General features: G+C 41.4%; 5 protein-coding genes across 9 annotated transcripts; 1 reads left to right on the top strand and 4 right to left on the bottom strand.

Moving 5' to 3' along the window:
- Window positions 1-2,455: 2,455 nt before the first annotated feature.
- On the bottom strand, window positions 2,456-5,248 carry LOC112056104 (anti-sigma-I factor RsgI2-like). The gene is made up of 3 exons (XM_024096449.2): window positions 5,092-5,248; window positions 3,939-4,157; window positions 2,456-3,098 (listed from the first exon to the last, which is right to left on the bottom strand). Exons 1-3 carry the CDS (start codon window positions 5,101-5,103, stop codon window positions 2,709-2,711), a joined length of 621 nt encoding a protein of 206 aa, XP_023952217.2. The 5' UTR covers window positions 5,104-5,248; the 3' UTR covers window positions 2,456-2,708.
- A 6,621-nt stretch (window positions 5,249-11,869) lies between these two features.
- Window positions 11,870-13,135, bottom strand: LOC112056102 (neuropeptide-like protein 29). The gene is made up of 2 exons (XM_024096446.2): window positions 12,988-13,135; window positions 11,870-12,389 (listed from the first exon to the last, which is right to left on the bottom strand). Exons 1-2 carry the CDS (start codon window positions 12,997-12,999, stop codon window positions 12,030-12,032), a joined length of 372 nt encoding a protein of 123 aa, XP_023952214.2. The 5' UTR covers window positions 13,000-13,135; the 3' UTR covers window positions 11,870-12,029.
- Window positions 13,136-19,288: 6,153 nt separating this feature from the next.
- LOC112054471 (bromodomain-containing protein 4-like) lies at window positions 19,289-22,702 on the bottom strand. Its single transcript, XM_024094264.2, has 2 exons — window positions 22,404-22,702; window positions 19,289-21,749 (listed from the first exon to the last, which is right to left on the bottom strand). Exons 1-2 carry the CDS (start codon window positions 22,416-22,418, stop codon window positions 20,070-20,072), a joined length of 1,695 nt encoding a protein of 564 aa, XP_023950032.2. The 5' UTR covers window positions 22,419-22,702; the 3' UTR covers window positions 19,289-20,069.
- Window positions 22,703-24,738: 2,036 nt separating this feature from the next.
- LOC112054472 (zinc finger protein 846) lies at window positions 24,739-28,585 on the top strand. 5 transcript variants are annotated; one of them, XR_008251558.1, is made up of 6 exons: window positions 24,739-25,213; window positions 25,502-25,706; window positions 26,277-26,455; window positions 26,881-26,964; window positions 27,123-27,948; window positions 28,090-28,224. XR_008251558.1 is itself a non-coding variant. In XM_052886142.1 (6 exons), coding segments are annotated over exons 1-6 (1,008 nt in total). In that variant the 5' UTR covers window positions 24,753-24,945; the 3' UTR covers window positions 28,091-28,225. The 5 variants fall into 5 exon arrangements, 4 of the variants coding, with proteins under 4 accessions (XP_052742101.1, XP_052742102.1, XP_052742103.1 ...); XM_052886142.1 differs by having other exon boundaries at window positions 24,753-25,213; window positions 27,123-27,393; window positions 28,090-28,225; XM_052886143.1 differs by having other exon boundaries at window positions 24,756-25,213; window positions 27,123-27,376; window positions 28,090-28,244.
- A 2,879-nt stretch (window positions 28,586-31,464) lies between these two features.
- Window positions 31,465-33,870, bottom strand: LOC128198881 (splicing factor, arginine/serine-rich 19-like). The gene has a single exon (XM_052886350.1). The coding sequence runs from the start codon at window positions 33,868-33,870 to the stop codon at window positions 31,465-31,467; it is 2,406 nt and encodes an 801-aa protein (XP_052742310.1).
- Between the last annotated feature and the right edge of the window lie 17,276 nt (window positions 33,871-51,146).

The raw sequence follows: 51,146 nt of genomic DNA, 5'->3' as shown, positions 1-51,146 counted from the left end.
TATATGTGAGCTGTAATTAAAGGGTTTCCTATAAACGTTTGCTGTTAATGTGCGAGTGATAATATAAAAGGAAGTTCTAATATGCAGATAATCGATTTTATAATTTACGAGCGGTGGATTTCATTGGGTTTTTACAACTCGCTGAGAATTTTGTGTTACTGATTACATCGGTAGAGGACGGCGCGTTGTAACAGCCCGGCGCAAGGTTTCTTGAGCAATTATCACTGATTTGGATTAATACGAGTGTAAATGGTAACATAATCCGTCTCATGTTTACCATAACAACGGAATTTGATTCTAACAAAGAAACACTTTTCCCTTGCAGTGTGTAATGTAATTAAACGGCTGAAAAATCTTTTGAACACAATATTATTGATGTCCTCTCTTTCTCTATTCCTCATGGCTGAGGATCGTGACCACCTTGGTATATAATGCTCCTTCATCGAGTACGGTCTGTAAAAGGTGCGGGCTCCTGTTACCTTCAATCTTCTGAAGGGACCAGGAGCCGACTATTGGGTTGGAGATCTACCTCATGGCCGTTTGCCTTCCACATTTCTCACCATAATTATTCATGTAAAAGCACTAAAACCCTTCTATGAGTACAGTAGTGAACTCATTTTACATTAATACTAGCGAATGCACTATGGTTTCATCTGTACTCTTTCCGTTTCCGTAACCCTAAAATAAAACCTATGTTACTTCTCATAACATCAGCTATCTACCAGTGAAAGCCCCGCTAAAATCGTTCCGAAGATTATACGTAACAAGCAGAGAGACAAACAAAAATTTACATTCAGTAATAAGTAGTGTATCTAACTATCACAAATATAGATTTAATATCAAAACCTGGTAATGTGAAATAGCAAACAGACACTTCAATTTTATTTATCTGTACAGTTTTCGCCTAAAGAAAACCACGGTTAAAGGGTCCTCTCCTCTCCTCTTCTTCGCGATGGGTTCGATTCCCGCCTGTTGGACTATTTGTGTATCAAAACCTTCACATTATTTGCGACTAATTGTCGAAGAAAGCGAATATTGAACATACATATTTATAAAATAAGGTGAATAATTCTTTATAAAAAAATCGAGTAAAATAACTATTCTTGAATTGTGTACAATCAAAAAAATTAATAATGAAGCTATTTATTAGCTGTGTCCTTTAATATCCTCGCAGTGAAGTTTCTCGCTGGGTCAGGTGGTTGAGGCGGTTGAGGCGGTGGGGGCGGGGCGGGCTTATCCCAGCGCTGACGTGACATTTGCGGCACAAATTGTGTAATTTACATAAACGTAATATTATGATAATCGGATTTATGCCCATCCATCAGCTCACTCACGGCTAACGCTAAGGTTGCATCTTCATACAGATTACGTTGCACGGTATATGTTTTACGATAAACAATACTTGTTTAATTTTTTGTGCAATCTACCTAAATTTTATATACGTTGTGATTTGCAATTTTATCATCGTTCATTTGCTTATAAAACAAAACATTATGTTAATATTAAAGTTGTTTCTCTAGCAGTTTCTATTTGTAATTTGTTTAGTACCAAAAATAGAGTAAATTATTCAGTAGGTACTTTGAATTTATTTTGCCAATTTATACATCCGCTCTACGTTTATTATGTCGGTGGGTATATTTTGTGTTGTGTGTGTGTGTGTGTTGTGTGTTAGGTATAAGAGCTAATAAATATTAAAGCGATTAACTTTGGAATGCCGATGTCAGTAGTTGTCAACTCTTGTTAACAAAATTCATTGTTTTTGATTTTGTTATTTTTTGTTTATTTCGAGTCATCCTTGACCCACTGGGCGAAGCCTTTCCAAGCATTTAGAGGTCCTGATCAATATTTAATATAAATAATATTTAAATGTTAATCTCGTTGTAAACGTATAGATGTTTGCCTTACGCGTTGTTGCAAAAAACTGTTATAGTATTATACTGGTTGTTTAATATAAAAATTATCAATAATGTCAAAAAGACCACCAATAAAAAAGATTTTTAAAAGGCTTTAGAACCTATATAAAATTTATAAGACATAGTTCGAATGTGTGCAGAACACACATATTTTGTGTAAAAAGAGTAGATGATAAGTTTACGAATGATAAAAGCGAATGGAAGTAAGTAATTGAGATATTTGAACAACTCTACATAATACGAATAAGTGGGATAAGGAAAAGAAGACGATGATTTTAAATATACGAGTAGGTATATCCTAATTCCTACTTAATATTATAAACACCAAAGTTGGTATGGGATTTTGTTTGGATGTTTGTTACTCTTTTACGGCGCAACTACTGATCCAATTTGGCTGAAATTTAAAACAAAGATAGTAATACCATGGATTAACAGATAGGCTACTTTTTAAAAACTCAATTCCAGGCGGATGAAGTCGGGCGTCCGCTAGTGTTATAATAAAGACATTGGTGTGCCAAAGCTAGACGAATCAAAGTCCACCATAATTTATACTTTTAATTTATTTAATCATTTACAATACTTAATTAACTTTATGTAATTAACTTTATGTATATTTAATTTATATAAAATCTTGCTACATGTTGACTATATTTGTACATCGCTGGTCGAATAATTCTTTATTGAAGTTTTTTGTTTCAATTCCATCGTGAGATGAGTTTATACGTAAACCTGTAAAAATAAAAAGGTGGGATTTGGGATTTGGCTTACATCATATGGAGGTTTTGTGGGCAACACTTAGCACCACGGGTTGTTGCCGTAGGCCTGGCCTTGCCAGCTCACTGGCGCGGCGTTGTAGCTTTGCACGGGGGTGTAGGTTTGTTCGTACGCCCTTACGGGAGTGTAGGATTGCACGGGAGTGTAGGATTGCACGGGAGTGTATGATTGCACGGGAGTGTAGGATTGCACGGGGGTGTACGTTTGCACGGGGGTGTATGTCTCAACGGGGGTGTACGTTTGCACAGGGGTGTAGGACTCCACTGGGGTGTACGTCTGCGCGGACGCGTAGGCTTGCACCGGGGTATAAGTCTGGACCGGGGAGTAGGTCTGCACTTGGGGAGCGTACGCGGCCTGCTGTCTGCCGGGGTAGGCGTAGGCCGAGCTGTACGCTTGCTGCAGCTCCCCGTACTGGAAATTATTTTTAATCTGTTAAAGTAACTGTTTTTGCAGATACGATAATTTCAATATAGAAATTTAATAAAATATGTTACAGAATTCAAATAAATTTAATAAAGGTATATGTCGTACAAATATCACGTGGAAAACATCGTAAGGAAACCTCCATACCAGAGAATTTCCTTAATTCTCTGCGTATGTAAAGTCTGCCAATCCATTGGGCCAGCGTGGTGGACTATTGGCCTAAGTGGGTTGTTAATGATGTTGATGAAGTTAAAGGTTAGTTTAAGTTTTTATGTAACAATCGATATATTTTATTGATTTAATATTCTAATTTAGTATTTGATAGCTAGCTAACTTGCTCATTTAAAAATTCTATGATTGCGTCCAAAGAGACTATTTTATAAGCCGTATCGTATTGAAGGAAGACATCAACGCGCTCGAAGCTTGCGTTTCACTTGCTACGTTAGATTTTCGATAAACTTGGTTAAGCGTTCTTTATTGGCTTATAATCTTAAAAAATCTTTAGATATCTATGTTATTCTTAAGCTACTGTATTTATTTAAAGAAATAAGTTACATTTTTTTTTGGATTTTTCATTTTTTTTTTGTATTGTCAAATCTGCTCCAACCAATGTGTTAATACCTAATCTCTGAGTGAATGACTGATGAAATGTCTATAGATATGCTTCAAAATACGTAAATCTTCCTATCCTTATCGTTATCTGGCACTGACCAACAATGGATTTTCTTTTATATGGAATAGGCTCATGATCACGATCGCTATATTGGCTAGTGTAAATGTGAACAGAACAGTGACCCTCACGATTTCTACAATGAAAACGAAGATTACCGGTTGTTGGGTGTACACGGGCTGCGCTGCTGTTTGGTACTGCTGGTAGGGCTGCACCACGGACGTGGACTGCTGGCTGTTGGACTGGTATGAGGACTGCTGGCTGTTGGACTGCGACGAGTACTGGTACAGCGGCGCGTTGCCGTACTGCGCGTAGCTGCGCTTGGGGCGGCCCGGCGCGGGGGCGGCGGCGCTCAGCGCGGCCAGCGCGAGGAGGATCTGTGGACACGGTACGGTACGGTACACGGACACGCTCAGCATTGCTTCCTTGAGTGCGCTTCCTGTCTGCTAGGAATATAGCTAAGGAACTGTAATGATTCATTTTATGATCTGAACTTATAAAACTAGATAATACATATTTACAGAAAAGTCTTTCACGGTGACGCAGTGGTATGCTCGGTGGATTTACAAAACGGAGTTCCTGGGTTCGATCCCTGCTGGGCAGATTGTGATTTTCTTAATCGGTCCAGTTCTGGCTGGTGGGATGCGTCGGCCGTGGCTAATTACCACCCTACCGGCAAAGACGTACCGCCAAGCGATTTAGCGTTCCGGTACGATGTCGTGTAGAAACCGAAAGGAGTGCAGATTTTCATCCTCCTCCTAACAAGTTAGCCCGCTTCCATCTTAGACTTACCATCAGGTGAGATTGTAATCAAGGGCAAACTTGTAAAGAATAAAAAAAAGCGAATAACTGTCTTAAATCCCCTCAAAATCTCAAACCATTTTTGATCACTCTAATGTATAAATAATTTAAACACTTTTAAAAATTATCGTCACATTCAATTCATTCATAAAAAATATCGATACATTATATATATATATATATAGATACTCGTTCCTTATAAATTACTCTATGTATACATAAAAACAACCGCACTCCAAACAATCACGAGCAAATAGACAAATCTCCCGGCGGAATATTTCTTTCAATAGTTTTTATTGGTTGTCCGTATTTTGTTGTCGATTTGTTTTGCCAATTATTATTAATATTTAGGAGTTTTAGCAAACATATTTACTTATGAGTTATAGTTATTATATTCCTGCAGAATAACATAAACGTGTAAATATTCCGCGTCATTAATTCATTCTTTAAGTCAAAAGAAACTTTGTAACAAATGTATTGAACGCCTTGCAGAATAAACGAGCAACTCACCAAAACCTTCATGTTGCTACGGTAGTTTGCTCTTGTCACTGGGCCGAGACGCGCCGGGGGAGGCTTTCACAACTATCTCACAGCACGGAAGGCCCTATCTTATATACAGATAGGTCGGATCTAATAATAAGGTGCTCGTAAACTGTTCGCGGCCCAACAAACAGGATCCGTACGAATCTATCATATATATTTCAGAATAATGGCCCCTTTTGGAGATCCGCTGACGAATTATATACCTAAATATCGTGTAAATAAGTGAAAAATGATAATCAAAAACATCTTAATTAAAATTCAGCGATAGACATTGAGAAGTCGATGCTCAGGAGGCACCAACAGCGTGATCGCGATTATTTGTTCTCTGAGTGTCTGTCAGTCGTAGTCCAAATCGATTAAGACGCGATTATTATTATTAACAACGGACTGATTTTTGGAAAAAGGCTGGTGGGAGGCTTCGGCCGTGGCTAGTTACCGGCAAAGACGTACCGCCAAGCGATTTAGCGTTCCGGTACGACTCCGTGTAGAAACCGAAAGGGGTATGGATTTTTATCCACCTCTTAACAAGTTAGCCCATCACTTACCATCAGGTGAGATTGTAGTCAAGGGCTAACTTGTAAAGAATAAAAAAAAAGGTTTGTAATTATGTACTTACAACGGAAATTAAAAAAATCTATGCCGACATTGTCATTCTCAACTAAATATTGCCTGTTTAGAGGTATTCAAAAAATTTTAATAAAAAAAATTCAACCGACTTCCAACTCAAAAAATAACTTTAACTAAAAAGCAAAAAATAACATCCTACTATGTGCTACCTTCTGATCAGTTTGAAGGCGGTGCCAAGGCAGTGATGTTTTAATTAAATACGTTTAAACTACAAAATTACTGTGGTTATTCCAGAAACAGCTTTAATTAAAACACGACACTGGCTTGGCACCGCCTTCAAACTGATCAGAAGGTAGCACATAGTAGGATGTTATTTTTTGCTTTTTAGTTAAAGTTATTTTTTGAGTTGGAAGTCGGTTGAATTTTTTTTATTAAATTTTATTTTTTTATTTTTAGTGTTAGCATACCCACTGCGTGTGTACAGTCACAACCTATCTAAGTGGAAAGTTCTTCTCAATACAAAATTATCAAGTCCAAACACAAGGTAGCTACTGTGAGCCGTCGAGGAGTTCTCTTCACTGTGCTTCGTCTTCATCACCAGACCCTTAATACAGTCGCAATCCATCTAGGTGGAAAGTTCTCATCAATACAAATTTATCAAGTCCAAACACAAGGTAGCTACTGTGAACCGTCGAGGAGTTCTCTTCACTGTCCCTCGTCTTCATCATCAGACCCTTAATACAGTCACAATCCATCTAGGTGGAAAGTTCTCATCAATACAAATTTATCAAGTCCAAACACAAGGTAGCTACTGTGAACCGTCGAGGAGTTCTCTTCACTGTCCCTCGTCTTCATCACCAGACCCTTAATACAGTCACAACACATATAGGTGGAAAGTACTCATCAATACAAATTAATCAAGCCCAAACAAAAGGTGACTGCTGTTAATCCTTGACGAGTTCCATCGTCTGTGTTTCGGCTCCATCATCAGACCAACTCCAAACCTTCATAAAGTTGTAGTGGTTTAAAATACCTTATGGAAACACTAACAAACGTACTAGCCGTCTGTACAACTTTCGAAAGTTCCCCTCAATTTCTCCAGGATGCCATCATCAGATCCTGACATGAAAAAAATGGGACCACTCTGAAAGTAAACCCTACAAAACAAAAAAAGAATTTCTAAAATCGGTCCATAATTGACGGAATTATCGCTGGACATACATAAAAAAAAAAAAAAAAACATACATACAGCCGAACGTAGAACCTCCTCCTTTTTGGAAGTCGGTTAAAAATATTAATTTTTCAGTTGTCTAATTTATTGTTGGTGATAACTTTCTGTTTCAGAAGTAGGGGGCATTGAATTACGTTGACAATTGGACTTATATTTAGCAATAATTTCTATCATTAATGTAGGTGACAATAACTGGAAGCGGTAGCTTACTTCGTTTTCCAAATCACGGTGTATAAGCAGCCTTAAAATCACAATTTGAGGCTGCTCCTGACTTGGATTTTATTAACCATAGCTGAACTACTAATGGAACTACTACTTAAGAAAAAAGATTGGGCGGATGAAACATTATTATCGTAAATTATAAATCACTTAATATATACGGAACACTTTCTTATTTATATTTAAGTCTGGTATGTCGCTCGCGTCGTCTGCGACTCTGCAAATAGTTTGCAAATGAGTTCAAAACTTAATCTGCCCACTCGTTGGGAATACCACACATTAACGTAAGATTTTTATGTCGCAAGACATTCATCATAAAGAATAGTTTGCTAGTAGGTATACAAAAATTTTAATTAAATGATAATTATTGTAAAATTCAGTTAGTGTCTGTCGAATTCGTGACTTTTACGTTAATTGAATTAATTATCTTCAATTGTCAGGGTTCTCTGAACCCAGCGAACGATAAGTGTCATATTAAGGGCAATAAAATAATTTTTATTTACTTGACTTTCAATTCATTGTATACTGAACTCGGTAAAAGTAGATACGAGTGTATAAAGCCTAGTGAAGTAAAGTCTATTAAGTCGGTTGACATGCGCAGGTATAGCTGGCTTTATGGAAGCAAATATTATCGTTAACGAAGCATTATAGAACACGTAGAATTTGAACAAAATTCGTCATTTGACATGTTTGCTCATCAGCTTTAGACATGTGTAATCAATTAATATTCCAAACATTCCTCGTTGTTATAATATTGGATTATAATAATATTATTTAACTGATGGGGTATGAATTACCATAACGAGTTACGTGCTTCGCGAAAATAACTTCGTTGTAGGCTTCATGGTGAGGCTGGTTTTGTTAATTAATTAAAAACCAGATATGGCCTGGTAATTTTTAATTTCATTGAACTCGCTTACCACGCTGTGGCAACGTAACGGGTTGACACTTCTCGGCAAAGAAGCTCTTGAGGAGGAGGAAGGCTCACCACTGACTCCTTAATTCCATGCTGTAGATCTGTTGTCTACATTTCTTTTCAATAAAGTAGTGAGAGTGAGGTTTACATCTTCACAAATCTATTTCTTTCTTTCCCAATAAATCTAGAAAATGTTTGCAAACAAATTCTCGTGCAAACCGGCATTGTGTACTTTTTGTATATGTAATTTGATATTTACACGAGTATACTCGTAGTATATCAATCTTCGGAATAGATGTTTCTATGATGGGTTTTCCCTTTCGTACCTATGAGTATTTCGCTACATTTCATTAATTTATTTAAAATTCACATAATTAGTCGCTGCTAGTAATTTAAATTCCTACCTTACGCGTGTGTCGGAATTTTAACTATTTACGGCCACCTCAACTCCGCGACATCGTGGATGAATCCAAAAAAATCGAATTTAGGGCTATTCTGTAACCATGTTTTACGAAGTTAGTAAACTTGCCCTATTAATATGAATATACTTAGGTATGTATGTATGGGTCAAATTTTGGAAGCTGTTTGAGTTTTCTCGTGAAGGCTTTTTATAGTTATAATTACCATTCAGCCAAATAACCCATCTGAACTATTGTATAAACAGCGCAACACTTGGCAGGGCACAGGAAACACGTCCTACTAATGTGTACTTGTGTCGATCAAATTAAAGGCGTGCTAAGCCTCATGTGCCTGTAACTACATACGTAGACCTTCCTTCGTTCTGATCGGACACTTTCTTCAACGGTTAGCGGTAAATACTTTTAGACGTTTAATTTTGTCAGCAAAACAATCTTATCATCGACCGTGATTAAAAACTTTTAAATAGAATCCATCCATAAAGCCTCATGATAATGTAGTCAAGGTATTACTAAAAAATATGTTGAATGTGGATAATAATAAAATAGCATTTGCTCAGAAAAATGAAACACGGGTTTCAGTATATTATGTAGCAAATAAGTAAATAGACCTTTCCAATTAAAGTTGACTTTTCTGTGTGACTGTGACCTTTGCCGCGCAGCAGTAGGTGTCGGCGGTATACACTACAGCCACAGTCACCTGCAGCCAGCAAAGGTCAATGAACAGATACTCACTTATTATTGTTATTATTACTATACCACTTCTAGTAGGGGAGCCCGGGATGCTAAATTTGCAGTTACTCGAGCGTCATTGAGACCGATTACATTTGGTAGATTAAATTATAGGAAGAATAAATGGTTATTTATTTTTTCCGCTTTTAGCGGTGGAAAAAAAAACTACAGACTTTAAAAACAATTTTTATTACTTTGGCTTACTGAAATTGTAAGAAAATTTTAGCGATTAATTAGGAGATTATTTCCTTAAAAATAAGTAAAAAATTAATCGCACTCGTACCTCGAGCACTAAAATATAAGGGTTTAATTTTGTAACTTTGAAACCCTCCCATTCCATTACGTTACGCTCAAATCGTCAGATTTTCGAAATGTGCAGTTTTTAGCTATCAACTCACCTACCTTATCTTAATCTGACGTGCTGGTTGAGTATTTATGAAGTTAGTTTTTTTTTGGTTGCCCTAAACGTACCCACCAATATTAAGGGCTCATACTCGGTGGAGGTACTCGACAAAAGGTAAGGTATAGTCCCTTATGTTTATCTGCCGCGCTCGAGTAACTGCAAAAATCCCCTCTTCGGCTCCTCTACTATTCGGTTATTGTGGCGAATTGTCTCAAACAGTTTCCGAGGCCCTTGTTTTACAATTAATCTATACTACTCGTAGGTATTACTACACAGTAATCTGTATTTGGTAACGAACAAGCGCGAGATTTGTGATGGGATCACCATATTCTCTCGAGCTTTACTTATGTCGAGCTCTGTGGCGCTCGTTCATGGTTATTCACAGAGGGTTCGATTCGCAGCTCGAGTCAAAGTAGGATTTTATATTTCTATATTGGCTAAGGTCTGATTTGATGGTAGGCTTTGACCGGTTAATCTAACGGTTACAAGGCCTTTGGAACCCTCGTTACTTTAATTTTAAATTTTCGACTTACTATTATCATCCATAACCATGTACCATGTCAAATGTACCATTAGGATGCCTTAGATATAGGTAGAATAAACTTTTATGTCTTCCAGGTTAGCCAGTTGAAGACAGTTAAACTACATCACGTCACTGAGATCGCAGTCAAGGTTGTAGTGAAGTAATAACGCTCCGCATGCGCTACGAGTATACACTCGTATGGTCATGAGTTACATCTAGATCATGTGTAGAACTGGTCACACTGGTCCCTTGTTGTTGCACCATTTCTTTTCCCGTATGGTTGTCACTGGGTGGTGTAAACTTTTTTTTATGCTTAATAAACTTGCGCTTGACTACAATCATGCCTGGTGAAAAGCAACGATTAGGTCTAGGTTGGAGCGCGCTTGCCTAGAAAATGCCCATTATTTTATGTTTATATAGTAAATGTTAAATTCACGTTAAATCATACAATATAATTAGAAGTTCTTGCGATTACAAATTCTAGTTTTTTGTCATCGATCTAAAAAAATGCAGGGATACATTTATCTATTGATTCCACTGCCTTGCACGTTCAATAGTTAGACTCTGTAACATCAAATTACTGGTCGAGTCCTGGGCTTATGACATTTTGAGCTTCTCTTTCTTCAAAAGAAATACGCATTAAAATTGTCAGTTGGGAACACAGAATACAGAATCATACAGAATGAGTACTACTAGATACTTTACAAGCCGCGCATTGAAGCCGGTGAAACCCATAAAAAACTCATTTTATTATTTCACTAACAACAAAATTCTCAGATCACTCCTTGTAGATATAAACACCTTGGAATGACAGAATGATGGGCTTAAAAAATAATGAAAGTTTACACCAATTTTCACGCATACCAAATCGCGAGCGTTCGCTAGTTGTATGATAAGCCCAGTGATGTCACCAGGAATCATTAAAATGAGAGCCGGCCAGGCAGCAGCGGTGGCCAGGTGACGCTGGCCAGGCTCCGGCCAGGCAGCACTGGCCGTGTCGCAAGTGCGCGGTGGGAGCGAGCCACCTTCCGCTTGCGACACTGCATTTAAAGGATTTAGTAACTGATCGAGCTAGTTCTAGCCCCACTTGGGAAACTACTTTTCTCGACTATTTTTTTTGGTACGAGGTCGAAAGCCGACACTTTCGAATCAATTTGATTTGTACTCCTTGACATGTTTGTTAAGCTTATCCATATTTAGTCATACATTCGTAGCTTGTTTGAGTTTTTCGACATTAATTGTCTCTAGAAGCTTTGTGTTGTTCACTTGGAATATTAGACTATTAGGTGCTTAGATTTACAGGGATGGCTTTCTAGTTACGTCAGAGTCATCTGGCCATTGATGTTTCAGTGGTGACTGTTTGTTTACCCACTCAGATCCAACACTATGTAAATACATAATACAGTATAATTGTTAGCAGTAGGACGGAGCTCGCTCTAGTTATTAAGTTGTATTGAACTCAAACTGTGCACGCCGCTGTGTCGGGAGATATGATGTGTATGTAGGTGGGAGCTATTAATACTAAAGCCAATAATAGTAACTAGTTCACAAATAAAATTACAAAGAGCTTACACCAAAATTACTGGACCGATTTTTATTTTGTAAAATAATTCTGTCACCTTTAGAGAGCTATACTCGTATCACCTATTACCATAGGCTACTTTTTATCCCTGTATACCGGGAACGGGAACTACGCGTGTTATCTGTAACAATAAACTTACGGAAATTGAAACAAACATTAGTTTCACATTTTACAATTTAATGAACTTAAAATAGCAATACATTACACCGGAGAGAATACTATAATTTGGCACTGAAAGGCACACGACAGCGTGCGACGGGCTCCCCGGTGGTGTGTACAGATTCCTTATAGACTAGGAGGATTACGCAGTGACGCCTCAATGCCAGCCGTGGCCCAGGCCCAGCAGCGGCGCGCCCACGAGGCCATGACCACCGATGTAGCCGTGGTCGAGGATGGGCGCGGCCACGCTGTGGCTGATCACCGGCGCGGGGATGGCTACGCTGTGGCTCACGATGGGCGCCGATACGTGTCCACCGTACAGCCCCAGTCCGTGTCCGCCGTACAGGCCCAACCCGTGTCCGCCGTACAAGCCCAGTCCGTGTCCGCCGGACCAGCCGCCGTAGCCGAGTCCGCCGTAGCCCAGCCCGCCGTAGCCGAGTCCCAGCAGGCCTCGCTTCTCGTTCTTCTTCTGCTCGGCGCCGCAGACCGCCGCCGCGACCAGGAGGAGTACGCACAGCTGCAAGATAATCTTTGGTTAATTTCCAAAACAATATAACGATTTAGCAGACGCCCGCAATTTTGTCCGTTTCCTTAATCGGGTCCTTTCGCAAAATCCGTTCTTTTTATATACTTTCCATCTTCTAAGTATAAAATGCCCGACGAATTTCACCTTTGTTTTTGGTTTTTCGATATTTTGTGGTGAAAGACGTTTTGTTTTAAATATATATTCACATTAGAAGCATTCACTAAGCCGGTAAATTTTTAACCTTATTTTTTTAAAGACTAATTTTTTATGGTTTCAATTAATCGCAAATTTTACTGATTGTACCTCAAGAGGCGTGTAAAGGTGTAAAGTTATTAGTTTTGAACTAATGTTCTAAACATGACATGAACTTTATGGCATCGTTGTAGCGACGTGAATCGCTGATTCAATCAAGGATCATTTGCTCTATAGCTAAGAGCTTATGGTTATTATTGGGTCAGGATATAACAAATAATAATGTCTCCATAAAATATTAATGATATTAATTGCAGTAAATATTTTACTAAATTTTCAATTTTGCTTAAACGAAAGCTAAGTATATTTTCGAATTACTTATCAATGCAACACTTACAGTAGCCTTCATATCGTCAAGTGGTGCCTTTCGGGGGTTGCTGTAGACTTGGCCTGCGCTGGGCCCTGCGCGCTTATATACGCGCCCTACGCCGCCCCTCTAGCGAGACCTAAGTGCTGCCTAAACGCACTTCCACTTACCGTGTGAGTCAGCAGCTCGCAGGATGTTGAGGAAATATCATTTCCTGCGGGCTACTTATTAAGGTTAAACTATCTAAAGGTTTACGTTAATTATTTTTATTAGTTTTAGAGTATTTACTTGACGCCATCAAAACATTTCTAATAATAAAGTTAAAAACTTATAGTTATAGTAATAGTTGATAATTTTTAAGTTTTGAATAAAAGCTGTCATATTACAGCCAGACCGTGGTAGAGTTTGGTCATTTTATAAAACCTAAAATTATGTCAGGTCATGTTCCTTTCATAAGTTATTTATTATTAGGTTGGCAACTATGGAAATAATAAATAACTTACGATAACTATTCGAATATATAATTTTTCATCAAAAAATCATTTAAATATTTGGTCCTAAGAATTGTAACATCTAAGTATTATGAAATACAACATTTCCTCCTCGTCGAAGACAGGAGCTATTCACAAATGTTGCATACAACTAATTACCATAATATTGAGCATACAGTACACACATCAGCACGGTAGCCCGCTGGCGTTATGTCAACTTCATCAGAGGCTCTTAGTTAAGCTGGCTATGTTATTACTTTGTCGTAATACGAAAATATTCAGTTAGGGTGTTACACAGATATTATGCGACTCTCTCTGAACTATTTCATCCTACAATTACGTTACTTGATGAAGCAAACAACTGGTCCATTGCCCCTTATATCAACACAACAGCACAAATTATAATCTCGCAGAGCACATTTTTTTTAAATGGTTATTTGCCACATCTTTTAAATATGACCAATATTCCCATTTCCCTCCAACTAGTCGGAAAAGACTGGGTTGGGAGTGGGGACAACTACTCCAGCGGACGGGAATCGAACCAAGAACTATCGGTGATGAGTTCGGCTCCTTAACCGTTGAACTATGGAGACCTCAAGTGTTATTAATGTCATATACCAATTATTTCTTACGCAACTACGAGTAGCTAACTAACTATATTTTCCGCACCGAAAAACAGGAAATCATAGCACTTCCCCAAAACGATGTCTCTTTTAAAGGACCCTACTGCAACGATATCTCTTCATCACTTAGTTTCATATGCTAAAGTTACGCGCGAAACCTACTTAGGATCATATCACACATCATCTGTCAAGTAACTCCGTCAGTAAGCTTTTCCGCGGCGAGGAAATTACTATTCTCTTTCATAAAAGCCCAATTGCGACTAATTCTTTTTCTTTTTTTAGTGCCACAGTCATGCGTGAAGGCTACTTAGCATCATAGCACGTATCAATATCAATTCGGAAAGGGATCGGTATCGTATCGCTTCGGTTTATGAGCTTATCCCGAAGCGTGGCGGGAATACACTGACGGTTGACGCGTTAGATCAGTTTTTTGACGTGACAACGTCTTATTATTTGATGAAGCCGGTTGCACACTCGAAAAAAGATGACGTCATGCGTCGTTCCCTCGCTCTAGGGTTGTTGACTTTTTTTACAAAAACTAAAGTATATTCTGGTCTATGAAGATTATTAAACAGTTTTAGAAAAACGAACATTTTCTTTTGAAAAATGCAACCATTCCATCAGTATTCTCTTATGACGTTGTCACGTTCAACTATCGTCAGTAAACCGACTTTACAAACAAACGGTTTTTTTTCCTTTTTTCACCAGTGTATTCGAAGCTTTAGCAAGTGAGCTGATTACTGCGCTCGCTTAGATAACAGTCATTATTTCAGCGCGCTGTCCGCCAAGTTCAGCCGCTCGTGTGTACACCTGCGCTCTTGCGACACGCCGCAGGATAACGAGCCGGTCACTGCAATTATTATATAACATGTATAAACAGACGCTACATATGATAACGTGCCTATTTATTTGATACATATCGTGGTTACTTATTCGCCACGGGGAGGCAGGTTATGTCAGACCTGTACTGACACGTGGTGACCGCGGGGAAGCTGTCGCACTTAATCGAGAGTCCCATAGATAACAATTTATCTATAAATCAGACGGAATCAGGTCCGACAAAACTACATTGAAACTACTTTGGATTTAGTATATACTGTGGCTATATGAAGTATGCCTAACAAATTACAACAAAATAACAAATTACATTGTATACACGTTTATGTATAGATTTTGGTATATAATAAATTAATAACTACTATACGAGTAAATACAAAAGTGTTATATAGAAGAACTTATTTAACAATAACTATAACAATTAAATATTCATTCAAACATTTCAGTTCAGTCACACACATTTTTCACATCCTATTTTGATACACAAATTTCTAAGACGTTCGCGAATAGTTTTGATATTCAATATGTACAATTTCATACGAGATATTCAAAGCAAGCGCTGGTAGTAACTTGAAGCATCAATCGTGGGGTTATCAATTATTATCGCAGTGTTCCGTGAAGTTGTACAGCGGTCGGCCGCACTCGTCGCACAGCCAGTCGCGCTCCGGCGGCAGCTCCCACAGCTCGCCCAGCATCAGCCAGCGCCGGGCGCAGCGCGGGTGCGGCACCAGCCGGGTGAAGCACAGGTCCAGGAAGTCGCTCTGCAGCTCCACGTCTCGCAGCAGGCGCAGGGCACAGCGCAGCAGCCGCGGGCGCAGCGCGGCGGGGATGGCGGGCGCGGCCAGCACGGCACGCGACACCACCGACAGCGCCAGCAGGAGCCGGGCCTGCGGCGCGGCGGACAGCAGACATCTCGTGAACGTCTCCTCGCTTCTCGAGTACAGACTGTCCATGGTGAGATTAGATATTTAACACTTTTCACGTTGACTGTACTGCTAAGAAATTGGTATATTTACTATCGCGTAGCAATTTTGATGTTCACTGTATCGGGATATTATTAACTATATATTTCTATATCACAAACCAAGTTCACTTTAAGCCCCTATATCCCTAAATCGAATATTTTTTGCGTTCTCTCTTCTTTACTCCTTATTCGACTGATAACAGTTTTTATACGCGTGTCCAATATAAATGGAGTATTAGTAGGTAAAGGATACAAGAAAAATAGAACGTTAACTAATTACTTCATTAGTATTTAGTTACTTGTAAATAAAAGTTATTAAATTGCCTAGAATTTAGTTAATTGGAGTAATTATAAAATGACATTTAAGCCTCCTGGAAATGTGATTGATGACGTCGTCACTCACTCGGACCTACGAATAGACTAGGATGGACCTTAGTCTATGATATTATTATATAAATTTTAATTGCATTGACCCGAAAGAGCAGCTCGCGTAAAATGTTTACAGGACCTAAAGCTAGACGTCCACATTTTCGCATCGTACGTATCGGACGAATTGCATTAAACAGATCGTAGTGTTCTTTGTATACCTACTCGTAGATAGCCATACAAGCCATTTGTCCGATCCGCATGGTACGGAACGCTCCCGTTGGCATCGGCATCTACCCGTCGGCATCGACATCTACCCGTCGGCATCGACATCTACCTGTCGGCATCGGCATCTACCCTTCGGCATCGGCATCTACCCGTCGGCATCGACATCTACCCGTCGGCATCGACATCTACCTGTCGGCATCGGCATCTACCCGTCGGCATCGGCATCTACCCGTCGGCATCGACATCTAACCGTCGGCATCGACATCTACCTGTCGGCAATGCCGATGCTGATGCTCCGAGGGGCAAGTTTTGCGATGCGTGCAAATAACGTCATACGGAATGCCGAATAGTTGATCGTTTTCCTGCGTTTTCCTTATCGGTGAACATTCCACCGACTTCACTACGCTACCTGTCATGATGAAAATGTGGATGAGAGTGGGGTCGACAATGCGATTGCTAGTAGTTCAGCCGGTAAAACAGATCGTTGTTGATACTGTGGACGCGTTGTAAAAAAATCAGTTTGATGCGATGCGTCCCATACTTACGGTGCGAAAACGTGGACGCTAACCTTAATTATTCAGTTTCAATAATAAAATATTCGTCAGGGCGACTTTCACGTGACTTACATTTCTTGAATTATCTGCTGCTCTTTGTTACTCAATAAAATACAAGACTTATAACCACTTTTGAAAGACAGTTAAAAATTAATTGACTGATTTGATATTTGTGTTTGTGTAGCGTCGCTTCAAAAATAAAGAAACTCAAAGTAGGTAACGAAACATTTAAGTAATGACTTTATTTGTGCATTTATATGTGAATAAGTCAGAAGGTTGTCTAGTAGTCGCAGGTATTAACAACAGTAATCGCTACAACCGAATCAATAGAAGTGATACAAAGTTCACTGACTCAGCCTCTCACTTGCACTTGTACGAGTGTGGTACGAATATACGAAATGGTTCGACGTCATTTTTTAATTGAAACAATGATTGTCATCATCATCATTATTGGCCTATAATACGGCCCACTACCTACAGAACCAGGCCTTCCTCCTGATATGGAGTTTGGGCCCATCACGATGCGGCTGGGCGGAGAGGTGGCGGATTTTTTTGTTACATTGATCCACTGCAGGGCTCAAGAGCTGCACGTGCCACGCACGCGTTTGGTTCTACAGATATCACTATCACATGTTAATGATCAGTTTCTCACGACTTCTGACCGGCATTGAAACGGAACGATAAATCACAAAATCAATAGCAAATGGTGCTAAATTCGCAATTTTTTTAATCTTTGTAATCATCATCAACATTAAAAACCGATTGACGTCCTCTGCTGGACATAGGCCTTTTGCATGGACTTCCAAACAACGGTCTCGAGCCGCCAGCATCCAGCGGCCCCCTGCAACCCGCTTGATGTCCTCGGCCCACCCAGTTGGAGGTCGACTAACACTGCGCTTTCCTTGTTCTTTGGGACTCTAACGTCCATTCAATCTTAGTAATGAGTAAAAATAGTGTTTCGTAGGACTTTAAATTATCCAAATTAATTCGAGTATGTAAAGTTGTACCTACAAGTGAAGTGAAATTATATAAAAAGTTAATTAATTCATCGACAGAGCATGCTATATGGTGCAGTTTCACCATAGGCAGGTACTGAAGCCAGTTCAATTCGTTCAAATATATTAGTGAATTTCCCAACACATACTGCATACTAGGTTACCGGGGTAATAGCGGGCATAGAGGATATAGAGTCTCTATTTTATCTTGATTCTATCACAAATTTCGTATATTAGCGACGACGGACGAGTAACCATGGCAACACGTTCACTTCATTACAGTCGCGTATAAAATTTTCAATTATTTGACATCTTTACTGTACTGGGCAACCACAGAGTTGAACACTTTGGTGAATAACTGTATCCGCCAGTACAGATGACCGCCATTTTGGTTCAACTCACTTGCCGGAGTCTACATATTTTGTAGGTCGCAAATGTCTAATGTCCAGTGGTTAGACTGCGTCCTCGAATCGGCCTTGGGTTCGAAACCTGTGTCAGCTATGAAACAATGAGGTTGGGTTGGATATTGATCACTAAAACAATATATGGCAATTAAAAAAAGTTATCAGTCAATCTATACCAACTGGTAGAGCTAGATAGTTACCAGTAGGTGCAACATACTTCGGCCGGTCGTAGCTCGCAATGTGTGCAAAAATGCAGACCATTCGCAGCTGTAGGCTCAGTACAAGCACGTGTGGCCTATTCTTTGGGGCCAGTCGCTGCCTCACACTTGAGATTTATTTTAAACTAGTGGACACCTGCGACTTCGTCCGTTCTTAGCGTAACGTCTGCTAACCATATACTACCTTCCTGCTTTATTTCGTCATTGCTTTATTAGTTGCGCTGTCGCGACATTTTTTGAAGATAATGATGTGTTCTGCAAAGTCGTACCTAGTCATTATTTTATTCTATCATCAAGAGTTTTCGCAACGCACGCGATTTAAACAATAAAACACGACATGACGACACACTGCATGACGCACTGCATGACGTAACGCAGTGGTATGTGCGGTGGATTCACAAGACGGAGATCCTGGGTTCGATCCCCGGCTGGGCCGACTGAGGTTTTCTTGGTCTGGCTAGTGGGAGGCCAGCCTGCCGGCAAGAATGTACCACCAAGCGATTTAGTGTTCCGGTAAGATGTCGTGTAGAAACTGACAGGCGTGTGCATTTCATCCTCTTCCTAACAAGTTAGCGCGCTTCCATCTTAGATTGCATCATCACTTACTATCAGGTGAGAATGTAGTCAAGGGATAACTTGTAAAGAATAAAAAAAGTTTTAATATTTTTTATTAAAAACGTGTTTTTACAATAAATAAACTTAGTGCTATGTTAATAATACTAGTAAAATATAAAAAAAATTAGGCAATTTGTACAATTGAAGTAGACTACCATCATGCATACGTCTACCGCTAACAGAAAACATAATATTTACAATTTTCTTAAACTTTATTCTTCGTGTGCGGTGCACTTTGCAAATACTAATGTTCTATGGTGATTAAGTCATTAGCCAAATACATACGAGCGGTAACATCCCAGTGGATGCACGACATACTTATCTCGTGAAGAAAAAAAGACAAATGTCGACCAATAGCGCGTCATATTGGTCGATAATATGTATTTTTCACGATATATGTCATTGACACATGGTACATAATATACTAACATTTTATTTAAAAAAACTATCACATAAAATATTTATCGAGGTAGCGATATCGAGTAAATGCAACCAAAGTATCGCTATGTCTACGAGTGGGCCCGGCGCCCTCCTGCCCGGCAGAGGGCGCACCACAAACTTTTACTAAACCATCATGATATCTGTCCAAGCGTTAGTGATACCTCAATTATTGAATGAAATGGTGGAGGACGTCCAAAATCGCTACACGAAACAATCTTGCAATAAGCTTAATGGCCCTCAGGGTACAAGATGTCGAACATTATGGAATCGTTACGGATATACGAGATTGTGGTAAAGCCCCTGTGCACGGAACTTGAAAGTATAGTGACGTAGTCGGCCCGGTCAAGTTATTCGTACGAACTATACATATGTGTAACTAATGAAAGTGATCGAGCGGCCGGTCGATGGGGGGTTGCAAACCGAGCGGGATGTGGTTGTGGTACTGCTGGTCACCCTCGTCTGAACTTCGGCCTTCGACCCCCTGGTGCGGCGCGCCGTACTCCTGGCCCAAGGCTACGTTGTAGTTGTTCTGGTTGAAGTCCTGTCCGTTCTGCGCATAGTCTTGGCCGTGCTGAGCGAAGTCCTGGCCGTGCGTTGAGAAATCCGCGCCATGCTGAGCGAAATCCTGAGCGTGATGAACCAAGTCTTGAGCGTGCTGGGCGTAGTTCTGAGCGAGAGAAAAATCCTGCTGATGCTGGCCGAAATCTTGCCCCTGCTGCGAGTAGTCGTTTGTCTGAGCGTACTCCGACGCGGGCTGGTGCGGCACGCCGTACTCCGGCGCCGGCTGCTGCTGGTGTTGCTGCTGCACACTCTGTTCGTACTGCGCCTGTTCCAGTTGCTGCTGGATCAGATGCAGCTGCTGCTGGTAGTCGTGGTGCTGGCTCTGTGTGTGCTGCTCGTAGATCTGCGTGCCCTGCTCTTGGCTGAAATGCTGCTGCGGGTAGTGCGCCTCGCCCGCGTCATGCGGCGTGGGCGCCACCGGCGACCAGCCGTCGTGCTCCACGGGGACGGGCTGCGTCGGTTGCAAGGGGACGGCCTGCGGGACTTGAGTCGAGTGAAGGTGGAAACCGGCTTGAGGGACGGCCTCCGGGGTCGGGTGCAAATCTAAGTGGGGCTGCGGGGCTAATGCTGTCGAATGAAAGTGCGCCGCCTGCTCTACTGCGACGGGAGGAGCGTGGTGGTCGACGACTGCGTGGCCGCCGGCCTGTGGCAGCACGTGGTATGGATGGACGTGTGGGAGTTCTAGCGGTACTTGATGAAAAGATGGAACGGCGGGCGCGGGTGCTAAGGGTATCAGTGGAGCTTGGTAGCTGTTCAGAAATGGATATCGAGGGTACGTGGCGAAAACGGACGTCTGCACGGCCCCGCCGGGACGGATTATGTAAGGGAAAGGATGACTCAAAGGCAGCAGCGGAGCGGGGATGGGCGTTTGTGGAAGAGGTATTGTAGCGGCGGGAAGGAAAGGTTTCAGGTGCAAATGGTCCTGAATTAATGGCACAGGAGGCGCAGGCACGGGCACAGGCTGTGCGGGAAATACCGGGACTGGCGGGGGAGGAGCGGGTGCGTTTACTACGGCCACCGTCGGCGGAGGAGCCGGTAGCACGGGCGCGACGTGGGCCACTGGGGCTGGCGGCAAGGGAGCAGGCACCGCGTGCACCACCGGCCTCGCAGCGATGTGGTGGTGGTGGTGGTGGAAATAGTGATCCGGTTTCACTGCATATTTATGGTGAGGGAACTTGAGACCGTAGTGCGGGTGAGGCAGACCTGGGACTCTATGGCCCACGGGCACCGGGTAAGGAGGACCGTGGGGTCCTGTCACGGGTATCTTGACGGCTGCGACGGAGGCCGTGGGTGGGTACGAAACGACTAAAGGTTTCACGACGGAATGAGTGATGACAGGGATGTCGTGGCCGAGCTTGAACGGGGGTACGGCAGACAGGATGCCGCGCTTGTGGTGCTTGCCCGCCAGGCGGCCCAGAAGCCTCGTCTTCGCTCCTTTGATGTGAGCGACATCGGCGGCCGCAGCCCATAAGCTCGCGCTCACCAGCAACACGATCTGAAACACATTATTGGTTGTACCGACTGATTTGTACCGAGATTACGACCGAATTACGGTTATTTGATCTTTAAAATAGATAGATAGCGCGGAAAACTAATGGACGAAGCAGTCGGAACGTTATCTACCTATCTACTTTTAAAGTTTTGTAATTACAACTAATCCTAACTGTCCGATCCTAGACCTAGAACTTGTGATGGTCAGACTTTGGTGATTTCATAAAAGCAGCAAGTTGGTCAGCCCTCACTCAGCTATCACGGTGGCTTTGAGAACAGGTTTCAAAAGTCCAGGTTTTCAATTGGGCAAGGTAAAACGTAATTTTTTGGACTTCTATGAGATACGAGTATGTCCAGTCACTTACGTAGCTCGATGGGGACTGTTCGAAAATCGCCGGTTAATATAAAATTGAAGGTTTCTAGCTCCTCCCAATGTCACTATGGTCCAAATGCCATAGCTGCCCACCGTACTTACGTCGGGATGTATATAGAGCCATGATCAACCTTGAGCTTTTATAAAATAACAAGTGCTTTTAAGCCATAATACTATGCACAACTTTTAATAAATCTTATTTTCTGGTTAGCTTTGACAAGCCTCACTGAGCATCACTTCACAACACATCACTGCACCGCCCCACTGCACTCCGCCAGTACTTACAGCTGTCAACCTCATGTCTCGCGGTCGCCCGGTCGGCGCGACGATCTTCCAAAAACCAGTAGTATCTTCCGCCTCCACCCATACTTATAACTTAATACTGCGCCAATTAGTATGTAGCCGACGTCCAAGTTTCACTCCGTGGTTCCGGACGTAACGAGCCTCCCCCTTGCGGCTTTCGACCGTTCCTAAACGAACCGCCACCGCGAGGATCGTGCTACGGAGCTGACGATGGAATGGTTACTTTATCACGTCGGGGGAAAGTATATTTTGGTTTCTTTCGATTGTCAAAAACGCTCACGTAGGGCGCTGCCGTCATCCGTGTAACACGTGCGAGTGATCGCATACCAATCGATCAAGAACGTAATAGAGAGAAAATTGTACCACTCGGTACAGGGACGGATCGACTCGTTGCATTAATACAAGACTTGTCTGAGAGACTTCGATGGCTAGTTGATTGATATGTTAAGCGTCGGGTTACCTTCCCAATTTAAGGTTAGGTGTACCTACCATTGTAACAATGGTACACTTAATGGTACAGAATACTTGATCCGTTAGTTTACGCTAATCTCCCGATTTTCGCGCGGTTTTTACAGATTACTACTTGGAGTTTTCCAAGTAGTAATCTGTAAAAACCGCGCAAGTGTGACGACGGCCTCCAAAAACGACAATAGTTGGGCAATGAAAAAGTATTAGGCTGGGCTATCCGCAGCTACAAGTAATGGCTAAAAATAGGACAGCTTTAACATACTGACCGCCAAACTTCGGTTCGACCACCCTGTGTGTGGGTACACCATAATGATAAGTATATGTACCTATTTGTTTGGTAGATGTAAGCACAATGTTGAGCTCATGAGTTGGAGCCTCTTTCAGAGTTGTGCTGAACATAAAACAATTTATTGGAGTTCTGATGCTTAGTAAGTTAGTCCCAAATGGGCACATTATAATATGTGCTTTAATAGTGTTAAAGTGTTTAGTATGGCACAATTTTTAAATTAATATTTTCCTTATTTTCTTTGGGCGAGTAATAAAGAGAGCAGTGAAGCCTGGCAGCGGCCCCGTGTGCAGCCCATCGCTATGCTCGCCGCGCGCGGTTACCAAATACACGCATTACTTTCCTTCGTTTTCGCTATCACTGGCTCCTGCCGCCCGCCGCTACTTCTGTCAGTCGGACGCGATGTCACAATGCTTCTAATGTTCTGCTGTTACGTCACACGCGGGGAAAATAGGTTTATTGCTGGCTTACGGGGCTATGTAAGTACCTTCCTACTCGTACTTGAGCATTCAACTGTTTAGGTTAATAATGTTATGTAATGCACTTTTTCCTATTGTAATAATTGATAAACTAAGCAGATGATGACCCATCGAGGACAAGTAGAAAACCATCGCTTACAGAGCAACACGTCCTACAAATTACCGTCCTGTATTTACCAATCAATCCGAGGTCTGTACTTCGTAGTTGAGGGTAGGTATCTTAATGTGCAATGTGCATGACACAATATTGTGTAGGTACTTTAAAGTCAAAGTCAAAATTCATTTCATTAATTCCTTAATTCATTCATTTTTTAAACTAGGCTCAGTTTGCAAGCACTTTTCGAACGTCAGGTCAGGCTATAGGGTGATACGAAAAATTTAAACACTTTTAATTAAAGTTACGAGGCTTCCAAACGCGCCTTTAGGCAGGAATATAGCAATTTTGCTTGGCATAAACATGGCGATAGTATAAACCTACTTCCCCGGACGAGCTGGGTCACAAAAACACCTGTCTTTGTATCGGCAATCGGCATGTTGGTAACCGCGGCGGTGGTCCTGTGGTTAGCCTATGCGGCTTCAGATCATGAGCTCCTGGGTTGGACAATGAAATATTCAGTGGATTTAATTCGAGATTACAATTCAGCAGCCTGGAGTCTGGACGTAATACTCTCTCACTCTCACTCAGTCTGTCTAGGATACCGGTTAATATTCGAGCTAATTAATTACCTATACCTTTTTAACAACTTGACATCGGCGCGCATTGGAATATTGCGGCAGCTTCAAGCTACAAAATAAAACCCTTACCCTTTTTTATTACCCGACTGCGCCAGAAGGAGGGGAGGAATGTTTTTCAAGCCTGTGTATGTATGTTCATTTCTTTGACACGCCATAAAGCCCAAACGGCTGGACGGATTTTGTTTAGATTAAATTTTTTTGTTACAAGAATAATATTTACTTTATTACTTACAAAAAAATAATTAGTTTTGCTAGCATGACACTCATTAAAAGGCCCATATTCTTAGGATACATACACAAGATACAAATCTGGGACATGTTCCTTGTAACAATGCATGAAACGAAACGTGCATTAGTTTTATCAAATTGACATTTTTGAGTTTGACACTGACATTTGACAGTTATGTTATGTTAATGTTTTGCTAATGTTTGTTTTCGTCAAGTTACTGCAGTTTTCATAGTAAACAAAAATAAAAACTACCTCTAAAATATTACCCTCCTTCTGACGCAGTCGGATAAAAACATACCACTTTTGTAGGTGTTTATTCAGCAAATCATGGAAAAAGTCACCTTAGATATCACAAGTGTGTGTCGAATATGCTTTGAACTGAAAACTGATACTCGTTCGCTGTTTACAAAAGAAAACGAAAGTTCAATTCACGAGAAACTGGTGAACCATACGAATCTAGATCTCCATATAGACGATGGCGGTCCGGTGACCATTTGTGAACAGTGCTATGAAGAATTTAATGTATTTGTTGTGTTCTTGGACAAATGTAAAAGATCCAATGCATTGTTTCAACAATTCAAACAAAATGTCAAAGGTGAGTTATAGTTCCCTACACCTAAGTTACACTGTTTACCTGGAAACCGCTGTAGGAGAAAAATTCGTAGATATTTTGTTAGATTTTCCTATCCTATCAGATTTTCTGACCAAAAGGAAACTCAAGAGGCAGCTGTCCCAATTTAAAGATACAAAATAATGTACCCAAATGCAAAGTATGCAAAGTCCCAAGGTCTAAATAAATTACTGACTTAAATCTCATTAATATTAATAGTATTTTTTAAATTTATTCCTTTTACTTATTATGTGCTGTAACTCTACATTTCAGATTCCTGTGACTTTGACAGCAGTGCCAACTATTCCATACATGCAGATGAACTGAACACAAAGAACACTTCCAAGTGTAACAAAGATAATTTAACTCCAAGTGTGGATACTGTTCCCTTGAAGAGTGCACAGAGCACGTCTGCGACACACAAGTGTCAGTTGTGCTGCAAAGTATTCACAAGGAAGTTCAATTATAAACTGCATCTGTAAGTATCTTAAATCCTCTGCCCACATTAGTTGCTCAATATTTGAGACTGTTGTCAGACTTGTGGCAATACCTAGGTTAAAGCTATCAGTAAATTAAAGCACCTGTTAATAAAGGAGAACAACTTTTCAATGTTATTAGAAATCAAAAAATCTAAGGGTTAATTTCACCACCTTCTGATAATTGTCAGATAGGTTGTTTCAGAAGATTTGTCTTTGTCATATGACATAATGTGGTCAAAATGTCTTCAGTGTTGATAAGTGTATGCCCAATGAGTTAAGAAAATTTAATTCTAATAAAATGAAAAAAACCTGTTTAGGATTATTTATAGTCCAATAGTCAGGGATCAAATGCATGACTTCTTTGGGTTAAAGTTGGCCTCTGAAACAAGTATTTGAGACATTTCATTGAGAAAATATATCTTAACCTTACATATGTGCTGGTCACAAGTCCACAGCAGCTCTGCTCAGAGTTTTTCCCTGTGATACACATTGGACCCATCAACCGCACTGTGAATCCATGGAATGCTAAGATGATTGTCTCATAGAGATGTATAAATGGACGTGTTCAGCAAGAGACACAGCGGCGAGCGCGAGTGGCAGTGCGCGCGGTGCGGCGCGGCGACGCTGACGCGCGTGCTGGCGCTGCGCCACTGCTCGCCCGGCGCGCGCAGGCTGTGCCCCGCCGCCGGCTGCGGCAGCAGCTTCACCTCCGCCACCAACCTCAACATCCACATCAGGAGACACAACGGTGCGTCACATTGGCAGTGTGTTCTGTACAGAAACTATAAATGAATCGCGGTATAGAGCAGTCACGTAATGACGATGGGACAAATGATGGTGCGATGTTTTAGATTCCACTGAATGTCTATCACCCATTATTAGACTGTAGCTGATGCCGCGCGGATTCACCCGCATGGTTCCCATTCCTGTAGGAATATGAGGATAATATATAAATCTCCTTCATAAATGGGCTATATACTAAAAGAATTTTGCAAATCGGACCAGTGGTTCCTAAATTTAGTGCATTCAAACAAAAAAAACTCTTCAGCTTTATAATATTAGTATAGATTTCATTGATGCATCACAGGCATACAGAAAACTTGTATATTGTATTAAGTCCAAGCCTTTGTACATGTTATCACAAAGGAGTTTTATTTTATCTATACATTGCAGGAGAACGCCCGTACAGCTGTGCAGAGTGCGGCAAGAGTTTTGGCAGCAAGAACATTCTGAGTGATCACATCAGAGTGCATACAGGTGGGTATTACAGAACCATATTTCTTATTTTACTTATTTAACAAATCTTTTTACTTCTTTGTATGCTTACTCAGTTACTGATTCCAGGCCATATATTGCTGGCAAACATATTGTTACTCGTTGTAGTGTTAAATCAGAGCTGTGTTGTGTGTGTCGAGGCGTGAAGCCGTACCTGTGCGCCACGTGCGGGCGGCGCTTCGCCACCAACAAGCTGGCGGCGCACGCGCGCACCCACGCGCCGCGCGCGCACGCCTGCGCCGCCTGCCCGCGCCGCTTCGCCGACGCGCGCGCCGCCCGCCTGCACGCGCGCACGCACGCGCCGCCCGCGCGCCCGCACGCCTGCGCCGCGTGCCCCGCGCGCTACTGCCACAAGCAGTCGCTCAACAAGCACCTGCGCAAGCGCCACGGCCTGGTGCGCACTCTCACTTGGTATACTGCTGCACGAGTTACAATCAAATCGTTACCATCTTTTACCGTTTGCAGAAGTCCCATTACACTTTTCGGTCTCGCCCCCTCCGCTCAGAGTCGATGTCAGAGTCAGACGCACGATAAGGAACTTCGATCCAAAAAACATGTGTACTGTAGACCAAACGACTTAAGTAGAAGTTCTTTCAAAAATTATCTCCTGATAATTTTACATGATAATGTGTGGGTTGTGACCCACACATCATCATGTAATGCGCAAAAAAGGATTGTTTTAAAGTTCTCTGGAAACGCCATCTACTGGTAGTTTGAAATAACAGTCACTGTTTCACTGTGCCTGTAGGTGGCGCACGCAGTAGCGCAGCACGCTTCGCCCGATTATTATTTGTAACGCATTCACCAAACTCACTCCTCAAGTCAAGTGTTCGGAAAAAAATATTCACTTCAAAAATATAATAATTCATAACTATTCCATAATGAGTAGTTTCCTATTTGAAAGTTGGTAGCTATGTTCAGTTGAGTTTCAATATGTTAACAATATCGGAACATTGATGTCTACAGGTAACCCAAAAAACGTAATATATGACTTTGCAAATCATATCTTCATAATTATTATCTTTTATAATTTTTATAATAATATTAAAGTTATATTGTGCTGTGATAGATAGATTAGCCTGAATATATTTTTTTTCTTCTTTTCAGAAAACATCATAGAATGTAAAGAAAACAACCTATTGACGAGAAAAAACTTATCGAAAAAAATGTACTTAAAGATTAGTTTTGTGAAAACTTTGAAACTAAACGCTCAGGCAGAAAGTATAAGCGTCCGCCACGAGATGTCGCTTTACGTGAGTAAGTTAGTTTTCCACGTTTTTCTATGCTCATATACCTACTGACACACTAATGCAAGAAATCTTATATTTTTCGCTTACAACTGCTCCAACATGTAGATTATAATAAGAAGTTTAAGAATAACATTTTTAATTTCATAATAAGGTTAAAATTCCATTCGAAAGTGCGGGACAACATTTTATGCAACTAACATTTGTTAGCTAGATTAAAAAACTTTCCATACAATTGTAACTCTTTCTTGCCTTGTATTTGTACTTTATGTAGAAATTACATTGACTAATTTTACATAAAAGCGTTATGTGCTGGTGTATTTATATTACCAAAGAATAAATTAAATTAAAACTGGCATTTGTTATTTTTATTTTGTGTCGTCAGCTGACTCCTCTGACATTCCTCTTTCCAAATTAACACATAACATTTAAAAGTTCTAACAGTTCAAACTTTGAACTGTTCAATCAATCCACGACCTCTTCGGCCATATTTATTGATGCTACATTTTTTAAAAACATAAAAATGGATTAAAATTTAAGCTTCAATTTACATTAAAGTGTAAATCACTACTGAGGGCCTAATGGCAGTTTGATACTGTGACGATCACGTTAGCGTAAACGCGTATTTCTGAACAAAACAGCGCCATCTACTGGCACAACTGCACAACTGTTTCGACCATATAAATTCGCATTTATGTTAACGCGATAGTAACAGTATGAAAATATTGAAAACTCTTGGCTTGAATTTTAATCCATGTTTATGTTTTTAAAAATGTAGCCGCTGGTGTTTTCATGAATCCTTATACTTTAAAGAAGGCCTTCCACGTCTCAGCAACTAAGTATACTATAGATACAGTGAACTATTCTATAACAGCATTTTCTATATATTGTAGGCTAGTTATTATAAGTAGCGGACGCCTTCAGACTAAAATTCAGTTTTCCACAAATCCTGCGGGAATCGTGGATTTCTGCTGGATATTAATTAGCCTCTTGTTGTTAAATAACCTGTATCTCCAAATGTATCCTATTATTATCGGTTTACCCGAACAAACAGACAGACAGACAAAATTTTTTTCAAAGCCTTTTTTTTTTTTTCTATACTGTAAATAAGCTCGTCACTTGAGAAAACACGGTTGTTTTAATACCACAGACAGACACCTCAATTTTATTTATTAGTAGCTATTATTTGGCGAAATATTCGAAATGATTAGTGGTCAAGGTCTGCAGAGCCGATGGCCGCCCGTGTCACTCGTCGACATGACGCGCGACCTTAGACCTTGTGGCCGCAGCAATAAGCGTGACGTTAGCACGAGGTGGAGCCAGTACCACCCTGACTTGCAGTAGAAAGTGCTGGGACATTGAGTTGTCACTTTTGTTTATTTTTCGTGAGCTTGAAGTCTGCACTGAAACTAATTCGCGACTAAGTTAGAGTTTAAAAAATACATTTAAGAAAACATGCTTTTAATGTAAGATTATTAAACAATATTTAACGTTGGCTTTAATATATAACCACGCTATGCTCCGAAGTCTAGGATGGAAATGTCGGCCCGCAAGAGATTGTGATGTGATCTAATACCGGATTATATAGTTCCACATTGTATTACTGAACCCAAAGTCCTGACATTTACCTCCATAGGTGCTCTGTGCTCTAATATCAGCTCAAACATGTATAGGTAGGCTGACAGCCTGCATTTACTTTATTTTATGAAGGCCGTAAGTCTGCCAGCCCATGCTCCTGCCGTAATAGTAAGTACGGCAGCCAATTATGGAAATTATCAAAAAAATATGTTCTACACTTGGATAATTGAAGATCTGGCCTTGAAACCTACTACCGTGGTCTGAATTCCTTATCTGCAGACACCGGTCCAGGTATGAGCTTGTCTAGTTTAGTTTAGGAGTTTCATTTCATACTCCACTTTATTGTAAAGGCAATAAAAATGTATTCGTTGTTGTTTGTAATTATTCAATATATTATCAACTATAAGTAAGTAGGTATAGATACTCGTAGGTGTGGAATCTAAAGTAATTGCAAGAGCGAGCCTAGTTTTGTTTAGGTAGGTATTGACTGTAAATGGCTCTATCATAGGTATGAAGATATACCTATCTACCGATTACCGCGGCAGATTATGATGAGGATTTCCAAATTACTAAAATATTTAAATCGGGTTGTAACTTGTATGCAATTATATCACGATTTGTTTGTTAATTTTGAACAATCGCCTCATTTGTTATACAAACCGTTAGCGCCTTTTGTTGTGAGTGTTGTCATACGCTCAATAGTGTCAGTGTTATTGATTGTCGTTATGTAAACACTTCCCTACATTTCCCAACTTCCTCACATTTACTATGTAACGCTGTTATTGGGGCAAATATTTTCTCCTCGGCTCGGTTCATTGTTTGTCAGCGGTTTGTTGGGCAATCGCTGCTGCAATCGTCATAAGAAGTTTGTATCGGACACTGCTCTTATTTCCAACTCTCGTTTGACATTTGTGATTATATTGATTGGCAACCTTGAAGCAATCGAGTTCTAAACGTTTAAAGATCAGTGATGGCTGAGCCGATATTTTATAATAGGTCATGAGCTTTTGCTGATGGGAGAGGTATGACGCAGACGACGGTCGCGGGCGGCGCGGCGACGACCCGAGAGCGCTCCGTTTTCTATTTCAGCGGACCTTCACCCACTGGCCGCCGCCCGTCGCCTTGTGGAAATCGAATTTCACGCCCCGGCGAGCGATTCCACGACAATGGTGCGACGAAATAGATTTGACGAAACGCTTTATTAGGAAACTTAAATACAATTTTCTTAACTCTAGGTATAAAAATAATAAAGATAACAATATACACGGTTACGGACTTAAATAGAACATCACAGGTCGCTTCGATTACACGAAGTCGGCGCGGGGCGGCCGCTCCAGAGTTCGACATTCGCACTAATAAATAACTGAGCTGGCGCCTTCGCTACGTTACGCCACACATCGCAGGGTGCTCCTGCGAGAGCATAAGGGAGATATTGTGACGTGTGGCGTAATGCTGAAATAAAGCCATTTTTTAAGTAAAACTTCTTCACGCACGTCTGACTTGGGGGTAAGCTGGTGAATGCGTTAAACAATTAATCAGGTGAGGCGTACGGACGTTCAGAGGTTGAGCTGAAGAAGTTTTACTTCAGTCGTGTGGTCCACAGCACACTCTCTCTTTCTTTTCTAACTACATTATGGCGGGGTCACGTGGCGGCGCGTCACGCGCGCGCGGGCTTCTTGCGGCGCACGGCGCGCACCAGCGGCTGCGCGTCCTGCACCTGCACGTTGTGCGCGCGCACGTAGTTGTTGGCGTAGCCCGACTCGCGCACGCGGGCGTTGGGCCCCAGCCGGTCGCTGCGCTCGTCCGAGCCCGACCGCTCCGCCGAGCCCGAGCGTTCGGCTTCGCCCGAGCGCTGCGCCTCGCTCGAGCGCTCGCTCTCGTCCGCCTCTGCCGCCTCCGTCTCGTCGGCGCCCTCCGCCTCGTCCGTCTGCTTCTTGTCGCTCGCTTTGTTACTCTTGATCCGCTCGGGGTCGTCGCGGAGCCGCTCGTGGTCGTCCAGGAAGTGCCCGTTGCCGTCGCGCGCTTTCTCCGCGCGCAGCAAGTCCTCGTCGGCGGTGGGCGGCGGGATGGTGAGGCCGCGGAAGTACTCCTCCTCCTGCGAGATGGGCAGCTTCTTGCCGTAGTAGTCGTAGTCGCCGGCCGTGTAGTGCTGGCTGTGCAGCGAGCGCGTGCGACGCTTGGTCTTCCGGCGCCGCTTGCGCTGCGGCCGCTCCGTCTGGGGCGACGGCTCGCTGTTCTCCGAGTTGGCGTCCGCCGCGAGCTGGGAGTAGCGGTCGGAGGAGTACGGGCCGAAGTCGCCGTAGAAGTTGCTTCTTTCGGGGTAGCTGTATTCGTACGGCTTGTAGGGCGCGTCGTCGTCGTCCGAGCTCGGCGGCGTCTCCGTTTGCGGCTCGCGGTGCAGCTTGCGCGGCCGCTTCTCCTTGTAGATGGGCGGCACGCGCACCGTGATCGTGTCTATCTGGTTTGGGTTCTTCTCGGTGGGCGGCAGCACGCGCGGCTTGAGTCGACGTCGCGGGTCCTGCGTCGTGGTCGTCACCTCCTCGTCGTCGGCGGGCGCCTGCTGCAGCGGCTGGTGCGTGTCGTGCTCGGTCGCGCTGCGCTCGCGCAGTCGGTCGGCCAGCTCGCGATCCCCGAAGTGCACGGCGCGGTAGTCGTACGACGGCACCTTCTTCTTCTTGTTCTTCTTGCCGTCCCAGAACTGGTCGACGGCGGCGCCGAACTCGCGCACGCTCATGCTGCGTTCCCCCGCGTCTTGCACGTAATCGTAGTCGTCGTCGTGCGCGGACGGCGCGGGAGGCGCGGGCGCGGCCGGCGCTCGCTGCTGCGGCGGCGCGGGCGCGGCGGGCGCGGGCGCGGGTGCGTCGAGCGCGTCAGTGGGCTCGTCGTACGCCAGGAAGTCGTTGTCGGGCTGGTGCTGCGCGCCGGCCGTCGCGTCGATCGTTTGGATCTTCTGGGTGACCCCGTTCTGGACGACGTACGCGTCGAGGTAGACGCGCGGGCTGCGCGGCGGCTCGGGGGGCAGCGCCGCCGCCTGCGGCCGGATGGCGACCACCGCGGCGGGCGCGTCCTGCTGCGCGTCTGGTCGCTCGTCCTGCGGGACTTCCGGCGGTGCGTCCGCGGCGGCTTGCGTCAGAGCGGCGGAGGCCGGGTTTCTGTTAAAGTTGAAATCCAAACGGAAATTGGAGGACACCGTTTCCAGAGTCGAGTCCGCCTTGGGAGCGGCGCCGCAGGGCGCCGCGGTCGTAGGGTTGGCGCGTCCGCTGCCGCACGGCGGCGGCTGCGGCTTCGGCTTCGGTTTCGGCTTAGGTTTAGGCTTGGGGAGGGCGCGCGGTTTCGGGCAGGGCGGCGGCGCAGGCTTCGCTTTGGGCGGGGGCGGGGGTGGCGGGGCGCAGGGCGGCGGCGCGGCTGCGCGGCCGCACGGCGCGGGCGCGGCCTGCGGCAGCGGCACCAGCGCGAAGGGGATCTGCAGCGGCGCGTCCTGCGCGCGCGCGTCGGCGGCCAGCGGCGTGTCGATGCCGGGCACGGGGGCGAGCGGCGGCGGGAACACCACCTGCGGCGCCTTGCGCGCCACGTTGTAGCCCAGCACGTCGGCTAGCCCGCGGAACACGATGTCGCCGAACGTGCGTTTCTTGCGCACCACCGGCTCGGCGTCCGTGGCGTTGCCGACGGCCGCGAGCTCGTCTGCGGTGACATCGGACGACAGAGAGAGCTCATTGGCAGCGGCGATGGTTTGCTGCGCGGCGGCGGCGACGGCGGCGGTCTGGTTGGCGGTGTCGGCGATGACGAAGACGTCGGCGGCGCGGGCTGCGACGGCCGCCAGCAGCAGCAGCAGCGGCAGCGGCGGGGCGCGCGGCATGGCGCGGGCTGGAGCACTAGTGTCGCGGGCGCTGGCGCGCGCGCACTTTTGTCGCGGCGGGAGTTGCCCAAGCGTCACACGCCCCCCTACCCCGGCCACCGCCGGCGAAGGGGCCGGCGTGCGCGTAACACCACATGACGGACCCCTGCCGAGGGTCCGACAGGAACGTTTCGTCGAATCCTTGTGCATACCAACATCTTTTGTCATTAAGACCTGAAATTGATTTTAGTGTTCTTACAAAATTGCCAATTGATCAGAATTACGAGATAGTTTTTTGTATTTCTAATTAATTCTCAACGAAGCTTTCGCTGCCGTGTAAGTAGTCAGGTATTTCTCAAAGAGTTGCCACAAAACTAAGTGACTGGGTACACAATTTCTCACATTACGCCGATGAAAATATAGAAAACTAACTATTTATTTATTATTAAAAATTACAAAAGATGAAAAGGTGAATTAAACAGACAACCATAAAAATCACAAAGAAAGCGGTTTCACCGGCGTCGTTGGCTTTTCCCGTTCAGGAATAAAGGGATTTAAATATAGCCTATACCTAGCACCCGGGGATAGTATAGCTGCCCAACGGGGAAAAAAATTATGCAAATCGGTTCAGAGTTTCAGAGCCTATTCAATGTAAACAAACAATTAAATATTTCCTCTTTTTAATGATAGTATAGATTACGTTTTGTACCTACTTGTATGGTTGGGAGCCTAGGTCTCCCAAAGCCACCGCAGTCCAAACTCCGTTGTGATACTAAGGCATCATAAGTAATTACTACTCACCTTCGGCACAGTAGATATAACAAGCCTTCGGTATAAGCATACGCATACGCTGACAAACCTTCAAATGGGAATGCCCACCGCCTCACACAACTTCGACCCAGGTAACCACCGAATAAAAGCTAGCTAACTATGTGGAGATGATAATATGATGCATAAATAAGGATCTGGTTAAATATTTATCACTCTTAATTAAGCAAAATATTCGCTAGCGTACCAAAACGGCAAAATAACATTTGAAGCTGTAGGTATTATTTTATTGTATATTTTTTTCTGTTACCAACAAAGTTAATACAAGACAAGAAAACGAACAAACAAACTAAACATAAGTCTTTAAAAAAACATCGTAAAACTCAACGATCTTAGCTTCTCCCCGTTATGGACAAATTAAAGATGAATTAAAATGTCGTAAAATGTTGGAGCAAACTTTTTTTGATAAGGTAATGATTTAATTGCTAAAGTAGAATTATCAAGATATTTTTAGATAATATAAATAAATTGCCGGGTGGTTACGGTAGGCCTGGGCCGGATAGGCATTCCCAGTTGTAAAATCACGAAAATCTAGCAATCACAGGTTTTCAGTCAAACTAATTTGACAATGAAAGCTGCCAGCTGTCACAGCAACAACTTTCACCCTATTCAAGCCACAACGTCAAGCCGAGCCTAGTCGGACATGGGTATGGTGTATTACCGTGTTGAGTAATAGTTAATTAAAATTTGAGGCGATCGAGGCCGGACATTGGCAACGCCCGACTGCAACAACAATCACGACAAAATAGACCAAGTAAACAACAGGAGTCATCAATTGTTTCACAAATCAATCAACTGGGATTTACGTTGTGAGAAACAAGTGCAGCAGTTTATCGATAGGTACCAGTGAGCCAGCAGCGGTGGAATTGATTGATCTGTAGGTAATCCAAACGACTAAAAATAACTAGAAAATATCAATAGAGCCCGTTACATAAATCTTTATGGACGAGTACCTAGGTACAATAAAAAAGAATCTCTTTCTAAATCCCCCTATTTAGTCGTCTTTAAAAAAAATCAACATTTTTATTTTCCCAACCTAAGACCGGAGATCGAACCCAGCTCCATTCGGACTTGAATTATGAGTTCGGTGAAACTTTTCGGTAATTCTGTTTTATGTGTTTCCTCGCACAACTGAATATATCGGCTTTATGATGATGCGGAATAAATCTTGAGCCGATCTTATTAGTGTCGTAAAGTAATGGAATAAAAAAAATTCAAACCCAGCGTAATCGCATAACTGTAAACAAAGTTCAAAAAAATAAGTGGATTATTTCTTTGAGCTCGCGAAAATTCCGCGGAAGCCATTTTTGCGACATAAAAAGTAACCTGTGGTAATCCAGGTTATAATTCTAACTCCATTTCAAAATTCATCCAAATCAGTGTAGTAGTTTTGACGTAAAATGTAACGAACATCCTTACAAATCATATTATTGAGATATTTTTGAGCCGCAGGAATGTGTAGCACCTGAAGGTCTAGTAATAGCAAATGCTGCGGTAGATCATTTCTACAACAACACTCGTGTGTACTCCGTGAGCCCAGGAACAAAGTATTTATTCATGGCTATTCTGCATAAGCTTTGTATATGTGACATTCATGGTGAATCGGACACAAGTTGAAAGCAACGAACCATGGGGCATTTTTCTTCCAACCCGAAGTCTGGAAGATCCCAGACTTCGGTGCGTCCGATAGCAAAAATGTCTCCAGAAAATTGTGTAACAAGGTTACCAAATTGATCTATACCTTTTTCTAATGCACTGAAATGTGACTGAAAATTAAATCTTGCGCTCATTCATAAACAAGAGAACAATGTACAAATGTGTTAAGGGGTAAAAATAATTCAAATGTTGGAAGATTTGTTGGGAAGTAGATCTTCATCACGATCACAGTTGCACCTATTTAAGAAAAAGAGAATTTCTTAAAGTCCGCGGAACTCTTGTTCAATTACCTACTCTCCATTTTGCTCTCCATCAAATAAATTAAAATATTTAGATGTGTTCTGGTTTCTCATACAGTCTCGCATTTTATGATTCTTTCAGTTTTGTAATATTTGTGATAAATATGAACATTATACATATAGTATCTATATAGATATGTGAGGTCTACGTAACTATTTATTTTATGTATTGTTGGTATTTCTAACGCCTGCCTTAAATAATTATTATAATCACATGCACCACACTTTGCTGCAACTATATTAGGTAGGTAGGTATATTCTAAAATTTCTACGTTATCTATATATTTAAATTCATCTCCACTAATGACAGGTAGACATCATTATATTTTACTTTGATATTCCGGTTGCCGTTTGCTCCAAGATAAAGGGCAAGTCAATTAAAAAAATACGCTGGGGTCAGAATTATGCTGGGTTTGAGGACGGACGACCTCTCTGTCACAGTTGCTAGTGTATCGGTTTACAACAGTAGAGTCCTGGTTTCGAATCCCAGTCATTGAATGGCGCACGAGTCGCATTGAAAGCAACAGGCCTTAGACCATTAATAACAACAGGCGTATCCGGAACGAAGTCCTGCGCGCGTCCTCCGACCGACATATGGGCGTGTAGGGTGGCCATGCTTACACACTTTTGTTGTTCTGAGTTCCTTTGAAATACATTTGTTATCCATATTGATGGTCATTATTTATTTCAAAACTGCGATACTTAAAATTAAAGTTCCATAAGCTACACAGTTTAGTCAACGTAGTTACTTAAAGAAATTCTTATATTTAGTACTAATGTGCACGCGGGTCCACATTAGTACTAACTGCGGGTCCTTTCTGTGGGGTATTAGAATAAATAATTGGTTGTTTTTACTAATCCATCGCCCGTGTTTCATAACTTCATACCTGACTCTTTTATCCAGAAAAATAATCATGTTTGCGAGTGCCTAATAGCGATAATAAAGTGCCGTAAAATTAATTGACTCAATCTACCTAAACGCGAGCGAAATAAAATAACATTTCATTATGTCGTAAGTAGGTATTTTTTTACGCTTTTTATAGAGAAAGGATTTTAAAGATTATGTTAAGTGACAGGACTAGAACCGCAGCAGGTTATGCTAATTGTAACAAGTTGTTGTGTTCCTCTCGCGAGCGACGCGTGATGTGACACGATAGTTATCAACGGATCGGTTTCCGTTTGACGAGACAGTTGTTGCCGTCAAGCGGACTTTGGGTAACGGTGTGTCACAAATATAATGAACTGATTAATCTAAAAGTATCGGATTAACAGTTATACAAAATCTTGATCGTTTTCTGACCACTACATACATGAAGTCCGACTATGTTTGTCTTCTAAACGTTAACATAAACGTAATGCATTGTCTACGCATATCCAGGGAGAATCCCTAATTCCTTGTGTAATATATATTTTTTTTTACAAAATAGTTACAAAATAGATACTTTCCGACATACCTAAGAAATTGTGGACGCACTATAACGTCATTTCATTTATGTAGCTACCCTTAAGCAGACGGCAACTGTCAAGGCGGGATATTAGGTATACCTCATGTCACCTTCTGTTCCTTACCATCTGGGCCATACCAACAGACACAAAACTATCGACCGTGTACATACGTCATAATGCTACTCTGACTTGATAGAATCTTATTGATTATGATGAAAAGTTTCTTGTATTTCGTAATAAGAGAAATTTTCTTAGTACTTATGAATATGTAGTTAATTTTCAAGAAGGTACCCTACCTTATCATCATATAATCATCAATCGTTTCCAAATATTACCTGTTTTTTTGAATATTATATAATCATCTTTACATAATTATCATAATTGTATTGGAGCATAGATACGTTGCGAAGGTTTGCAATTTTTGCGCTTTCAGGAAAATAAATAAATTAAGTTATTTATTATACGAGTAGGTAACTAGGTGGGTCTACTAGGTACTACTAACTTCCGCTAACTCTTGTGTTTCTTTTCAAAATTATTGATTTTCGGCTCAATTCAGCCGTGAGTGAATGCAGGCTGCACATGCAAGGTAGCCTCGACAAACGAGTTGCGGCTATTCTTCCGTCAGCTCCCACGACAGTTGCATTACATTTAGTTCCGAAGCAATTCAATTATCGCGCCCGACTATTGTTCAGTGATCAAAGAGCGCGCTCTATGTGGGAAGTTCCCTGTCACAAGCGACGGTAAAGTCTAAACAACAACCTATTGCCATTTACATATTTTGCCAAAATCTTGAAACCAACAACGACAAAGTCAATATAAACAGCGATTATAAGGTTTTAAGAAAAAAACACATTATTCTATTCCTTGGTTGTTTTGAGAAATTGTTAAAAATCAGAGTAATTTGAAGGATAGAAAGTGAGCTTGAGGAGCAGACTTAACAGAAACAAGCCCGGTGCTCTTCACCTGAGTCGTATATTGTTTACTAGCGGACGCCCGCGACTTCGTCCGCGTGAAGGTAGATGTAACTTTTAAATACCCCTATCCTACCCTACCCTGCCCTACCCTACCCATTAAGGCTGCACACGCGACGGAAGCTTAAAAATGAAGTAACTTCTCCCGTTTTCCCAACATTTCCCTTCACTGCTCTGCTCCTATTGATCGTAGCGTGATGAAAAGTATACTATAACCTGCCCAGGAGTATGAAAAATAATTGTACCAAGTTTTGTTAAAATCCGTCGAGTAGTTTTTGTTTCAATAACGAACATACCACGCGGCGAAAGCTTAAAAAAATGAGTAACATCTCCCGTTTTCCCAACATTTCCCTTCACTGCTCTACTCCTATTCATCGTAGCGTGATGAAAAGTATACTATAACCTGCCCAGGAGTATGAAAAATAATTGTACCAAGTTTCGTTAAAATCCGTCGAGTAGATTTTGTTTCTATAAAGAACATACAGACAGACAGACAGACAGACAGACAGACAGACAGACAGACAGACAGACAAAAATTTTACTGATTGCATTTTTGGCATCAGTATCGACCACTAACCACCCCCTGATAGTTCTTTTGGAAATATATTTCATGTACAGAATTGACCTCTCTACAGATTTATTATAAGTATAGATATGTATTATGCTCGTACCTTAAAGATAAAGGCGCTTGGAGGCCATTGGATCAGCTTCCACCTTCACACAGGAAGTAAAACTATAAGCAATTGTAATGTTGTCATCAATTGTAAATTATAATACTGTATGTTTTTTGTTTTAAAAGAGCAACTGTTGAGTTTCTTGCCGGTTTCCTCTCAGCAGAACCTGCCTTCCGAACCGGTGTTAGAATCTTTACAGGTGGTAGAGCCTACTTGAAATAAATGATTTTTGAATTTGATTTTGTACCAGCGTAATATGCGCGTGAGTTTTTGATACTCAGGTTTTAGGTGACAGGGCAACCGTAATCTGAAAGAGCCTTTCATATTTTTTGGCAGGAACGAAAAGCCAAAAGCAATTTAAGGGATTACAACAATGTCCCAAACTAAGGGTGTAAATAACTGCCTGCTGGCCTATTCATTAACTTTGGTTTATTAGACACCTAATATATTAACATCAAATCAATAGCAACCGCATCTGTCGTATTCCTCTAACACTGACAATAGCTGGTAGGTTCGTACTCGTATATATCCACTAAAGTTACTCAAAGTAAAGGCCTATGGTGGAGCAAGAGATAACAGACAAGTTCCTGAACACATACTTTCAAAAAAGATTAATTTTTTGAGAGACAGGCTTCCTTTCGACGGTGCTTCAATATTCCGCGGCCCCCTGTGCATCCAATGCTTCTAAACCAGCAACCAAATCTACATCTTAACCCTAAAATTAGTCACTTATCGCTGAAATAGAGATCTGTTTCAACAGACAAGGTTACCTCGCACTCAGAATGCTTGTGACGTCACACGCTGCACTGTCACCTTGCTAGGCCCGTAGTACTAGGTGTCGCTGCACAAAAAACTAGACCCACTTTCAATGCATCTAGATGTTTATAGAATGCAATTGAACCGGACCTCTGTGCGTCGAATCATTTACTACCTTGTGTTTCGCGCCCTCCAAGGTTGTTGTGTAAGTATTAGGTCATTTAGTTTATTTTACAAAAGGTGAAATCCTAAAAAAGTGCTTATTGGAAATAGTGAATTGGGAATTTGCTTATGTTTCTATACTTATAGATATTATGTCAAAGCATATTAGTTATACCAGCTGGTTTCGAACTCATTTAAAATTTAATGGTTTTTAACTTGTCTTGAACTAAAGAATATGTACCTGAAGCCTCGTTAGTCCTATGACTAGACTATGTGGTTTCTCATCACGCGATCCTGGATATATCTCACATACCCAGCCGGACTCAGGATTCAATCTGTGAGATACTGAGTTTTTCTTTCAGACATAAATTTTTACTTAAAATTCTCAGTCCGGATATGTTGCTGCTATATCCCCGTGCCTGCAGAGCACATTAAGCCGACGGTCACTGTCATTACGACATATTATGATAGTGGTCGTTAATCATTAATAACTATAAGCACTATAACCTCGTCAACCCCCATTGGATCAGCACGGTGGTCCTCCATATCCTCTAACCTAGAAGGAGGAAGGCCTTGCCCTGTGGTACAAATATGCTGATAATGATAAAAAAAAGAAAAAAAAATGTTTGTAATGCGGTTCATTGCACCTCGACACTGCCGTTGACCTAAACACCCTTTCCGTCATTCAATAAGTGTAGTCGAGTGAGACTGACTGCACTACATCTAGTGGCTCTGTACTGAACACAGCGGTTCAGCGGAACCTTACATCACTACTGGAACATTGTTATCAACACTCCAGTATCTACAATAATAACTATTGCTAACAGCTAGGTAGGTACCTACTGGAATTTGGTTTTCGATGTTTTCGTCTAAAGAATCTATTTTCTGTCCTGGTATTAAAATTTAAAATTCATTATCTAAATCGATATCATATTGGTCACTGAATGTAGCCCTCATAAGAACTCACTTATGAGTGCTTAGAGTTTTTCTGCGTGATCGAATCAGAAATGAGGAGATCCAGAAAAGAACCAATCACTAGCTCAACGAGCCGCGAAGCTGAAGTTGCAATGGGCAAGGCACGTAGTTCGAAGAGCTGATAGATGTTAGGGTCCCAAGGTGGTGGATAGGCGACCCCGCACCGGAAAGCGCAGTGTTGGTTGACCCCACACTAGCTGGCGGCTCGAGATCGTTTTGTTTAGAGGTCCATACAAGAGACCTATGTCGTGGACGTCCATTGGTAGTTAATGATGATGATAATGATGATGATGATGATGATGATGATGATGATGATGATGATGATGATGAATTTAAATGTAACTGAGTTTTTCTAATTCTAAAGTGTACCTACTAACTTGAATACATGTCATTTAGTGGCGTTCATTTAATACAGCGCGGAATGGAAACACCTGAGAGGTTTCCTCAGGTACACTCACTGTTTGCACATGAGTGAGTCATCGCTCCGCCGACGCAGTCGCTGGAGATGACTCAGTCAGCAAACACCAGCACAGCGCCTTCTGTGACGCCGCTACACCAGCTGTAGCGAACGCAAATAGAAACCTGTGTGACTTCTGACTCATTGTTTATATTATGGTTATTGTTGTAAAAGATAATGTGTATTATAATAACGAGTATAATTGTTAAGAACTTCTTAAACAAGTAAGGCTTTTCCAAGGTTTCTCTCTTTTTTCTGGAGACTTTGTTTATCACGAGGGAAACTCGGTAGGTACTTATCCGCCCAAGCGTACATTCAAAATAAGCGGATTATGATGGTTAACGTTAATAATTAAATGTAAATAGACACATTACACAAAAGATTCCGAGCAGACTTAAGTAGGTACCATAGACCACATCCATACGCTGCGGCAGGTTATACTGAAGACCGAAGAGTATAACCAGCCACTTTGCTTAGAGTTTGTGGACTATGAAATGAGATGAAATGAGAAAGCCTTCGATTCGGTGGAAACGTGGGCTGTGCTGAGATGCTGGATCGACTACAGGTACATCCAATTGTTGAAGTTTTTGTATGAAAGCGCCACTATGTCAGCTCCAACATACGAACCAAAGTATTGATATAGCTCGGCGAGCCCCAAAGCTGAAGTGGCAATGGACAGGCCACATAGTTCGAAGAGCCGATGGACGTTGGGGCCCCAAGGTGCTGGAATGGCGACCCCGCACCGGAAAGCGCAGCAAACCATCAAACCATCTACTTCTAATTTCTTTTTTTTATATATATATATTTGTTAACCCAGAAGGTCTTTTAGGCGACGCTATTAAAGTATGTCATTTCTTTTTAGACGTTTCGTGTAGGATCTTGTTTAAGGTGCAACAGCCAGATCATTAGGGTGCTTCTCTATTCTCTCCTGATTATATTATATGATATTTTTGGATTTCGTCATGGACCATATCAACCTTCAATGATGATGATGATGAAATAGATACATAGATATAGTTTGTGTCAAATAAGTCCCACTGTACAGTAGACATTCGCTCGTCAAGTCAGTCAGTTTATGTTAATGGCAGACACTATTTGAAATCCACTTTACGCAGTCACCACACCAAATGTAATAGGCTTAGTCGGTGTGATCAATTTGAACTATTATTATGGCTTCGCCGTCAAAACAAATATTCGTAGCATTTGGTGGGTATTACCTGTATGTACTCGTATAATTGTATAGATACGCTTCGCACTAGCGCAGTGGACGGGTCGCCTTCAGACCACCTCTGTTAGTTTTGCTTGTTCTCGTGTCGGTGTTACTTTTTGTTCAAAATAATGTCGCGCATTTCGCCACCGATCTCTTCCTAGTGTTCTACGCATCTACGCACTACGCACCCTGAACCGGTCAGACTTTTGAAAACTGTTAATTTCTAAAGCGACTATTTCAAACTCCATAATTGGCATACTTATCTATGGTAGGACTGCAGTGGCGTTCACTTAATAGATGCAAAAATGCACTGCCTGAGAACTTATTACAACCCTATGTTGCGGAAGGACCCAATTTTGCACACTTTGTATGCTCAGTGCATACCCTAGTTAAATACCTTATTCACGCCTGGGCTGACGAACTTACAGCCTTCATAATATGAAGTGTCTGACTGGCACAGGCTCTTGTTGTAATGCGTCATAGTGGGAACTATACAAAGAGAAGATAGTTTTGTTGGACTATTTTCGAGATTTAAAAAATATTGTGAGTTTTCTTCAGACTGAGTACCTACTGTATATAAATAACAATGGATAGGTAAACATATAAAGCTACTGAATAGGCTTAGTTTACTTCGAGCGTCACCGAGCATACGAGTGGCTCAGCCCAGCAGTACCTGCTTGTACCTAATGAAGTTTACTGTTTACTGATTTGATAATGGTCGCCATTCTTTTGCCACTTGGCCGATAAGATCGATTACCTATCATTATAGAATCATAGTTCTGACAGTTGACACTTTTGTATTCACCACAGAAATAGGAGCACTTCACACTTACTTCCGCTGCGGCGCGAGCGTTTATTGAACGCTGCGGTTAAATAACACTCACAAAACTAAACTCCATTGTTTTTTTTTACATAATGGATTGCTAAAATTTCATTTTAAGCAATGCGTTTAATGTCATTATAGTTATCAGCTCGTTTTTATGGGAATACAAGCCATAGGAGAGAGAATTAAGAGTTTAGATTCACCATTCTATTCAAATGCGGGTTCGCGGGGTAGGTATATATAATTGTAACGGTCACTATCAGATATTACGAAACAGATGAAACAGAAGGCAGTTATTCTGGAGACGGCGGTTATTCTGAGAAGGTTCCTCACTCTGAAGCCTCACCACCGGTTGCTTGGGCAGTCAAATTTCTCGCGAGAGAGTTTATTTCTTTTTATTAGTGTTTTGTTCTATATTTTATTAACATTGTTAAAAATTTAACAAAAAGGACAAATAAATAGATGACAGAAAAAATTATGATTAAGAACCGGTGTATGTAGGAAGGTAGCATCAAATCACAATCAAAATTCGGTTATTTCAACTTATTTCATTATTTGTAAAAGTACCCCCGGTTCAGGAGGCGGTGTTCTGCTGAGAAGAGCCAGCAATAAACTCAACGGTTTATAATCTGATCCAGAACGCGAGCCCCGTAACACACGATCCCAAGTCGCATAGTCACTGAAGAGTTTAAAGTATTTAAATGAAGAATTTCAAAATAATTGTGTAGACATCTTTGTTATTGTTATACTTCAATTAGCCTAGGCCTATAATATTACGAGTAAATACAAACAAGTCATTATAGGCCTGAAATATAAATATATGCTACAAAAACGCTTTTGGATTATAAGCCTGAATGAATGTATTTTCGTCGTCAACTTTATACCGTGTACGGAATTATATGAGTGTAGATGTGCGTGTTGGGATATGTGAGTCTTTAATACTCTCAAAATTAAACTACGCTGATGCTTTGTATGGGCCACGACTGCTCGTTCGCACTCAACGGCTAATACAACGCATCCAAAATGCATGTGCCCGGTTCTGCTTTCATATTCCCCCCAGAACGCATGTTACGCCGTTTATTAACGAAGCTAAACTGCTCAATATGAAAGCGAGACGGAATCTTCACCTTGCTACACTTCTATTTGGAGTATTGAAGTCTCAGCAGCCTGCTTACTTATTTGATAAGCTAGAGTGGAACAAAACATCCTTGACAAGATCAAATCGAGTCTGGACCCTTAAAGTGCCGCAACATTTCAGAGCTGCCTTTCGAGGAAGCTTTAAATTCGCGGCAACAAAGTGCTGGAATGATTTGCCTCCTCCTCTTCGTAATTTAAAAATATCCAAGACCACTTTTAAAACCAAAATTCGAAAACATTATCTTTTAATTCAAAACATATAAGTAATGGGTCCTTTGTTTTGTTTAATTTATTATAATATTTATTTACCAAATTATTATGTTATCATATATTTATTGTATTATTATTTATAATTGGCTTATTTTTACCACTTGTTTCTACTAGTAATATTTTTGTATTTAATTTACGTATCTGTCTTCTTTTAATATTTGTCGATGTTTGTTAGAGGCGCTCCGCACGTCTCGATACCGTCCAAACGTCACCTTAATGGCTCCACGGAAGATCAGCGCGGTATCCTTACGGACACTGCAATATGCTGAGTGGTGACCCTTTTAGGACCACATCATGCAAGTTGCAATGTATTTAATTTATTGTTTTTTTTTTTCTCTCTTTTCTTTGTATGATGTGTATTCTGAATAAACTTTTCTTTCTTTCTTTCTTTCTTTCTTTCTTTCAATCTAGGACCTTGATGTGCCGTGTGGCACGTCAATTCTTTACAATATTTGAGAAGCTTCTTTCAGAAGTAAATTTATACAATGTATGGGAATGGTATTTGCTATTGGCATGACTGCAGGCCCAGTCCATCTGCATCATTAGTCATTAGATTCAATCCTACTTTAATGTCCAGTCTGTATATCTACAGACTTTGGTCGTATTGAGGTATAACACTGGTTACATATCTAGCTATACGTATTGGGTATATAAGTATTGTTAGGGCATTGACCTCTTATTTGTTAGGGTCATAATTATTTAAATAGTAAAAGACGTAGACATTGATACATTATGTTTGACAAATCAAAAAATCTAAAACAGATTATATTTGCTCCTGAAAAACGACGATTTTCTACGTGCCAGTATGAAAGGCTTTAACGCTGTGGCCACCTTGGGAGCTGCGTTTTTGTCCACTCCGCTGCCTTTATATAGCCTCAAGCAGCGCCGCGAACATTATTTACGCCGAATTATAGCGAGCGACACCCACTACACCATTTTATAGTTTGGAGATTTATCTTCGGGCTGTTGGGTAATGGCACTTTATTGACATAAGTAATATGTAGGCGTAGTTAAATATTTTATGTGAATATGCTAAAGTAATATTATGTTTAATCGTACTAATATTATAAATGTGAAAGTTTGCAAAATGTTCGGATATTTGATACACTTTCACGCAAAAATTACTAAATGGATTTGGCTGGAATTCTGAATGGAGATCAATTTTACACTGAGCGCAGGGCCAGGGACCACAGGGCGTTGATTATGGTTCGACAGGGCATGACACATTTTTTTTTAAATAAAAGCCATTAAAAAACTGTAGATAAAAAACAATCAACACGTAGGCTACTTTTTATCTCGGAAAATCCATTGCAAAATTTGTAAAAACCCTACCAATATTGTAAATGCGAATCATTTTATCTATTGACCTATTAAATCTAATACTACAAATGTAGGTAATATATCTTCATTTTAGGTATTTTTTTTAGTCATCTTGAATGCTTTTTTTAGTAAATTGTATCTTAAAAAAGCATGAAAAATTTACTCGTAGTTGGAACTTAGTAAGACTGAAGAACTTAGTTAAAGCTAATAATATATAATGTACTGGACATTAACTTTGCGGAGACAAAATACCAACGACACTTTGATTTAAAATGCTTCACGTATTAGCGGCTAAACGGTATTTTTTTAGGCTCGGAGGACGAAATGTGAGAACGCTCCACGAGATCGCGGCGTTTGGGCACAACATACAGTTACACACAGCGACGCCCACCATGTGATCGAGTTGTAAAATCAATCTGTTGTGTCTATCACATAATACATTATATGAATGATGAAATCAAAACAATGTAGGTGTATTCGTATATACCCAAGTGGTGGGCTGCTATTGAGTTTAGGGCGTGTTTGTACACACTCATAGTAAATTGTGTCTGTTATCTTATTTTTGAATACAAATAATGGTCAAGTTTGATTCCCCAATTTGGCGCCCGTCGCGCTTTCCCGCGGCGGCGTGGCGGGTCGGAACCGATCGCCAATCGATTGACCACGACCCAACCCCGATTCCCTCCGAAGCAGCCTTGCTGAATTAAACGAGCCGCGCTAATCAATTACGTTGTGATTACGATCAATTATTACTAATTACTATTATTTGTTAGTCATCCAGTGGTCAACGCTGACTAAAAACGCTAATAGGTAAGATTAAATATTAAATTGTTTATTTTTCTTAAAACAAAGAAATGAAGAATAAACATAACACAACTATGAAAAGGCGTTTTTTAAGGACATTATTTCTAAAGTAATTTTTACCATTTGGCCTTTTTGGTATAGGAATCGAATTACCAAAATTGTTTTCTACTTAATTATGCACTGAATTAGACTAATTATAACAAATATTAATTTTAAGTAGGTTTCTATTAAGGCAACTAAGGTCGGTTAAAGATCTATTTATTTATTTATGCGATCGGCCTTTGAACGAATTTTAACTACATGAAATCGTTATAAATAAGAAAATATTTCTTTCATCTGAAATACGTGTCATATATATATACATATGAGTGTCGTAAAACATGATTAACGTTGCAATGAAAGACATCAACGAGCTCCGGCAGCGCTGCAACTAGCACCGCTCGCCGACAGCTATGACGTTCAGTTTTATTGAACTAGTCTTTCAGTATATTTATTTATTTATTTATTTTGAAGACAACGCTCTATACAAAATGAGAATTTGCTATACATAACATGAATTAAGATTAATATTTAGGTACATTTCGCCGTGATAGCCCAGTGGATATGGTATCTGCCTCCGATTCCGGAGGGTGTGTGGGTTCGAATCTGGTTCGGGGCACGCATTTCCAACTTTTCAGTTGTGTGCATTTTAAGAAGTTAAATATCACGTGTCTCAAACGGTGAAGGAAAAACATCGTGAGGAAACCTACATACCTGAGATTTCTTTTTATTCTTTGCATATGTGAAGTCTGCCAAAATGCATTGGGCCAGCGTGGCGTATTGGTCGAACCCCTCTGATACTTATTAAGTTTAAGAGTAAGAGTAAGATTGAGATTAAGTCTCCTCTAAAGGAGACTCGAGCTCAGCAGTGAGCCGAATATGGGTTGATAATGATGATAATTATATACGAGTAGGTACCCCAGTTAAAGTCTAACTCACCGTGCATTTAATTTTAGACAGTAATAGAAGCACTCAAAAATATTTTAAAATATCATTGTTTTTGCCAACATGAAAGTAAAACGTACATCACAACCTAATCAAAAATATTTACAAACTTGTTCCGTTATAAACCTTTTCAGCGACGTGTCCCTAGTAGGCTATATTACTGAAAAGTTTATTCCGAAACTACTCAGTAATTTTTGTGTACGAGTAAAAACGGCTGACGGATAGACGTTCATTGCACACCTATATGTATATACTTTCGAGTTTCCAATATTAGTAGAATAACTGAACCACGTAAAAATATTTTACATATTTACATACTGCGGGTAAACCCTCGGAAGATGATTCAATGGATTCCAGCGACTCGACATTATTTCTCTGAGCCGAGAAAGTTTTATTACGAAAGCGAGAGTGTCACCACTCACTGCGGTTCATACCAGAAGCGCTGCAGCGAATTATGCCTCCAAATAAAACGTACGGCCATCAAATATTTCCGGTTTTAAGTAAAAGCGAACTGCCTTCTGCAGATCTCTCTTATTCTGTCTGCATCTGTATCTGTATATATAAAAAATATAAATGATTATAGAATTATTATTAATAATTTAAAAGAAAAAAATACTATTTATTAAATTAAATCAATGTCTGTTTGCAATTATTTAACAATAGCAGAACTTCGCAATTTCACCCGTAGGCACTCTGTTTGTAATACTTTACCGTTTGTATATTATTAAGTAAGATTAAAGATGAGTTTCCACTTGATATCAAATTGATCTATCAAGAAGCAATAAAAACAGGACAATTTCACATTCAAGCGAGCCACTAATCACTCGCTGATACAATAGCTGCTCCGGCGAGCAGCGCATCACGTGTGAGCTAATAGAGCGCGCGCACGCCACGCCGCGCCGATGTGCGACTCGTGTCCGCCGTTGCGTCACAGATTATCGCGACTCTTATGAATTAATTGTTGTTTGTAAGCAAAAACTCGTGATTACAACGCAGTGCAATTAATCACAATGTGTAAATGTATGTTTTGCGGAAAGTTAGTAGTGGCTTGAATTATAAAATTGTTCGTCAGTAGTTAAACTACTCAGCTAAACTAAAAGGGTTTAAAAATATAGAGTTTTTCTTTCTTCTAAGAAATGCTCAGTGTTAGTCCGGATAAGTGCATTTTAATAAATTAAATATCAATTGCCCCAAACGGTGAAGGAAATCACGGGGAACCTGAGATTTTCCTTAGTTTTCTAAGTGTATGAAGTCTGCCATTTGCCCAATTTGGCCATCGTGGTGGACGATTAGCCTGACTCCTCTAATTCTGTGAAATTCGTACTCTACAGTGAGCCGAATATGGGTTGTTAATGATGATGGATTTTTAGCATTCATTAAGTTCAAAAAATCAAGGATTTATATTACTCTAAAGCCTGCCAATCTGAATTGAAGCAAGTGAGTTCCAAATCTACTCTCCCATAAAAAGGTGAATTATCGTTAGGCAAAAACAAAGTTACCTACATTATAGATTTCTACTAGAATAGTATTCAAGAATTTCACACCTCAAGAAAACAAAAAACATGTAGGTGAAAAGCGACGTGAGAGAATTTCTCTGTAATGTATAGGTTTAGTGCATACACACACATACAAACTGCACCTACAATAAGGCTGTTTATGTATTAGTATCCGTGAACAAGACTGATGGCTCCATTCCACGGCGAAGTCAGTAAACTGTTGACTGATCGTATAGATGGTGCCAAATCAAAGAAAGCACGAATTTCAAAGCAATAAATAAAGGACTTTTCGTCATCAGCATAACTATCAGCCTGTTTAAGGCAACAGTCTACTAGTGGGCTATAAGGGCCCTTGCTCTTTTAGGGGTCATTTGTCATTTGTAGCTTCGAGCTATGCTGAGGGTTCCAATACCTATTGGCGGGTTGTATTGATCACTATTTAGAGATGTTGCTGATATTGACTAAGATTAAGTTACTGGATCAAGGGTTGAACGTGCCATAATACCATATTATTATAATATTATACCACCAACTTCTTTACTCCGGCGACTACACTGGGATAGTTTTGAAAAAAAAAAAGGGCTATGAGTAGTTACTTAATTGCGTGGCCTTACGACCCGTTTTCCTGTTTTTCAATTTCCCATGTATTCCGATTTTTTTTTTTTAGTTTTTCTCGTAATACCAACTTCTTTACTCCGGCTACTATACTGGGATAGTTAGTTTTTTTTTTTTTTTTTTTTCTGTCTGAGTAGGTGCCGATAGCTCCCTGCGGAACCACTACGGCGTCACCGGGGGGGTTGGGCGAGCGCAGAAGCATCGCCTGATGTGACCCGAAGGCTGAAAGAAAGATAGAGGACGGAACGGCTCTCTAAGGGCGTCTCCTATGAGACTCGGACCTCGGCTTAGAAGGCCATTCTGGAGGAGGTAACCGTGACCTGAGTGAATCAGTCCGGACGCCCCCAAGATCGTGAGTTAGAAAACCCACGTCCGGGTGACGTTAGATATCGGGGACCTCGTCTTCGCCGGCGAAGACGCTGTGTAGCTTGTGATTGTGTTACCTGGGAAGCATTGTCGGTTGTTATGTCATCGTCTGGATCGTAAAGGACGTTCTTGGGACGCCTCTGCTTGCAGTTAGCGTTTAGGTTGGGAGTGTAATTGCAGGCCTCAACCACTAGTTGGTTGGGATGGATGGCAGCTCTGTCAAAATAGTTTTGAGAGAGCTGTTTCATGTACTTA

Source organism: Bicyclus anynana, chromosome 16 (genome assembly GCF_947172395.1).
Source record: "Bicyclus anynana chromosome 16, ilBicAnyn1.1, whole genome shotgun sequence".
Lineage (NCBI taxonomy): Eukaryota > Metazoa > Arthropoda > Insecta > Lepidoptera > Nymphalidae > Bicyclus > Bicyclus anynana.
Note: the sequence above shows the minus strand (reverse complement) of the source record. Positions and strands in the feature narration are given on the sequence as shown.

Bases quoted from the DNA above. Each gene is read 5' to 3' on its own strand.
- LOC112056104 (XM_024096449.2), bottom strand. The intron at 3,099-3,938 runs GTAATCTTCGTT...AATAATTTCCAG, and splicing joins CCGTGTACACCCAACAACCG to TACGGGGAGCTGCAGCAAGC.
- LOC112054472 (XM_052886141.1), top strand. From the start codon at position 24,946: ATGGAAAAAGTCACCTTAGATATCACAAGTGTGTGTCGAATATGCTTT. The intron at 25,214-25,501 runs GTGAGTTATAGT...TCTACATTTCAG, and splicing joins ATTCAAACAAAATGTCAAAG to ATTCCTGTGACTTTGACAGC. The intron at 26,456-26,880 runs GTGCGTCACATT...TATACATTGCAG, and splicing joins CCACATCAGGAGACACAACG to GAGAACGCCCGTACAGCTGT.
- LOC128198881 (XM_052886350.1), bottom strand. From the start codon at position 33,870: ATGACAAAAGATGTTGGTATGCACAAGGATTCGACGAAACGTTCCTGT.